This window comes from Lathyrus oleraceus, chromosome 7 (assembly GCF_024323335.1).
Source record: "Lathyrus oleraceus cultivar Zhongwan6 chromosome 7, CAAS_Psat_ZW6_1.0, whole genome shotgun sequence".
Taxonomy (NCBI): Eukaryota; Viridiplantae; Streptophyta; class Magnoliopsida; order Fabales; family Fabaceae; genus Lathyrus; species Lathyrus oleraceus.
In genome coordinates this window covers 271,460,857-271,532,945 of record NC_066585.1, presented here as the reverse complement: position 1 = coordinate 271,532,945, position 72,089 = coordinate 271,460,857, and the positions used below count along the sequence as shown (strand labels likewise).

General features: G+C 35.5%; 1 protein-coding gene and 1 pseudogene across 1 annotated transcript; one reads left to right on the top strand and one right to left on the bottom strand.

Annotated features, from left to right (window-relative positions):
• Window positions 1-20,741: 20,741 nt before the first annotated feature.
• LOC127108844 (uncharacterized) lies at window positions 20,742-20,841 on the top strand (annotated as a pseudogene).
• A 12,470-nt stretch (window positions 20,842-33,311) lies between these two features.
• On the bottom strand, window positions 33,312-66,366 carry LOC127100952 (MAP3K epsilon protein kinase 1). The gene is made up of 24 exons (XM_051038267.1): window positions 66,170-66,366; window positions 65,003-65,137; window positions 64,465-64,485; window positions 62,063-62,136; window positions 61,862-61,952; window positions 61,693-61,776; window positions 59,580-59,681; window positions 50,492-50,623; window positions 50,219-50,290; window positions 49,858-49,961; window positions 44,361-44,448; window positions 43,827-44,201; window positions 42,356-42,694; window positions 42,215-42,259; window positions 40,314-40,493; window positions 40,125-40,208; window positions 38,120-38,211; window positions 37,948-38,031; window positions 36,760-37,592; window positions 36,030-36,418; window positions 35,807-35,941; window positions 34,605-35,011; window positions 34,097-34,211; window positions 33,312-33,769 (listed from the first exon to the last, which is right to left on the bottom strand). The coding sequence occupies exons 1-24, from the start codon at window positions 66,227-66,229 to the stop codon at window positions 33,608-33,610; spliced, it is 4,203 nt and encodes a 1,400-aa protein (XP_050894224.1). The 5' UTR covers window positions 66,230-66,366; the 3' UTR covers window positions 33,312-33,607.
• Window positions 66,367-72,089: the final 5,723 nt, after the last annotated feature.

Sequence of the window (72,089 nt, the reverse complement as noted above, 5' to 3'; positions counted from 1 at the left end):
ACAAGTCCTCTAGCGACTGAATAGTCCTTTGAGTCTGGCCATTTATATGTGAATGATAAGCAGAACTTAGATGCAACTTCGTACCCAAAGCCAACTGCAATCTCTTCTAGAACCTCAACATAAACCTTAAATCTCTATCAGATACAATATTAGACGGACTACCGTGCAAATTTCTAATCCTCTTGATATATAACTTCACCAACCTCTCTAATGGATAATTCAATCTCATCAAAATAAAATGAGCGGACTTCGTCAACCTATCCACAATTACCCAGATAGTATCACAATTCTTTACAGTCCTTAACAATCCTGATACAAAGTCTATCAAAATGCTGTCCCATTTCCAATCATGAATATATAACAATTGCATAAAACCCAACGACTTTTGATACTTAATCTTTGACTTATGGCAAGTCATACACGCATACACAAACTTTGCAATCTCTTTCTTCATCCCACGCCACTAAAACATATTTCTTAAATTCTGATACATATTTATAGCACCCTGATGAATACTTAGACCACTTCGGTGTCCTTCTTCAAGAATACTCTTCTTGAGTTTAGGCACATCAGGAACACATATTTTTTCACAAAATTTTATAACACCATTATCATCAATCTTGAAATCACCACCTCGACCTTGATTAATTAAAGTCAAACGATCTACCAATTCCAAATCAGTCCTCTCACTTTCTCTAATCCCTTCCAAAACACCACTAGTAAGCTTTAACATACCTAACTTCACAATCTACGGCGTGACTTCACAAACCAAACTCAAATCTATAAATTCTTCGATTAGCTCTAACTCTCTAGCCATCAATGTTGACATATGGAACGTCTTCCGACTCAGTGCGTCAACCACTACATTGCCTTTACCAGGATGGTAATTCAAACCAAAATCATAATCCTTTAACAATTGAAGCCACCTCCTCTGCCTCATATTTAACTTATTCTGATCGAACAGGTACTTCAAGCTCTTATGATCATTGAACACTTCAAATTTAGAGCCAAACAAATAATGTCTCTAAATTTTAATTGTGAAGACAACGACGACCAACTCTAAGTCATGTGTAGGATAATTCTTCTAATGAAATCTAAATTATCTTGATGCATAAGCCACAACTTGTCCATTATGCATCAACACACCACCTTGGCCTATCTTGGAAGCATCACAATACACGATAAAAGGTTCAGTTATACTCGAAAGAATCAAAACTAGGGCAGTTGTCAACTTTTTCTTGAGTTCTACAAAACTCTCTTCACAAGCAACATCCCACACATACGCTTGACCCTTTCGAGTCAACTGAGTCAAAGGCACTGCCAACTTCGAAAAACCTTCTATGAATATGCGATAATAACCAACTAACCCAAGGAAACTTCTAATCTCCGTAACAGACTTCAGAGTCTCCCAATGCAACATATCCTTAACCTTTGAAGGATCAACCATAATACCATCACTAAAAATTAGGACTAGTACCGGGTACCAAGTCAATAGTAAAATCAATCTCTCGCTCTGGTGGTAAATCACTAATGTCTTCAGGAAACACTCTCGGAAATTCACACACTGCAGGAAGATCACAAACTACTCCATTGCCTTTAGCTTCCAACGAAGCTAACATCACAAACACTTGTGCCTTATCCTTCACGGTCTCTCTCACTGGCTTAGCAGATACAAACACCAACTCTTCACCTCCATCGAACTCATATTCATGCTCTGGAGGCAAGTCATAAATATCTTCAGGAAAACATCAGAAATCACACACCACTTGCATATCACTATCCGTCATATTTCTCCTCACTCCTCGAGAAGAAAATCTCAACAATATGTGATCGTTCTCCCTCAAAGACATCCCAACTGTACCAACATACAGGAATATCGAACCCACATCCTTTTTGGATTCAATAAACTGCGTCGACTTATCAAAAAAATTGGTAAACACTTGGTTTAACTCCAACCAATTCATTCCAAGAATAACATCAACTTGTTCCAACGAAAGACAAACCGTACACATCCTTAAGAAACACGTTAGGATATTCAATACACCACTGGCTCATCTATAGGAAAAACATCGCCTTCCCCCTCACGCGGAAGCGAACAACGAGAACACCTAACCGTCTTCCCTCAAGGATCACACCATTTTTCTAACCGACACCATCCTCGAATCCGACCTCTCTTCGGTTCAGAAAAAATACAATATTCTCAAAACAATTGAACTAGCGAACACTGCACTCTCACATGCAGCATCATGATGTCCATACTTTCTACAGTTGGAACATCCAAGAGAAGTAGACGCTTCTCCCCCACTTATTTCATTCCCAATTTGCAAATGTAATAAAAAAAACAAGCATCGGCCGTGTTTTCACACACATGTCGCATACTAGGGAACAAATATAATTAAACAACCTGGCCGGACGGACCAACCAACTCTAATACCACTATGTAACACCCTAAAAAACCGCGCATAATTATTAAAGAATTTAATTAATGAAATACATTCACTTAGAGTGTCACTCACAATAATCATAGTCTGCTCCGTAACACGGGTTGCAACAAAACATTTTACTGCATACATTTGCACTTAGGATGTTTACAAGACATCCAACTCAGCAAAATATCTTTGCAACAAAATCATAATAAAAAAATACCAGTTTAAAATCTCATGATAGTTTTTATAACAAAATTAAAAGCACCGACTCGCGATTCTTCTCCAAGTGCTATCACACCAAAACATAAAACAAAAACGAGAGCATGCATTGTCTCTCAAGAAATTTCTACAAAAGATAAATAATTCGCTCATCAGTGTTACATATCAGAGCATAAACAAACCTAACATGAATAAAATAAAAGAAATAGCTCAAGGAGATAACTTCCACTCACAACAATGTCTATACTCTTGAGTATCTGCACGATGCCCATATAGAGGCAACATTCAAATAAAAGAGGTGAGAGTTCATTTCAATAATAACAACATAGAATGTAAAATAGAGTACAACATCTACACAATCATGTATAATAACATATCACATTCTCACGCCCAAATTATCATCAACATCTCATACAACAACACCATCATCACACATAGTCATATTTCACGCATATAATTCATTGATGTTACGCGTCTCACGATAATGACAACGAATCATATTCATGTGGTACCAATTCAACATTTGGTTTTTCTTACAAACCCGATTCCCCATTCGGAATCCCGAACTCCCCATTCTGAGTTTCGAATAAGTCTTTCTTCCCCCTTCGGACCTATGACTTATCTCCTTCACATATCAACAATGGATGTATGACATGGTAATAATGCAATTAACATAATAATTATAATAATATTTAGTGATCCACAATCGATCACACAGTTGCAACCATGCATAACATAATCCACCCTTATGGACTACCACTAATATAATCAAACACACCATTCCAATCATTCACAACACATCAAATAATTTGTCAATACGGACCTCGTCCATATTCGTCAAATCATACACTTCTTTTCCACCTACTACCAACCTCTGATAAAATCATTAAAACTATTTCATCCCTAAAATAAAGTTATAGCTCTCTGTTTCAGATACCGAACTCTTCAAACCTCATCCCAAAATAATTTATGAGTTGAAAGTTACATTCAAAACCGTGCATGAAGGTGTTAACAAAAAGTTATTATTTTTCTGAAATTTTCAGCATGATGTTCATCTTCTCCAACCCTATAAACATCTATGAAATCATCACCAAAAATATTTATAGTTTTAAATTAATTCATAAACATACATATATCAATCACTACTTATATTCATATAATCATGGATCTATATACTATATCAATCCCTAAAACCTTCAAATATCATCAATGATGGACATATATGGACACTTTAAAACATAAATTTCATTCAACGAATATCAAATTTCATCAAAGAGAATTAAATCTTCCTCTACCCCTTCATTCATATCCATATTATTGAACCAAATTTCCACCTTTCCCTTGTAATTCTAGAAAAGTCCAAGCTTTTGGTTATTCTGTTCCCTAGAGCTCTCATGAGGTTTTCCTTGCTTTTCTCTTCTCTTGCCTCTTTTTCTTCAATTCCAAAACTTTCACCTACTGTAAATTTGTTCTTTCAATTCTCTCCTCCTAAATTAAAAACCTAATTTATATATTTCTAATATTCTACTAAGGCCCAACTTATTACTAACTTACATTATTTATTTTAGTTTTCCATAATTCGCACTTCCAACCCAAATTCATTATTTCATTTTATTTTATTATTTCATTTAAATAATAACACCAAAACATTATTTTAATCAATTAAATAATTATAAATAAATCTACCAATCTCTAATCATTCTCTACACTCTCTACCCAATGGCCATGCATCCTTATTGCCCTAACACATCTCAATTATCACACAAATAATAACTAGATACACACATAAAATTATAATTAGTTAATATAAATAATTTTTAGAAAAATAGGGTGTTACATCGCACACCTATGTTCTTCCTCTATCCCCTATACTAAAGTGTGCCTTATGCCTATCATAATATCGCTTGTAAGGTTTTCCATTGGGGGTTGATTTTCTAAAACTATCATCTACTTATGACAACTTCTTCAATAATAACGATACGAAGACACGGTTCACCCTCGTGTTCCTCCTATAATATCTCTTGATGAGTTGAGTTTCGGAGTTCTTCCGCTGACAATGGTTTAAGATAAGAATGAGAAACTCTGTAAAACCATTAGATATAAGTGTAAATTGTACTCCATGGACTAGGAGATGACATACCACGTATATCCTCTGGTACCAATGCTTATGGTAATTCGTAAATTGCACATTAATATCTCTACGAAGAATTGTGGGAGACACAACCAATGTGGGCCCCTTAGGTATATACTCCGTGGTTACCAAAATTGTCCCAACAATCGCTCAGGAAAATGCGGGTAATCGAGTACACGCGTGACAACTCCTCAGTGTAGTCGGTAACATATTGTCACATGGTAACACTAGGAAAATGATACATGATTCATGCCTTAAAATGGTTAAGATGAAAATAAGTAATATAAAATTACAAGTAATATGGAATCAAAAATTTACATGTATGTAAATTACCTAGAATGGAGAGTTGTTTCTTGTCATTTGTCTTGTCTTTTATTGACTAACTTCATCTAATTTGGAGTACAAACACGCTAAACAAGAGACCTCCGGTTATACTCGTGAAATCTCTCAAGTCTATGAAATAGTTAATGTAGACAATATCGACATTGATCCCACTTTTGTCCATAAATATGGTAGTGGCAACACAAAACAAAGAATGTCTTCAATCCAAATTGTCTATGATAGGTAATATGTGCATCATCACCAACATGATTTTCAGTGGCAAACAAGTGGTTTGTGTAATTATGCTTTAGAAATGAAAATCTAACATGTTCTCCTCGGGTATCTATGTCATACCCCAATTTTGTCCGGACATATTTTAAAATTTCATAAATTCGATTTAATTTTCGGTTTACATCATATGTACAGGATAACATGCATTTTATCATTAATAATAACTAAAATATCAGTCAGAGTAAATTTATTGAAAATACAGACAAATCGGTTGAATCATTTCTCAAGAACGTGGACAAATCAGCGGGTAAAAAGTTTCAAAATTAAAATTACAGACATTAGTATTATTAACCTACGGTTCACGTAGTTTAACCTGGTGTGCTCGTTGTTTATTTTAGCGGTTGTTTCGGTTGCATTTTGACCCGCCTGAGCATTTTAACCGGTGCAAATTTATTTCAAAATTTAACGAAACACTGTATTTTTTCAATAAGTATATTTTGTGCTGATCATTTTAGTATGCCCGATTTAATTTTTCGAGCAAATTTATATCCGGTCCCTATTTATAACCGGTCATTTTTTTTTGGTTTAGTTATTTAATTAAAGTAATTAGAATTATTTTTTTAAAAAAGTTCAAATATTAATTAGAAGTTTTATATATTTCCTTAAATAAATAATAATTATTTGAAAATAAATAAATATCAACATTGGATTCTTATTTTTTTTACAGCTCATACTCTCCCTCACGTTTTCTATCTCCCTCACGTTTCCTCTCTCTCTCACACGGTACCCTCATTTTCCATGATCACACCCACGCTACCGTCCCTAAATAACACATCTCTCTTTCCCTTTCGAAAAAGGAGAAAAGGTTAGAAAAGAAGAACAATAAAAAACTCTGTAGATTCAACACCACACACACTAGCCTAGGCTCTCCAACGGTATAAAATAAAAGAAGTAGAAAACAGAAAGGGAAAACAGGAACATCTCTCTTCACCTCACCTCACGCCCTGTTTATCTTCCTTAATCCACACAACACTCCATTAACCTTCATCCGCCATCTTCTTCGAAACCACCTTCACTCAACCAAACACCGCCGCCCTCAACACAAACACCCTCATCCACCTTTTCCTAAACACCATCATAACCTTCTTCTTCCTTTAACCCACGAGACCGCCGACGTCACCACCAACATCCATCCAACACCGTGTTCGAATCACCATTAAAACCAGCGATCTCTCTCACTGTTCTCCCACCGATTCACTTCCAACTCACCCCGAAACAACCTTCATGTCCACCATCATCTACTTGTCAAATACACATGACCGACCACCGCATCTAACATAAAATTTAGTCGATGTATTCCACTTCCTTCACCATACCACGACATCGCCGCATGAATAAACTCAGTAGCCGTGCTCCACGACGTCAACCTTCAAGCAACCACACTGACGAGGTTGAGTCACTTCGCCGAGTTTGTTCTTGCAAGTTTAAAGGAAGATTTATGTTCGGTTCGGTCATGCTTACGGTGACGGTAACAACTGCATGACTCTGCTCAAGTTTCTTTACAACAACTCTGAAATAATAACATAATAGTTGCGCTTACTCTCTCCAAGTTCTTCCGCCGACAGTAGTAATTTTCACATTCTTTATACTGTGCCTTTTTATTCATGATATTTTGTTTTGAAAATATTTACTTGAAACATAGATCTTGCCTTTGTTTCTTTTTGTTTTTAAAGAAAATATGTCATCACTTAGTTATTCAAATGACATGATTTACGTTTTGTTGCATGTTGATTAGCTTGTTTGGTTGCAAATGCATGTCAAGGTGTTGCTTATCTTGGCAGATAAATTGTCTCCCTGCTTGAAGTTGTGTGGCAAAATAAAAATATTTATAGTTGTTATTTATTTATTTTTGCTATTTATGTTTAAGATCTGTTTTGTAATTATGTTGTTTTTCCTGCTTGATTTGTAGTCGTATGAATGCAATTTGTGGTTATAATGTGTCTATACTTTTTGATATGCCATCATGAATTGTGCTAATACTTTTTAATCATAATTTAATTTGTCTCTTAAAAAAGCATAGTTATATTTTTTGTTTTATTACTTATCACTTAATTGTCCAGTATGAGAATTTGTTTCTAATAACTTGCATTTGGTTCAGTATGAGAATTTGTTTCTAATAACTTTCATTTTCTTTTATTAACTATTCAGTTTTCTTTCATTTTTTATTTCTTGTAATGTTTATGCTAAATTCAAGTTTAAGTAACTTTCGTTCATTATGTGTCGTTTGTTTTTTTTCTAGTTCTTTTTTACTCAATTCCACTTTTTTTTTAAGCATGGATGTATGTTTGACTTCGGTTTCGATTGCGTTGCATTTTTATTGATTTTATTTTGTATTTGAGCAATATAATATTTTGCTATGTAAATAATTTGTGTTGCTGCTGTTTACTTTATTATGTTGTATAAATTGAAATGTCATACTGTGGATTCAACAATATTATACCGTTATACCACCAAAATTACAATACATCAAAAGAACATTTTCACCGTGTTATGATTCTACATACGACATTCCAATTCAGTTGTCGCTATGTACAAACCGGTTTATGAGCACATTGTCGTCATCTCATACCAATTAAATCAGCATCGTCACCTATTACTTTCTCTTCCAATTTTTTAATTAACTTAATTATTTGATTCAATTAAATAGTTTTGATAATTAATTTTAATTAACTTAATTAATTGAATTTTAATCAATTATTTTTGTTAATTAAAAATTGATTGATTTCTTTTACTATCAATCATTTCTAAACCAATACCAATTCAATTTCATCATCAATCCAAACCAATTTCGAAATCACTTTAAACCACTAAAAAATCACACAAATCTTGATTCCAAGTCAAACCCATTTTCAAACACATTTGTAAGTCGGTCGCTTTTAAAGCATCGTCATCAAACCTCACATAGCTTACTCTTGGGCTCTCTTACAATGAGACCTATTCGATTATTAAATAATCGATTAGATGATTGATTCACTCAATAAAATACAATTTATTCACAAACAACAATTCAAACCTCGATCTAATATTGAGCATTTTTATTCAAACTCAATTAAAATACTCAATCACAATCAAACACCATTTCATTTGGAAATGAAAAGGGGGTGGCTTTGAGTTTTCAATTCCTCTCCTCAATTATTTGAATACGAGTTCTCTTACTCGGTTAGTCAAATAGCCGTCATTTCCATCCACCTAAGCACAAACAAATCAAATCCTTTTATAACAAGAAACTAAAAGGGAGATAACTTTGAGTCTTCAATTTTTTCTCCACGACTATTTGAATACAAGTTCTCTTACTTGGTTATTCAAATAATTGTCGTTCCTCTACAAACTTTTAAACCCGATTAAATCAAATTATTTTCATAATAAGATAAATGAAAAAGGAGATGACTTTGAGTCTTCAACTTCTCTCCTCAATTGTTTGAATACGAGTTCTCTTACTCGGCCAGTCGAACAATTGTCATTTTTTACAAACATACAACTTAATCAAATCATTTTCATAACAAACTGAACGAAAAGGGAGATGGTCTTGAGTTTTCAATTCCTCTTCTCAAATGCTTGGATATGAGTTGTCTTACTCAGTCATTCAAGTACTTGTCGTTCATTCTAAAAATACATCAACCATACACAAACCTATTTTCATAATCACTCAGATGAAAAAGAAAGTGGTCTAGAGTCTTCTATTCCCTTTCCCGATTATTGGGATACGAGTTGTCTTACTCGATTATCCGAGTATTCGTCATCCTTTCAAAACACCTTAATTATTATCCAATACTTTCTATAATTAAGGATGAAAAAGAAGGTGGTCTAAGAGTCTTCTATTCCCTTTCCCGACTGTTAGGATATGAGTTGTCTTACTCGAATATCCGAGTAATCGTCATCCAACCAAAAACACCTCAACCAAATAAAATATCCAACATATTAATCCAACTTATCACCCTCGTGTGATCAAAACTCTTTTCAAAAGAACACTATTTAATCCTTTCTGATGCGCACAACAAACTAATGCTTAAGCCTCCGCCGAGAGTAGACAAGCCAACGTTTAGCCTTTAGGATGCGATCTAAACAGTTGTTCATTAAAAAACACCAACTAACCGTAGTTCCCCGAACTACGATTGCTCTGATTTCCTTATTATACCATAAGGATACGTAGGCAGGAGATTGTTGTATCTTCGCGAGTGATCGCTCGACTGTGTGAGTCGAGAATGGGATACAAACTGCAAGTGCACAGTTCTATCGCGTAGTTTTAAAAGATATCGATCCCACAGGGACTTATGAATCGATATACCGTTATCTAAAGTTACTACGTAAATCTAAGGTGAAAATGTTTGATTGCTTGGGGAAAAACTAAGAGCTAAACTAATATCTAGATTAAATATCAATAAAACGGATATCGGTATGTAGTTCGTCAAAACTAGGGAATCAATTCCTTGTCGGTCTCTCGGTTTTAAAATAAATTGTTTCGATTAACTTTATTGGTTAAAGGTTTTATCTCAAACTCTCGCTCTGTTGAAGAAACCATGATCTTAGATTAATGTAGCTGTCACTTATAATTAAGTCAAAAATCATATTTTGAAAACAATAAAGTTGCAGAAACTCTTTTTAAGAAAATACTGACCGTTTTAAACACCCTTATCTCAAACTTTCGCTCTGTTGACTTAGGTTATACAATTAAATCTAAATGCTTAACTCTCGTCCTCACATTCAATCTTTAAAAATTCTTTTTGGAAAAAAGTCAGAATTTAATTAATTCTAAAACTTGCTCTCGCCCTGAGATAGACTTAATGACTAACTTACACTGTCCAGTTAAAACCTCAAACTCTCGCTCTGTTGGTTTCAACTTCTTTATGCCTTTTACTTTTGTAAAAAATCTTGTTATTAAACCTGTAAGTTAAGACCATAAAAAGATTGATTCTAATTTTAAGTTTGAATAGACCGACTTAGTCTTGACCCCTTTTTCTGCTTACTTTACATACCGATACCTAGGCAAATTAGCCAGACATGCTAAATAAATAAGAATCTATATCATGCATAAACAGACTCATTCCAGGCATGCAATGTAAATAAACAATAGAATAAAACATTAAAAATTAAATAACGATTAAAGAACCTGAATGCGTAATACAATGGTCTTGAACACTCCTCCACAAGCCGGTAGGATTTGTTCTTGGATTCTTCAATTAAACAGTAAAATAAATCAAGGAAATAAAACTGGGATATAACGTAAGGTTAAATCCGGTATAAAGTTGCACAGTAGTTTCCGGTGTAGAAACTACTACGCGAAAAATATCTAAAAGCTAAGAACGGGGAAAATAAATTGCAAGGGAGAAAGAAAATAAAGCTTGCAAAATAAAATAAATAAAGTGAACGATGCTGGAAAGGAAGAAAAATAGGCAAAGGCGTGAAAGGAAAATTTGGCAGAGCTTTCGCAAAACTGAGCGTGCAAAAACCTCCTCTCTTTTGGTTTGTGAGATGGCTATTTATAATAGCCTTGGTAACTGCATTCCGTTTCTCCCCTTCTTCAGCGTGGCTATATCCACGGCGTGCATATAGGAGACCAACTCCTTAACGTTATTCTTCAAGTCTTTCTGAGGGCGATACTTGCGCCAAAAAGGTAGTGGAGTTGTGTGACGCTCGTCACGCTATGTGTGACGTCCGTCACAAGTCTGTTTTGCGTGACGCTCGTCACACACCCTGTGACGTCCGTCACAGGCACAGCATTGGTGACTTGTGCGCTTTGGGCTGGGCTTTGGCATTTGGTTCCTTTTCTCTCCTTTTTGTTCCTTTTTACACCTCCTTTTCTTCCCTTTTTCACTTTTGCTTCAAAATGGGTACCTGATATAAATAGCAAGGAAATACTGCATAATATCTGATAAAATGAGATAAACTAAAGTAAATGATAATATAATTTAATTGAATTAAGTCTTAAAAAGCGATATAATTTCGTGTTATCAAACTCCCCCATACTTAAATCTTTGCTTGTCCTCAAGCAAAATTCAGTATAGAACTTGTTAAAAGTTTTTAGCCAGATGAAATTTTAAAGCGCACATATATTCGTACTAGGTTGCCAATGGGTTTTTGTTTAGGAGGACTTGAGTTTAATCTTGACATCAACAACTACCGTCACAACTTAGATAACCCTACCTTATGCCAATCAGTTCAAGTACCCTATGATAGCTATCCTGGTTCCTTTAGTCTTATTTTACCCGTTTTCATTCTAGCGAAATCACATTAAGCCCTTTATCTTTTCGCGCACATAGTGGAGTAACCGGTTAGTGATTATGATCCGCTTTTAGCTAGAAGTTCTGGTACATAAGTCGGATAACTTCATTATTCAGTCCATTGCAAATTGCGGGGGATCGAACCGTAGTCCGCCCTACCAAGTTCAGTACCAGATACCTACTGAACCAACTCGTAATGGATCTTTCGTATTGTGCTTTTGCATGATCTGCAACCTTTATATTAAATGATCTGGTAAGGATCACCTAATTTAATTTGTGCATTTCTCGATATATTTCATGTTACTTTGGGGATCATTCACTTATATTCATCGGCTCTCCACGTAGTTTGCTATTAAGATGGTGCTGACTTCTGTATAAACTACTTGGGGTTACTATAGAACTAAAAGTTCAAGGAGTTCGGTATAATAGGTACTTATCCTGATCTAACATATTGAGGTTCTCAGAGCGTTGTTATGGTAATGGTTTTGTTTTGATTTCACTCAAATTTTATAAAGTAAGCAACCTTTATACTTATTGGGTGTGTTAAAAATTTTGTTATGGCTCAAGAAAGTTGAGGGAAATAGATAATAGAAAATTTTTCACATTCAGGACTTAACTTTAAAAAAAAAAAAAATATATTTTGTTTTTTTTTTTTTTTTTTTTTTTTTTTTTTTTAGGGAAATAACAATGAAAAGGGAGAGTACATACTTGAAACAAAGGTGAGAATGGAAAGAATAATTTCCCCCCCATACTTGAACTAAACATTGTCCTCGATGTTTGAAGGGAAAGAAATACAAAATGGAAAGGAAAAAGAAAAATACAACTAAGGCTGCCTTCCACCTCTGGTTCTTGGTCCTGGTGATCTTTGACGTATGTCTAAGCTGTCGAATCTGCTAAACAACTCAGTAAACCGCTGGTCGGTTATGGCATTCCGAGCATCCTGTTGCTGTTGCATTTGACGCATCATCTGCATCATCTCTGTATTCTGTGCCTGCATTCCATCGATAGCATCCATAATGTCATCGTTGGTCGCAGGCCTTCGTCGTCGACGACGTTGGGAGGATGGGCCGGCTGCATTACTGGAAGGGTTTAGCGGGACTGATTGTTGTGTTGGCGGATGATCACCTTGTTCCATTTCTGCAAACTCATCTGTTTGCTGGTTTGTTTGTGAAGGCTCGGTGGTTTCAGGAGCGCTAAGATCGTAAAGGTGGCGGTTCGGGTTTGTGACATCCGTTAGGGTGGTATTGGGTAGCACAACACTTGGGACAGCTTGGTTGTTCACCATAAGATAATAGCCTCCGCCTACTCTGTTTTTAATCAGGCGGCTGGAGCGACAATAGCTGATATCCATAGACAGGGGTGGTAGGGATTCTAAAGTTTGGAGTTTATCCCCTAGGTTCAGGCCAAGTGCTATGGAGGTTATTAATCCACCAATTATGAATGGTTGCCGGCCTCTAGCACATAAGGTGCGGATATGATGAAAGAGAAAAGAGGCGGCGTTTACCTTAGTATCCGATTCGAAAACGCACTGGAGGAAAAAGAGTTCTTTTGAGTTGACCTTACTGTTGTTTGGTCTTCCAAAGAGTGTGTTTTGTAGGATACGGAGAAAATAACGGATGGTGGGGTTATGGATGTGGGAGAGAAGGAGTTCTTCCCAGTTGTAGGTATTTATACCGGAAATTTTCTTAAAAAGGTCGAAAACTAGAACTGTGTTCCAGTTTGAGGTTGGAGGGATTCTGGCATGGAGCAGACCTTCTGTGGGAAATTGCAGCATGGCACTCAATTGGCGTTGGGTTAGAGAGTACTCGGTGTTAAACATACGGAAGGTAGCCGTACCGGTTAGAAATTCACCTTCACCGGCGGGAGTGGTGTAGTCGTAAGAACTTAGGAATTCTAAGGTTAGGGAAGGATAAGTGGGTTGGTTATGGGTGCAAAGGAAGGTTAAATCGGCTCTACGGAGCATCCACTCGATACCTTGGAGTAAGCCCAATTGTTGTAAACAAGTTAAATCGGGGTACCTGGTGGAAGCGACGCCTCGCTGTTGGAAGCGCTCGAATTGCTCCTGCTGATAGTTGTCATCTCCGGATCGGAAGATGATATTTCCGAAATTTTGATTTCCCGCCATTGTGATGAGTTTTTGAATGAGTGATTTGGAAAGGAAAAGAAGTGTATATTTGATATGAGAGACTTGTTTGTGGTGAAAGAAGGAGGTTTGGAGGGTATTTATAGGAGAAAATGTGGGAGGTGAAAAGAAAGAGTGGTTGAAAAGTAATTAAATGTGGTAAATGAAAAATGAATGGGGAATGTAAAAAGGTAAGGGGTGTAACGTTCGTCTCCAACGGCTCCCTAACGTTCACATGTCTGAGGGGCGTTACGCTCGTCACAAAGCTGTGACGCTCGTAACAGGCACTAAGTGTGCCGTCCGTTATGGATTGTGTGACGCTCGTCACACAGTTCTTTTGGCAAGGCTTCTTCAGTAGCGCTACACAGACTTAATTTGGAGATGATAATATTTTGATTATTTCGTTTTTGTTTTATTTGGTTTTTAGATTGTTCTAATTAATTTAGCTAATTAATTTGTATTGCATGCTATTCTACTTCACATAATAATAATTCATTCTAAGTAAGAGTAGAGAACATAGCCATTGCATAAAATAAAATTAACTAAACAGCTTCAATAAAAAGGATCATAATGTAATACAGGAAAGGAAAATAATGAAATGAAATAGAAATAAACATGAATTCAGATAACATTAATGAAAAAAATCTAGCCTAAAACTAAATAACTTAGAAAGGAAAAATAACTAAATTCCATCTATCTTCGGATCTCTGGCCGGAGGAGTAAAAGAGTTAACATGATGCCGTAACATACGTAACTGACTTGCCGTACTGCTCATGTGTTCTAGGACTGCAAGTCTCAAGCTGTGGAAATCTTCCCTGAGGGCGTTTTGTTCTGACATCAAGGCTTCAATGACGGTTTTAATATCTGTTCCTGGCATATGATGTCGGAGATCAGGCATGGCTGATTCTTCGGTCAGGACAGGCTGAGGAGGAGGATCAATATCATGGTAGCCGGATGGAGTCTGAGGGTCAGATTCAGCAAGAGAGATATGGTCAACATAGTGCTCATAGTCATCACAAATCTCATAATCCTGGATGGATTCAGTGGATCCAGCAGGAGTTGGGGTTTCATTCAGGTTATAGAGCCAGTTCCTTTGGTTATGAACACTAGTCCTAGGATCGGGCATGGTGAATAGGCAGAGAACCTGGTTATCAATAACAAGCTCAAACTCATCAGACCCTATGTTTGCTATAAACATAGTGTTGAAGAGGAAAGGTATACTCATAGTGGTAATGCCACAAAAAGGGTTCAGGTCAAGCATAGGCTGACGTAATCCAATAGCATTACCTATCATAGTTATCAAGCCGCCTATTCTAATGGGTGCTCTCTCATCCTGGATAAGGTGGTCCAAATTAGCTAACATAAAAGTAGCACCGTTTACTGGACGGTTCTGGGAAGCACAAAATATGATGAAAAGTTCATCACGTGAAACTGAAGTACTATTTGGCTTCTTCCCAAATAAAGTGTGGGTCAGGATCTTATGGAAATAGCGAAAAGCCGGGTTATGTATGTTTCCAGAGAGGAACTCATGTTCTTCGGGCTCATCATTTCCAGTCAGCTTACCCCAAAAGTGTTCAAGCTCTCTATATTCAAAAAGTTCTTCCTGGCTTATAGTGAATGTATCAAAGGAGGTAGGAAAACCCAAAAGGTTGGTGAAGTCTCTAATATTAAATTGGTATTCCATATTGAACATTCTGAACTGGATAAAGCCTCTGGTAATTCCTTTTCCATGGCTAGGTAGATAGATTAATGAACTAAGGAATTCTAATGTGAGTCTCCGGTAGGTGGTGAAAGGTCTCAGGATAGGGGAGGTCTCCCATCCTATCTGATTCAGCAAAAACAGGACACTCTGTCTCAGTCCAAGGGCAGTCATAGCCCAATCATCAGCATATAAACTAGGTAGCATCTCTCTAGTGGCTAGTTCTTCAAACTTTCGTTTCTGAGCCATTCCTCTGAACTTGATACCCATACGGTCAAAATGTCCCATCTGGTTATTGTTAACTAGAGAAAAGAAAACATGAATTTAAGTCAGGATTTGGCCAAATGCCGAAAGAAGAAAAGAATTATTATTATTATATATAGATATATATATTTTTTTTCTTTTTGAATAAATCAATAATGAATACTAAATAGAAATTTAAAAGAATAATTAAGAGAAAAATAGAGAAATGATAATAATAATAATATAATAAAATAACAGATTAATTTGTGGGTTGTCTCCCACTAAGCGCTTTGTTTAAATGTCGCAAGCTCGACAAAGAAACTGTTAAATATTGTCTACGAGTCCTGGGGGCGTTTCGTCTAAGTGTAGAATTTGCGAATCCACGTTGGTTTCCGCATAGTGATAATGTTTCAGACGCTGCCCGTTTACGGTGAACGGTTCTGTAGATTGTCCTTTTATTTCTACCGCTCCACTGGGAAAGATTTTAGTGATATGGAAAGGTCCTGACCATCTGGATCGTAGTTTTCCCGGGAATAATTTTAGTCTGGAGTTAAATAAGAGTACTGCGTCGCCTTGCTTGAAGATTTTTCTTGATATACGCTTATCATGCCATTGTTTTGTTCTTTCTTTATAGATTTTGGCATTTTCATAGGCGTCTCTTCTGAGTTCCTCTAATTCGTTTATGTCAAGGATTCTCTTTTCACCGGCGGCTTTGTAATTCAGATTTAGATTTCTAATAGCCCAATAGGCTTTGTGTTCTAATTCTACCGGGAGGTGACAGGATTTTCCATAAATGAGCTTAAATGGGGTCGTCCCTATGGGAGTTTTATAAGCAGTTCGGTATGCCCATAAAGCTTCTGGTAATTTCAATGACCAATCTTTCCTTGAAGTGGCGACCGTTTTTTCTAGTATTTGCTTGATTTCTCTGTTAGATACTTCCACTTGTCCACTGGTTTGAGGGTGGTAAGGTGTTGCTATCCTATGTCTCACTCCATATTTAAGTAGTAGTTTTTCGAGTACCTTGGATATAAAGTGCGATCCACCATCACTGACTACTATCCTTGGAATGCCAAATCTCGGAAATATTATATTTTTAAAGAGTCTAGTTACTACTCGGGTGTCATTAGTTGGAGAAGCTATAGCTTCGATCCACTTTGATACGTAGTCAACCGCCACGAGTATGTACTTGTTACCGAAAGAGGATGGAAACGGTCCCATGAAGTCTATTCCCCACACGTCAAAAATCTCTACTTCCAAAATACCTTTTTGTGGCATCTCGTCACGTCTAGATATGTTTCCCGTGCGTTGACATCTGTCACACTCCTTAATAACCGCATGCACGTCCTTCCATATAGTTGGCCAATAAAAGCCAGCTTGTAGGATTTTAGAGCAGGTCTTGGATGTACTTGTGTGTCCACCATAAGGCGCGGAGTGACAGTGTTGGATTATATTTTCTACCTCTTCTTCGGGTACACATCGACGGAAAATACCATCGGGACCTCTTTTGAAAAGTAAGGGATCATCCCAGTAATAGTGTTTTATGTCGTGGAAGAATCTTTTCTTCTGCTGGTAAGATAAAGTAGGTGGAACTATTCCGGCAGCTAAATAATTAACTAGATCAGCGTACCATGGTATGACAGATATAGCTAAGGTGGTTTCTACTTGCATGTCGGAGTTGTTCTCTTCCAAAGTAGCTATGAGTTTGTCATACGAGAAATCATCATTAATGGATGTTCTTTCTGGTTCAAGGTTCTCAAGTCTAGAGAGGTGGTCTGCTACTACGTTCTCAGTTCCTTTCTTGTCCTTGATTTCTAAGTCGAATTCTTGTAGTAACAAGATCCATCTTAGGAGTCTAGGTTTAGCATCCTTTTTTGTTAGAAGGTACCTGATAGCAGCGTGATCGGTGTAAACTATTATTCTGGCTCCTACCAAGTAAGAACGAAATTTATCTAGCGCAAATACTACTGCTAGGAGTTCTTTCTCGGTTGTGGCATAATTCATCTGTGCTTCATCCAGGGTTCTGCTAGCGTAATATATAACATGAAGCTTTTTATCCTTTCTTTGTCCTAGAACAGCACCTACAGCATAATCACTGGCATCGCACATTATTTCGAATGGTTCATTCCAGTCTGGTGTCTGCATAATGGGTGCGGAGATCAATGCTTGTTTAAGAGTTTGAAATGCTTTTAAACAGTTGTCGTCGAATATGAATTCAGCATCTTTCATTAATAGTCCGGTTAAGGGTTTAGTTATCTTAGAGAAGTCTTTGATGAATCGTCGGTAGAAACCGGCGTGTCCTAAAAAGCTTCGTACTTCTCTCACGGTTCTTGGGGGTTGAAGATTTTCGATTACCTCTATTTTGGCTTTGTCTACTTCAATTCCTCTGTTCGAGATGATGTGTCCTAAAACAATTCCTTCTTGTACCATAAAGTGGCACTTTTCCCAATTAAGTACTAAGTTTACTTTTACACATCGTTCAAGAACTCTTTCCAGGTTTTCAAGGCATTCTTCGAAACTTTGTCCGTATACGGAAAAGTCATCCATGAATACTTCCATGATGTTTTCGAGAAAGTCGGCGAAAATCGCCATCATGCATCTTTGAAAAGTTGCAGGGGCATTGCACAGACCAAACGGCATTCGTCTATAAGCGAAGGTACCAAAAGGGCATGTAAATGTTGTCTTTTCTTGGTCATCAGGGTGAATTGGTATTTGAAAGAAGCCTGAATAACCGTCTAAATAACAGAAATGTGAATGTTTAGCTAATCGTTCTAACATTTGGTCAATGAATGGTAAAGGGAAATGATCTTTTCGGGTTGCTTTGTTTAGTTTCCTATAATCAATGCACATTCTCCATCCCGATTCGATTCGTTTAGTTATAGTTTCTCCTTTTTCGTTTTCAATAACGGTTATGCCTCCTTTCTTTGGTACAACGTGTACAGGACTGACCCATTTGCTGTCAGATATAGGATATATAATACCTGCTTCCAATAACTTGGTTATTTCTTTCTTTACTACCTCGCTTAGGATCGGATTTAGTCTTCTCTGGTGTTCCCTAGAGGTTTTACCGTCTTCTTCTAACATGATGCGGTGCATACAAATAGAAGGGCTTATTCCTTTAAGATCGGTTATGTGGTATCCTAGTGCGGTTGGATATTTTCTTAAGATATGTAGGAGTTTTTCTGTTTCGAGTCTTCCTAGATCTGCATTGACTATCACTGGTCGTTCAAGTTCTAAGTCTAGGAATTCATATCTCAGATTTTTGGGAAGTGTTTTCAAATCAGGGGTTGGTTTGTTAAGACTCTGCGTAGGATCTGGTGTTATTGCTAAGCATTGTTTAGATTTGTCTTCTAGAAGATAGTCTGATGATTTGTCTTCTCCTGACTCTGCTTCTTTTATGCATTCATCGATGATATCCATGAAGTAACATGTATCTTCTATTGCAGGTGCTTTCAAGAATTGGGAAAGAATGAATTCTATTTTCTCTTCACCTACTTCGAAGGTGAGTCTTCCTCGTTTTACGTCTATGATTGCACCGGCAGTTGCTAAGAATGGTCTTCCTAGTATAATAGGTGTAGTATCATCTTCTCTAATGTCCATAATTGTGAAGTCAGTGGGAATGTAAAACTGACTTATGCGTACGGGAACGTTTTCAAGGATTCCTACAGGATATTTGATGGAACGATCCGCTAGTTGTACAGACATCTTGGTCGGTCTTAATTCTCCCATTTCCAGTCTCTTACATATGGATAAAGGCATAACGCTAATTCCGGCTCCTAAATCGCATAAGGCTTTGTCGATGACAAATTTTCCTATGTGACAGGGTATAGAGAAGCTACCCGGATCCTTGAGTTTAGGAGGCATGTTTTGGATTATAGCGCTACATTCGGCAGGGAGTGTAACGGTTTCACTATCCTCAAGTTTCCTTTTATTAGAAAGAATTTCTTTTAAGAATTTAGCATATGAGGGCATCTGCGTAATAGCTTCGGTAAATGGAATTGTAACGTTTAATTGCTTAAGGAGATCAACAAATTTTCTAAATTGGCCTACATCTTTGGTTTTAACAAGCCTTTGAGGGTAAGGTATAGGTGGTTTATAAGGTGGTGGAGGTACATAAGGTTCCTTCTTTTCTAGGGTTTCCTTATTACTCTCTTCCTTTTCCTTAGGTTCACTTTCCTCAGTAGATTTCTTAGGGTTTTGGTTTTCTATCCTTGGATCAGACGGTCCTTCCACTTCCGTTCCACTTCTTAATATAATTGCATGAGCTTGGCTTCTCGGATTAGGTTGGGGCTGTCCAGGGAATGTACCAGTTGGTGCAGCAGTAGGTGCTTGTTGTTGAGCTACTTGAGATATTTGTGTTTCCAGCATTTTGTTATGGGTAGCCAAGGCATCTACTTTGCTTGCTAGTTGTTTAAGTTGTTCGCCAGTGTGTATGTTCTGGTTTAAGAAATCTTTATTGGTTTGTTGTTGGGAAGCTATAAAGTTTTCCATCATGATTTCCAAGTTGGATTTTCTAGGGGTATTATTGTTAGGATTTGGTTTCTGATATCCCGGAGGTATAGATGGGGTTTGATTCGGAGACTGTCCAGGTGCGTATAAAGCATTATTACTCTTATATGAAAAGTTTGGATGGTTCTTCCAATTTGGGTTATAGGTATTCGAATAGGGGCTTCCTTGAGCATAGTTTACCTGCTCTGTTTGGATTCCAGTCAAGAGTTGACATTCCGCAGGAGTGTGGCCTTGGATTCCACAGACCTCGCAATTCTGAGTTATAGCAACCACGGCGGTTGGTGGTGATACGTTTAAACTTTCAATTTTCTGGACCAAAGCATCCACTTTTGCATTGACGTGATCAAGGTTACTTATCTCGTACATGCCAGTTTTCGGTTGAGGTTTTTCCACTGTTGTTCGTTCGGTTCCCCACTGATAGTGGTTTTGGGCCATGCTCTCGATAAGCTGGTAAGCATCAGCATAAGGTTTGTTCATTAGTGCACCACCTGCAGCGGCGTCTATTGTTAACCTTGTATTGTATAAGAGACCATTATAAAATGTGTGAATTACTAACCAGTCTTCCAAACCATGGTGTGGGCAAAGTCTCATCATGTCTTTGTATCTTTCCCATGCTTCGAAAAGAGACTCATTGTCTTTCTGTTTAAATCCGTTTATCTGGGCTCTTAACATAGCTGTTTTGCTTGGCGGAAAATATCGGGCAAGAAAAACTTTCTTCAACTCGTTCCATGTGGTGACTGAGTTGGAAGGAAGAGATTGAAGCCATCTTCTAGCGCTATCTCTTAATGAGAAAGGAAAAAGACGAAGTCGAATTGCCTCTGAAGTGACACCATTAGCTTTAACAGTATCAGCATATTGAACAAATACGGATAAATGAAGGTTTGGATCTTCGGTAAGATTTCCAGAGAATTGGTTCTGTTGCACAGCCTGCAACAGTGAAGGTTTAAGTTCAAAGTTGTTTGCTTCGATTGCGGGAGGAGCAATACTTGAATGCGGTTCATCTTGCGATGGAGCAGCGTAATCTCTAAGAGCACGAGCTGGTTCTGCCATCTCGGTTAAAGAAGGAAAAATGTTTTTGATATCAGGAAGGTTTATAGGAGGGAGATTGTTTTCAGCACGATATTCCCGAATTCGTCGTAAGACTCGGAGATATAGTTCGATATCGTTGATTCGTAAATAGAGCGGTTCGCCTTGAGAGCGAGTGCGTGGCATACAAATCAACAAAAGAAAGAGTAGAAGGAAAAAGAAACCTTAGTCTCTACATCGTAACGGAAGAGTTACGATATCGATTGAATAAAAGTCCCCGGCATCGGCGCCAAAAACTTGATCGCTCGACTGTGTGAGTCGAGAATGGGATACAAACTGCAAGTGCACAGTTCTATCGCGTAGTTTTAAAAGATATCGATCCCACAGGGACTTATGAATCGATATACCGTTATCTAAAGTTACTACGTAAATCTAAGGTGAAAATGTTTGATTGCTTGGGGAAAAACTAAGAGCTAAACTAATATCTAGATTAAATATCAATAAAACGGATATCGGTATGTAGTTCGTCAAAACTAGGGAATCAATTCCTTGTCGGTCTCTCGGTTTTAAAATAAATCGTTTCGATTAACTTTATTGGTTAAAGGTTTTATCTCAAACTCTCGCTCTGTTGAAGAAACCATGATCTTAGATTAATGTAGCTGTCACTTATAATTAAGTCAAAAATCATATTTTGAAAACAATAAAGTTGCAGAAACTCTTTTTAAGAAAATACTGACCGTTTTAAACACCCTTATCTCAAACTTTCGCTCTGTTGACTTAGGTTATACAATTAAATCTAAATGCTTAACTCTCGTCCTCACATTCAATCTTTAAAAATGCTTTTTGGAAAAAAGTCAGAATTTAATTAATTCTAAAACTTGCTCTCGCCCTGAGATAGACTTAATGACTAACTTACACTGTCCAGTTAAAACCTCAAACTCTCGCTCTGTTGGTTTCAACTTCTTTATGCCTTTTACTTTTGTAAAAAATCTTGTTATTAAACCTGTAAGTTAAGACCATAAAAAGATTGATTCTAATTTTAAGTTTGAATAGACCGACTTAGTCTTGACCCCTTTTTCTGCTTACTTTACATACCGATACCTAGGCAAATTAGCCAGACATGCTAAATAAATAAGAATCTATATCATGCATAAACAGACTCATTCCAGGCATGCAATGTAAATAAACAATAGAATAAAACATTAAAAATTAAATAACGATTAAAGAACCTGAATGCGTAATACAATGGTCTTGAACACTCCTCCACAAGCCGGTAGGATTTGTTCTTGGATTCTTCAATTAAACAGTAAAATAAATCAAGGAAATAAAACTGGGATATAACGTAAGGTTAAATCCGGTATAAAGTTGCACAGTAGTTTCCGGTGTAGAAACTACTACGCGAAAAATATCTAAAAGCTAAGAACGGGGAAAATAAATTGCAAGGGAGAAAGAAAATAAAGCTTGCAAAATAAAATAAATAAAGTGAACGATGCTGGAAAGGAAGAAAAATAGGCAAAGGCGTGAAAGGAAAATTTGGCAGAGCTTTCGCAAAACTGAGCGTGCAAAAACCTCCTCTCTTTTGGTTTGTGAGATGGCTATTTATAATAGCCTTGGTAACTGCATTCCGTTTCTCCCCTTCTTCAGCGTGGCTATATCCACGGCGTGCATATAGGAGACCAACTCCTTAACGTTATTCTTCAAGTCTTTCTGAGGGCGATACTTGCGCCAAAAAGGTAGTGGAGTTGTGTGACGCTCGTCACGCTATGTGTGACGTCCGTCACAAGTCTGTTTTGCGTGACGCTCGTCACACACCCTGTGACGTCCGTCACAGGCACAGCATTGGTGACTTGTGCGCTTTGGGCTGGGCTTTGGCATTTGGTTCCTTTTCTCTCCTTTTTGTTCCTTTTTACACCTCCTTTTCTTCCCTTTTTCACTTTTGCTTCAAAATGGGTACCTGATATAAATAGCAAGGAAATACTGCATAATATCTGATAAAATGAGATAAACTAAAGTAAATGATAATATAATTTAATTGAATTAAGTCTTAAAAAGCGATATAATTTCGTGTTATCAGCGAGCACACTAATAAAAAACCTCCCTTTTCCCTTTCTGAGGTTCTCATCCATTTCTATTTTTAATAAATCTTATAACCCAAAGATAACAAACAAACATAAATTAACACTCAAAACGCACATTAGAACTAAAAGGTTCCCGTTGAGTACAACGGACGTAAGGGATGCTAATACCTTCCCCTTACGTAATCCACTCCCGAACCCGAATATGGTTGCGACGACCATTATTCCGTTTCCTAAAGGTTTTATCGATATTTTCCTATCCCTTCATTGGGATAAATAAAGTTCGGTGGCGACTCTGTTCGAACACTAATTTTTTCCGCGACCATCGCGAGGAATCGTATTTTTCGAGATGCGACAATCTACAATCACCTTTTTCATATCGCCCTGATCAACTCCTAATTATGTCACCAATAAGTCTAATGCTACAAATATATGAATTCAAGAGTGATCCAACAAATGCATGATACATAATCTAGAGTAATGATACATCACGAGAAAATGGAGAATGCATTATACATCATCTATAGTAATACTCATCTCACTAATGAGATGATTAAATCATGATGTCTATGAGTGTCATCTCTCAACAAATACCAAAGACCATGGTCAATGTAACCATAACTTGTCTGATAAAAGTCTTTTAGTCCAAATGCTTCTAATACTTATTCAAACCATGGTTCATTTGGTTGTGACAACTTTGATATCTTCCTACCATGATTTATACACTTTGGTGTCACGACTACAAAAATAAACACATCTATACCATGCCCATTCTCTTAGTATAAAATAATTGTTTAAAAAGCATAATTAAAAATTTATTCTACCTCTTCTTCCCACACATGATCTGCAATATGATTTGCATACTGAGGGAGTAGTGACATTCCATCTAGGACTATAGGAAAACCCTGAGGTGTAGCGGCATCAGGTCCCACTGGAGGTTGTGTTGCAGGAGCTTATATAGCAACAACATGCGTATCATCATGTGCTGAAGATCATTGACCTTGGGACGATGATCCAATTACACAGAATGATTTAACTTTCTCCCTACACACTAAAGGATGCTGAGACAACTGATCACGTATGTACCTTAGTTGTCTGTCAACCATTTTTCTATAATCACACAAGATAAGGTAGTCAACATAAGTAAACATATCAAACGAAAACACTCATAAGTTATTTTTCTATTAAAAATTCCTAATTTAGATAGTTGAATCAATGAAATACAAGCATAAAAATGGAGCATACACAATTCTATACTATGCACTAATCCAAACGTAAATATATGCATACAAATATATCATATACAAATCCAAAATCCAAATATTGTCATAACACACACCCATCCAAACTAAGATCACAATTTTTTCATAATTAACTCAAAACATAATGAATTAAAGAAACAAAAACATAACTGATAAATTAAAGAAACATAAACATAACTAATATCATTCATACATCAATCTTCGTATAAGGCATCCTGTAACGCCCCAAACTTCTTTCAGGATTACCGACTGACCCCACAAACCAACACGTGCCTTTTTCAGAATGTTTTATCCTTACTCACACGCTTTCCGGAGAACTTCTCAGAAGGTCACTCATCCAAATACTACTCCAAGTCAAGCACGCTTAACTATGAAGTTCTTATCTGTTAGGCTACCATAAAAAAGATGCATCTTATTGGTATAGGTAGTACCAATTAATCCTTATAAGCCTTTAATCAACCACGCAGTCCCATACCTGCACAACCTCAATATCCCTCTCATTTCGATGTGAATTCGGTTTTTCCCTAGAAGATGCTAGGAGTGTCTCATTGTCATGCCTCGTGCACCGACAACCACTCCCTTATCCTCGGGTGTTACATGTAACCATTCTCTGTCCTCTTCGGTCTCAGGTGTTACACATCCATATTTTGATTTCCATATGAGGCATACGAGTTTTAATATCCATATAAGGCATACAAATTTTGATATCCATATAGTTCGCAACAAACTTCAAACCATGCATAAACCCTATCCCCCAAATCTCTTAAACTCAAACCAAAGCAAACTAGGATAAAAATGATTTAGCATTGATATAAGGTAGTTTAATTAAAAACTAGAAACATAATAAGAAAAAGCAAGATTCTGATGATAAATTTATTGAATATTCTTCAAATGTGAGAATTAATAACCTAAATTTATTAATTAACTTAGTTTGAATGAGAATGAGCATAAATTGAGAAATTTTGACTAGTTCGCATTCAAATGGTGTTTCTTAACCTTTTGTGTTATTTTCTTTGAGTTTCAAATGATACTGAATAAAGAGGGAAAAACGGATTGTGGTACTTTAAAGTGTGCATACAAATTTTGATTTTTGTATGGCGTCTTCAAAGTTCTTTATCCATACATGCCCGTTTGCACATTGGAAGTGTGTCCAGAGGTTTGGCCTTTTGTTTTGTGTTGTCTGGTGTTGGGGTTGGTTGAAAATATACATGTTGAAGAAGTCAGACATCACTTAGTTTTATGAATGTAGAGAGAGTCCAAGTCTATATATAAGATACAGTTCTTTGAAGTCACACATCACTTAATTTTGTAAAGGAAGAAAGAGTCAAAGGCTATATATAAGATTCAAGTTGTTCATTCCAAGTTACACCAGTCAAAATAACTTTAAGCTTTTATTTGATTTTCTTTGTTCTCTTATACTCTTGTATTAGAGTGTTGTGAGATGTAGTTAAATATTTATTTTGGAGGGTGTGAGTGTACCGAGGATCTTGATTAATTGAGGTATTTGTATGTTATAACAATTTTCACATAATGTTATTCTCTTGTTGTCTATTGGAAACGACCGTGGTTTTTCCCTAAGATTTTGGAGTTTCCATGTTATAATCTTGTGTTGTGATTGTCGACCTCGAAAAACGAGAATGGGACCTCGCGAAGCACAACCGCACATTCGCGGGATAGATTTAACAGAGTCGCCACCGAACTCTATTTATTCCTAAAAAGGAAAAGAAAAAATATCGATAAAATCCAAAAAGAACGACTATGATTATGGTCATCGCAACAAAATCAGGGTTTGAGAGTTGATTATGCAAAGGGAAGGTATTAACACCCCTCACGTCCATTGTTCTCAACGAGAACCATTTGGTTAGTTGTGCACATTAGTGTTAGCTTTGCGAATGTTAGGCTTCTCAAGTTATTAAAAGGAAAAAGAATAGGACAAAATAATTTATTTTTTATTAGGGTGCCTGACGAGACTTTGAATCTCGCTCATACGTATCTCCAGGTGCGATGGAGAACTCAAAGCTAAGTAACTCTGGGTAGAAAATATTGGTTTGTTGGTCGATTTTAGCGAAAATTATTTTGTGTCAATCGTCAAAAAACGTTACTTACCCAAAACAGGTGAGGAGCGGACATTTGCATCATATTGAATGGATTTACAAATCAACATTCATGAGAAAATGTCACTTATCTCAACCACACGGTTGTGGACGAAGCATTATCTAGCACCGTCTCAAGACAAAATACCTTTCTTTTGAAAAGGGTTTCGAAAGTTGTGCCAAGAGGCAAAAATGTTTGATGTGTTTGATGTATTTTTGGATGATGGAGAGTGTTTGGATGAGCGAGATATCCATCTCGAACCCTAGCCTCTGGAGCTCGTGTATCCACCATGTTCTTTTTCCATCTTATTTGTACAATGGTTTTGATATTTTTTTGATTGAGAAACGGGTTGCAAAAGCATTAAACGTTTTATCAATGGCGAGAGTTTGGATGAGCGAGATATCCGTCTCAAATCCTAGCCTATAGAGCTCGTGTTATCCATCCCGTTCCTTTTCCATCTTTATTGAAAATTGTTTAGTAAGAATTAAGTGTTTTGATTTTTATTTGGGAAAATGGTTTGACGTTGGATCAAACTTTTGATTAGCAATTGTGAAATGATTTGGATTAAAAATGAGATATTTGAAATGGATGAGGAAAAATGATTTAAAACAAAATGGTTTTGAAATTAAATGGTGGAAGCTTGGTGTTGACCAAATATTTTTTTTTTTTGAAAGATTGATTGTATTCTTGTCATTTTTTAAATTAGTTCATTTATCTAACTAAAGACAAGAAAATAAAAACAAATAAGTACAAATTGAAATAAAAGGGATGAGAGATACATTTGTCATTTGCAGAATAATGGACAATGAAATAATCAAATAATAATGATAAAATAAAGACAAAAAGCTCTTTTTAGTCCCTTAACCTTCGAGTCCATTTTGGTCCCTCAATTAAAAAAAGTGTCAATGTAGTCCATTATATCTTCAAACAACGTCATTTAAGTCATTTCCATCCAATTTTCACCAACATTGAAGTCATTTCCATCCAATTTTCACCAACATTGTCAATTTCTACACGCGTGGCATCTGATGCGGCAACTGTTCATACGTGTGACATCTATTCATCATCAAGGTCATCAAAAATCCAAGAAAATTTCTAAAATTTTGCCTTGAGTTGGGATTTAAACCATTGACACCTTGGTTGAGGTATAAGATAGTTTACCACTAGGCCACTTCATCTTTGATGGTTTAATTTACAAATGAGATATATAATTTACAAATGAGATATATACTTTAACTAAGGTGTACTTAGTTTGAATTCTAACTCAAGGCAAAATTTTGTAGAATTTTGTAAACTACCTTGATGATGAATAGATACCACACGTATGACCAGTTGCCACGTTTGCAGAAATTGACGCCGTTTTTAAAAATTGGACGAAAAAGACTTAATTGACGTTGTTTGAATATATAAAGATACATTGGCACTTTTTTAAATTAAGGGACAAAAATAGATCAGAATAAAATTAAGGAATTAAAAAGGTATTTTGCCAAAAATAAAATCAACATAAATAAATATAAAACAAAACAAATATTAATCACAAAATCGAAAAGATAACATTTTTTTGGATAAATTTGCTATCTTTTTAATAAAAGTAAGAAAACATTTTTTTATTTTTTATTTTGGGATATTTTTTATATTTTAATCTAAAATGATTTTAGAGTAAAAACTAAATAATAATAAATAAATGAAAACAAAAGAAAAAATAATTGGGTATAAAAGAAAAGGTCCAAAAGAAGGATCCAATCATATATTGTGGGGCATTTTAATGTACTGTATATGTTTCTTGGACGTATAAAAATAAAAAAATATTCTCAATTTCTGGATATATATCTTTGGACGTATACCAATACATATATTTCATTTTTTTTTGAGTCACATCCAAATTTTATATTTCACACATATCTTTAAAAAAAAATTTTAAATGTATTTTCAAAAGCAATCGGAGCAGAAAATGCAATATCCTCCAGACACTTTTTGGTCTCGGGAACAACAGAATACCTGCAAAGTTCAAATCATGGATTCAAGGTTTAATAAAAGCTGGTACTTGTTTAACACACCGTAAATTTGGGCGATTAAAATTTGCCGAAAAACAATGTCGTTAATAGACCGAGTGCTTGCACAACATCTTCTTTTACACTAGTAGTTGTTGTGGTAGCTGTTAAAGCTAAAACATGAATATTTGGGAATTTCTGTTTCAATACACCAAGTCCCTGGGAGAATTAAAGAATTGATTACAATTTAAACAATACATCACATGATATTGCATCAATTTGGAAGGTATAAACGCTCCAACCTGATAATCCTAAAACAGTAATAAAAAAAAAAGTCCAAGACCCTGTTGCACACACCATATATGTGACTGATTGATCTGTGTTTTTTTTTAGGTTTTTCGAATATATTTTTAGAATTTTTTTGGAGATTATTTATTCTTAAAATTTTGATGTGATTAAAAAACTAACTAAATTTGTGTATAAGGATGAGTCGGAAGATGCATCTCTAAAAATTAATGATATATTTTTAAATTTTTTTATAGTGCCTAACTAATATATAGGATTCATTAAAAAATTATATATATATATATATAGAGAGAGATTAATTGTTATACACTGTCAGTGTAAAAAGTTTTACACTGTCACTGCATCACAATCACCCGTTTGTATTACTTTTTAAATGTTTAAAATAAAAGTCAAACCTTTCAAACATATCAGTGGTTGTGATTAACTGACACTGTAAAAAATCTTTACACTGACAGTGTATATCAATTAAATTCATATATATATATATATATATATATATATATATATATATATATATATATATATATATATATATATATATAGGATCATTAAGTAATAAAATGGACCAAAGGCGCATTACTAATCCTAATTTAATCATTAAAATAAAATAAAATAAAATATGAACTAAAAAAAAGAAAAAAAGGACAGATGTTGCATGAGATGGGGGAATGCGGCGCTCCATTTTTCAAATTACAGAAGTCTAAAATTAAATCTTGACACGTGACATGAATTTAATAAAAGAAGTATAAAAAAACCTCCGAAAGAGTATGTATGGAATAAAGAGTGTGGTTGTACGTAACGGTCGCTTGTAGATGGCGGTTATTTTCAACAGTGGTTCACGGTGTTAGAAGGAGGGAGTTCGGTTTGTGTGCATGGTTTGTGGTTATTTGTTTGGTTGAATGAGTGAGAGGTAGATGATGAGTTTAGTGGTTTATGTTGTATGGAGTATGAAAGGTGAGTAGTATGTGAGATTGTTGTGTTATGTGGTATGAGTATTGAAGGTTAAGAATGGTGGATCTTGTTGTGAGAAAGTGTTGGTGAGTAGGGTGATATGTTGTTTAGTGATAACAGTGAGAGATAATGATGTGTTCAGTGTTATTTTAGTTTTTCTTTTATGTCATTTGAGAGGAAGAATGTATGAATGAAGATAATATAGATGAAAGATAGAAGTTTATGCTAAAGATCATGAAAGGTAACAGCTTTTCCTTTTTTTCTTTGTTTTCATTTTGTTATGAGAAAGTGAAATGAAGAAAGTTTTTTTTTCTTTCAGTTTTGTAAAGTTTCTAAGTGTTCTCATTTTATTCACCTCAACGAAAGAGACAAATGGAGAAAGTATGTACTTGTTAGTAAAATGAAAAAGTCACATTTGGTTACTGTAGGCGGGTTGTTTTTCTTATGAATGGAAAAGTAATTTGGTCATGAAGAAAAGAAAAAAAAAAGTGATGTATGGAGAGAGAGATTTGCTAATGTTTGATGAAGGTATTTTTTAAGGGTGTGAGGAGGAGAAGGTTGATGTTATTGTTTAAGAGGGATGTTACGGTATGGGAAGAAGAGGAAAAAAAATAAGTTTTCTTGCTGAGTTTTATGATTTTCACATCTTTCATTCTCTTTTTAAGATCTCAAAATCAAAACCAAAAAGAGAATTCTTTTTTAGATCTCCCAAAATCAAAACCAAAGAGAGTATAGCCTCTTCAATGTCGCGTCGCGACTGAGTGTCAGGTCACCCTCTCAAACCCATGGATTGCATTATATATCATAGGGTTTTGAGTATAATGAAAGTCCAAAATGCTTCCCTTTAAATATTTTATGAGATTTAAAATGGGATCAATAATAAAAATGAAATAAATTCTGAATTTTTTTTATAAAGACAAATAAAATTAAATGTCTTCACATTTGTCTCTATTTAATTTTTCTTAACCTTTTAAAAAAAACAAAAATAAAAAAAATAAAAATTGGACGCAAAAATGTTTGAGAAATTAAAATGAATACACTAAAATGAGCGTAAAATAAATTTCTCGAAAATATACAGGATTAAAATAAATTTTGAAATAAAAAATGATGGGTTAAAAGATTCAAGCCGATCAAAATGGGACTAAAAAAATAAAGCGAGAATACCAGATTATACAAATGTCATGATGCGTATATTGATTTATTGAATAAGAGGCAAAATTTGAATGTGATGGTAGTGTTGTGAAATAGTAGTTGAGTTGTAGTCACAAATTCCACCGTGCAGTTTGGGCTAGAGAAAATTGATAAAAGATTTGTTTTTAATTGTGTAAAGATCAAGTCAAAGATGTGTTGATACAATCAAGATTACACAAGGTGCAAGGTTTTGTCGGTGGTTGAAGAACTTCCTGCTAACAAGGAAGTTGTGCCATAAGTTTTCAACCTGATTTTTGACATGTGAAAATTCTTGAAGTGGTTTAACTTTAAGTGAAGTATAGTCTTTTTTAGGTGGAGTATGATAGTTTTTTAAAACTATGATTGTCGGTGAAGACAATGTGAAATTTCTGGAGTGGTTTGACTTCAAGTGAAATTTATTCTTCATGATAAAATATATGATTTTTGGTGATGACAATGTGGAATTCTTGAAGTGGTTTATCTTCAAGTGAAATATATTCTTCATTAGAGAGTATGGTAGTTTTTAAAACTATGATTGTCGGTGAAGATAATGTGAAATTTTTTGAAGTGGTGTTGCTTTAAGTGACTATGCTCTTTATGATGGAGTATGATTATCAGTAAAGACAAACAAAGTTTATGTATTATTTTAATCAAGGTGGAGATTGTTAGGGTTCGTGAAAATATACATGTTGATACTTTTATGATGGAGTATGATTGTCGGTGAATACAATGAAAGCTTATGTATTATTTTCAATCAAGGTTGATATTGTCGAGGTTGGTTGAAAATATACATGTGAAAAAGTCTCACATCGCTTAATTTTGTGAGTGAAGAGAGAGTTTAAGACTATATATATGCTATAGTACTTTGAAATCTCACCTTGCTTAGTTTTGTGAAGGAAGAGGGAGTCAAAGGTTATATATCGGATTCAAGTTCTTCATTCCAAAATACAAGCAATTTAAGTTTGTATTTGACTTTGTGAGTGTACTAGGGGGTTTGGGTTAAATGAAAGTATATTATATGTTGTAACAATTTTTATGTGTTGCAACAATTCTCACAAGGTGTTATTCTTTGATTTTCTATTGACAAGAGTCGGTGGTTTTTTCTTTGATTTTAGAGTTTCCACGTTATGTTCTTGTGTTGTGATTGTGTTCCTTTTTATCTCTCGAGAATCATCACACTAGGCATTTAGGAACAACCACACAAGTGAGAGAGACGCCACATATTCACCTTGGCATTTAGGAACAACCACACAAGTGAGAGAGACACCACATATTCACCTAAAATCTTAAGGTGATAGGTGTGTGGGTAGAACTTATAAAATGTTCAACATTCACTTTTCCATCCGATGTGAGAGTTCATCAATTATTATGGGTATGCCCCCCTCAAATGGAAAATTTTCATCTATATCTACTTGCACCGCCGTTGTGACAGTTCAACGAAACACGCCACCTGAACACCCTTGTCAAGAAGACTTTCGGCACAAGGAGCCCTAGTTGAACCAGATCCCTGGATCAAAACCAAGAATGTTACTATGTCTCTAGAATGGATGCAATGTTGAATTATAAGAGAGAGGGTCTATTTACCTAAGACCTTAAGGTTTTTGATTGAGATATGACGTCTCACTCTCTTGTGATCATGAAGCATTACTCACGTTGGTGCTTTCAATCTCCTGGGACTCCCCAAAAATGGTATCAACTTTATGGGGGAGTGAGAACTGGATCCGATGTTAAATCCTATTATAGGATGTGGGAGACTCACATTTGTAATGGAGAATGTTGAATGCAAGTGTGAATGGTTAAAGTCTCAAATAGACATGAATGAAATATTAGATTTATAATAGAGAAGACCTATTAACACCTTAAGGTTTTGGATTGAGAGGTTTTGGATTGAGATGTGATGTCTCCCTCTATGTGTATCCAATTTTCAATTTTTCAATAGGAGAAAAACATTTTTAGAAATTCATAGTTTGAAAAAAATACCAAGATGCAATAAGCAACCCCAATTTATTTGACAGCTCATCTATCCTATTTACTATCAGTCACCTCATAATTTCTCTTCCATATAAAATTAATTTCATAGCTTAATTTATCTGAAATAATCAGAACCTGTATAACTTAAAATGGAGAGAGTATCAATAAAACAATTTTAATGGTGCATAATATTCAGATGTTACAATATTCATTTACTCGGAAGTTTATCAATAACTCAGGTGAATATTTTGTAAAAAAACAAACAAAAACTTTAAATGAATAAAATAAATAGTTCCTTAAAGCAATACCTTTATATTTTTTCCATCTCGCATCCAAACTATTATACATAGTTAGTTGGCTTGGCCACAAAAAAACGGCCATAGAAGTATAAGAAATCAACCACCCGCTTAAATACCACCAAACAGTCAAAAACATGTTCACCAGCCTATACTATTTTCTTCACTCAACCAAATGCAGTAAAACAAGCAAACCAAATAAAGGGGGACTTATATACAACAACTAAATACCTTTTCCCCCAATGAGATAAATACACTACATACAGGTAAAGGAGCATTACAAGTTAATTTACAAAACGGTGTTTATATGTAATGCTTTAAGTAATGAAGTTGCCATCTGTTTGACCAACACTTGCCCATCTCTGCGTTCCCCTATTAAGTTTTGAAGTTTTTCAGGTAGATCGTTCTCCACAATCAGTTTCTTGGGCTGAGGGTGATGTTCATAAACAGCCTGCCACAACATTTTTAAGAAATAGTATGTTAGTATATTTACTTTTGGAGCAAAAACTTGTTCAAATATAATTTTGATTTTTTTTCAGTAGTACTATTTGAAGCTATATACAAGATAAGAATATAATTTTGAATTTTTTTCAGTATGTGAAGCAACGCGCGTGAACATCACCTTTAGTAGTTTTCTGAAATTTCAAAAATCCTATACCAGAATATGTTCATCTAGTTTTTCACTTGTATGATTACCGACATTTTTTGACACTTCTTAGTCTAAAGAAACAATGCAAAACCTGGTTAAAATTTTATAACAAGTATCATATAAGCATACCTTTATTAGCCTGAGTAAATTAAGACGAGCTATAGCATCTTGATGATCAAGCTTTGCAATGAGTAATGGCGTTAGTCCATTAACAGCCAAAGTGGTGTTGATCCGTGCAGATTTTCTGCAATATGGTTATTATACGATGACATTAAATAAAAATTCAGCACAAAAGAAAGTAAAAATGATAGCATTAGGAGAAGAGCATAGAAAATGGTATTTGGCTGCATAAAATATCACATAACAAAGATCTCTAAGCGCTACTGTAGTTCTGTGAGCTATCCCCCCTAGGAAAACAACTATCCTCCTCACTTGTAATTTCTTTCTTTGTAAAAAGTGAAATACTTGTCTATCTTATACTCATTAACCTCATAGTAGGAAAAGGGATTTTTGTGCAACATTTTGCTTATAACCCGTCAATGCAAAACATGTTTATCAAATAATAAAAGCAATTAAAGGACAAACAAAACCAAATACTTCATCGGAGAAGTGAAGAGAAAGGATTTAGAATATATACGTGATGATTTTCAAGAATGGCTCCAATATGTGTACAAAATGCTGCTCTGGACAGCACTGGAAGAACTTCACCAGCTTCTGAACTGCATCTTTCTTCAGCAATGCTTGCTCAACCTTCCTATTATCATTGTCATGGGCTAAGCAAACAGCAATTGAATCTAGTGCAGTCACAGACCAAAACTCATCCTCAAGAAGGTTCAAATAGACATCCAAACCACCATGAGCTCTTAACTGCTCCCTTGAGTTACGAGATGCATGCGCCATGTCACACAACAGAGGCAATGCATATTGTTTCAAGGGAGAATTTGATGTGATGAATTGCATTAGATGGGGAATGATTCCATTTTCAGCTGCTTGTTCCTGTCTCCTCTTATTTATCTTGCATAAGTTGAACAGTGCGTTCAGGACCTATATGAAAGAGAAAGGAAAGATGAGATTCAAGCCAACTTTTTATGCACACGCACATGCCATAAAGCAAGATAGGAAGGAATAAAAAAATTGGGCATAATAACACAACTCTGTTGACTATAGATAATTGTTGTTATTTCCTTGTGGTTCTTAATATGTTTCCTTAGATAGATTGGATAAAACTTTCAGTTACTACTTATATTCCCTACACTTAAATGATTGCTACTCCCTTTTCCTTGCATAAATGATTTTCCTCATGTGGTATACACAATATACTGTTCCGTATTTAGTTTGAAGCACTTCTATAAAATTAAAAGCAACATGTGAAATGAAATCAGAAAAATCAGCCCAAAATAAATCTAGAGCATGCTAGACTTAGTACTGTTGGTGCTAATTTTGTACTTATTTTTGGAATAGCAAAAGAACCTTGTAGTTACTACATGACTACTGCTAAAATGTTTAATTAGGGTTCAGGGTAGGGGAAAGGAGCAAATTAGTTGGGGACAATTACGGTAGATAGATAGCAAGAGAATATCAGTTAAGCAAATAAACAGGGGATGGAAAGATGGAGGACATCATTCTGTACATTTGATGGTGTGTGCGTTAAGGAAAGATTCTTTGTGAAGAGGAGACCCTAGGGGTGTATGTTTCAATTTCACTAGAGCTTATGATCTACCACTAGTCCACTAACAATTAATCAGGTGTTGAAATATGTTTTTAAAATATTGAATAGAACAATAAATAGCATTTATGCCCAAAGCTAAATTGTAACAGAGTAAGGTCAGTAAGACTCACCTCATGATGTATCTCAGATACAAGAGACCCTTCTTTGAGTTCAAGGTTTGGTATCAAGTATTTGATTGCCTCAGCACGCTGAAGATTTTCTAAGCAATTTGGATCAGTTGACAGGTGATTAATACACTTCAGTATCTAAAAATATGCCAATGCCAAAATGGTTAGAAACTATGCAATGGGATATAATATAAGCTAAATTACTAAAGGATATGTTGTGTTGTACCTTCAACAAAATAGGTGGTTCTACCCTATTAAACATCTGGAAAAGTCGACTGAGCAAGCTTTGACTACACATATAAGACTTCACCGTTGTATCCGCTTGTGCAAACTCAAGCAAAAGATCTGCCACTTTTTCAAGGTACTCTTTGGCAACTTCTGCATGCAATGATGAAACCATGTGGGAAAGTAGTCCAGATGAAGTAGCACTACCTGGTCTAGCATTTAGAACACCTGAACCAGACAATACGCCTGATGCTGTCTGAGATGCGATCCCAGATGTGGAAGCAGCTCCTTCACTAGAACCAAAAGTCCCTAATTTCTTGGGAGCAACTCTTTGAGACACTCTAGCACTGGAGTCAAGATTTCCGTTTTCCCTTCCACGTTGAGAAACATCTGCACAGCCATAAAAAGTCCACAGAAACACAAATAAAGACAACAAACCACAGAAGAAGAAAATCAGAAAAGTGTGGAAAAAATTAAAACATAGCATTTCTGTGTGGCTAATATTCTAGGCTCTTCCATGTATGCTTTGTAGTATTCTAGATCATTCTGCTTCAATAACTCAACTAACATCAGTTAGTTACAGTTAGGTATTTAATATTGTAATTAGTTAGAAAGTCAGGCATTCAATGAAATTCAGTTTAATCTCATTGTTATCAGAAGTGTAACAGGTAGATTTCCACTAATTTATCCACTATTTAACCTTCATCAAGAAGCAGATAGATGTTCATTACCTGCAAATTCTGCCATCAAAAAGTCCAGTTCACCATTTGTTTTCTTCTCAGATGCGTGTAACAAAGGAAGTACACTCTCATGTCTTTCTAACGTTGAAAACTGACGTGCATATTCAAGCTGTACAGATAAACGCCCAGATGGGGGCTCTTTCTCCAACAAGCTAAGAAGAGGCCTAACTTGCTCTTGCTGAGTTACTCCAGTTACTGATAACCCGTTTGAGGGCGTTTCTGTCAACTTTGTAGGCCTATCTGTTGATGCCCTGTTGGCAGAAATACTAAGACGTTGCTGTCTTAGTTCAACATCAGCTTTAGAAGGATCACTTTTCCAACGATCCACATTCTCTCTTTCTTTCATTGTACCTGCTGTAGATTCCCTAGATGCAAGATTTGAACTCTTCTCTAGTGGCACAGCTTCAGCTGCAGCATTGCTTGATTGAGGTCTATCAACATCCATTTGGTAGTTAGCATCTGATCTTCTAGGATTGGATGATGAAGAATGTGAAGGCTCTAAGTGATGATCAAGAACTCCACGCCTTAATTTAGAAAGATCTTGCTGATCTGCTGAAGACAGCAGTGCCTCATTCTGACTTGAATAAGGATGAGTAGGATCCAAGATACCAGAACGTGGTCGTGGAATCGAACCATCCACTAAAAAACCTCCCCCAACAGACATAGATGCTAACCGGGTTGACTCATTTAAGCTATAAAGGGTATTTATAAGCCTAAGGAGTATGCCATTTTTTGCAGCTATCCGACAAAAATCATTTCTAGGCGTTGACTGCTGAAGCTTAAATACCTGCCACATGCCATCAATAGCCAGATGGACCATTTCCCTGAGACAGAGGTCGAGTTAATCAGCTTTCATTGGACAAAATATGAGAACTTATTGCATATAGTACACATACACGCTAGAAGAGCAAACAGAGAAAACAGGAACATCGGTTTTGTGATCACATGTGTGTACTGGGTGTGTGAGAGATGAAAAATATATTTCTGAACAAGCACCATCCGAACACTCATCGCGCAAAGAGCCTTGTGTGGTTGTCTTTCCCGAAAATAGCAACAAACAAATCCATACCTTTTCTGTTGCAATAATACCACACTTTGGCATACCCATAGCACTGTAAGTGTAAACTATAATCTCATGTAAAATGTAATTTTACATAAACACAATTTATACTAACTAACCTGTACTTGGCATAATCAGCTTCAAGAAATCCCACCAAAACAGGTATTCCTCGGCAAGCTATAAACATTTGTAACGTCAAAGAACTGCATCAAGTGTTAACAATCAATTCAATGCCTTATTTTCAAAGTATAAAATCCTCGTAATGATAACAAAATAGAATACACTTGAAACCTTGACTGACAAAGCTGCTGTAAAAAAAAAGCTGCTTCCATACGAATATCCCGGGGACGATCAGGTACAGCAAAGCTCATGACTGCAGGAATCTACCAAGAAATTTTGCATTAAATATAGCTGAACCAAAATATTCTGGCACACTTGGTGATAAAGTTAAGCATAAAGAAAAGTTATACTTAGGGCAGTCTTGATTCAGTTTTGTCCTTGTGTGCTTTTTTTTGTAACAAGAGGATTATGTTAGGTATTTGATAGCCAACACAACTTAGTCAAATCAAAATGATATAGATCCAAGACGTAATAATGTTAATGCTTAATGCTAGGGTTGTGTTGGAATTCCTCTCCCCCCCCCCCCCCCCCCCCCCCCCCAATTGTGTTCCGCCCCTAGTCGCCTAAATTGCGGCATTTTACTTGCCATCATTGCAGCCTCTAACACCTTCGTTGTGTTGTGTCTGGAGAGGTAGATTTAGTCTCACATTGCTTAGAGATATGGCATGTGTTGTGTATATAAGTGGAGGCAACCCTCACCTTACAAGTCGATTTTGTAGATATGAGTTAAGCTCAACCCAACATTCTAAGATGGTATCAGAGCCTATCCTAGATCACTTGTTGGGCTTCCCGCATCGTCCACGTTTCGGTTTCATTGAGGCCCGAGCGTGAGGGTGTGTGTTGGAATTTCCGCCTTCATTAAGGCCCGAGCGTGAAGGGATGTGTTGGAATTTCCGTCTTCATTGCAGCCTCTAACACCTTCGTTGTGTTGTGTCTGGAGAGGTAGATTTAGTCTCACATTGCTTAGAGATATGGCATGTGTTGTGTATATAAGTGGAGGCAACCCTCACCTTACAAGTCGATTTTGTAGATATGAGTTAAGCTCAACCCAACATTCTAAGATGGTATCAGAGTCTATCCTAGATCACTTGTTGGGCTTCCCGCATCGTCCACGTTTCGGTTTCATTGAGGCCCGAGCGTGAGGGTGTGTGTTGGAATTTCCGCCTTCATTAAGGCCCGAGCGTGAAGGGATGTGTTGGAATTTTCGTCTTCATTGCGGTCCGTCCCTAGTCGCCAAAATTGCAATATTTGGCTTGCCTTCATTGCAGCCTCCAACACCTTCATTGTGTTGAGTTTGAAGAAGTGGATTTAGTCTCACATTGCTTAGAGATACGGTATGTGTTGTGGTTATAAGTGGGGACAATCCTCACCTTACAAGTCGGTTTTGTAGGGATGAGTAAGGTCCAATCCACACATTCTAAGAGTTTTTGTAACAAGACACCTTTAATGCAAATAGTGATTAGGAATTGATCTTACCTTTTATTGTAAATTATTTACTTTCTTATAATAGGTTAGATAAATTAGACAATAAAATATTTGTCATTAAAATTTGTAATTACGTGTAATTATTAATACGATTTTGTAGGGATGAGTAAGGTCCAACCCACACATTATAAGAGGTTGTGTAACAAGAGACCTTTAATGTGAATAGTGATTAGGAATTGATCTTATCCTTTATTGTAAATTATTTACTTTCTTATAATAGGTTAGATAAATTAGACAATAGAATATTTGTGATTATAATTTATAATTACGTGTAATTATTGATACGATTATACATATAATAGAGAAAGACATCAAGCCAATTTTCCTGACATAACCTTGATCCTGCAAGAACATTGCTAAACAACACCGGCTCACATAAAAGCAGCATGTCAACAATAAAAAAAATTAGACAAATTTACAAATTAAATAAACCTAAATCCAACAGTACGACAATGAAATTGCTGTGCCATTATTGGTTTATTTCATAGAGGATTTGTATAATTCTTCCCCAAGATTTCAACACTATCATTTCCAAATAATGATAATAAATACTAGGTAGAACCAACAACTAGATGAATGAGCCTCCCTAACGTTAATTAGACAGATTTTAATGTAGAATTTAATCAACAAACAAGAACAATAATAAAATAGTACTATAGGGAAAGGAGCATAAAACATACATAGGACTTACCAATCCAACAAGACAAGCATTTTCTTGAAAATCAGTGTTGTCTTTAATTATTTGATTTAGAAGCTGAAGTACAGAACATATGACCTGAAACATCCATTGAATTTAAGATGTTTCCATCCCAGTTATTTATTTGTCAGCTATGTCATTCAATAATTAAGTCAAATGAAGTAATCATGATGGACAGCATACACGTGTTTTAGGAACTTCAAGCAGGTCAGTTAGAGGAAGTAAACCATGCTGGGTAACAAAAACAAGCTTCTGCTCCGAGCGCTGCTGAAATATACCAACGAGTTTCTGACAGGCAGAGACAATCACATCTTCTGATTCCTCGGGTTTTAATGAACCAACTAATTTGCTAAACTCAACGGCCTACAAAAATATAACGGTAAATACATCACAAATGCATGTCTCACATACAAAAACACACTGGTAGGCCAATTTTAACATTTTCTCTGCATAGAGGCATGCTTCACATGCAAAGGATGGTTGTTGAAATCTGAGGCTAAAAAGCGAGATAGCAGATAGAACGTCACCTTAAAATTGGAAAGAAGTTATATAGCCGAAACAAGTAAGAGCTGGAAAATGGAACTTAAAATATTTTGAAATCCACATAACATTTTAGATTTTATTCTTTTTTGACAACTTTTCTGAAAGCATAGTGGAAATATATAGTTTATAGAGTTCAAGTGTTGGGAGTGAATAGAAGGTGCCAAAATGCAATTTTAGGTGGCATAAAAAGCAACTAAAGTTACTTTTTCAGTTAGAAAATAACAAATGGACCCCCTAGACCAAAAGACATACAGAGATCAGATAGAATTGTTAGACACTTCCAGGAAAATAATCAGGCAGCCATTTTAATAAAAGATTAATATGTTTTAGATGGCACAAAAAGCAACTAGAGTTACTTTTTCAATTGGAAAATAACAATTGGACCCCCTAGACCAAAAGACATACACAACTTAGATAAAATTGTTAGACCACTGAAGGAAAATAATCAGGTAGTCATTTTAATAAAAGGTTAATATATTTTGTCCCAATATAATTGGAAATATGTTAATTTGGTCCCCATAAGAAGTTATTTACATTCTTAGCATGTATTTAACAAAAGTAATACATCTTTAGCACCCCACAAGTCCCTTATCAGAAACTAAAAGAACTCAATTTTGCAGTTTTTTTTGGGATTAAAATATAGTTTACAGGAACTAAAATCAACAACATACTGCTAATTTTATAGGGACAGAAAAACATATTAAACTCTGAAAACAACTAAAATAAAGGATACATTATTCCATTAGACCGCTAAGAAACAATTAAAATAAAGGATACATCATTACAGTAGACATCACAAGAATTGGGGACAATATATAGTATGAAGATTAGTGTTTTTTCCCTCCCATCCCCATAACATGCCTTCTACCATTTTCTTCCATTTGTCAGATCATTGTACACCAAAGATATTGCGTATGTCTCAAAAGATGGCCATGTATTAAACCATGCCCATGATGTGTTTACGCGAAATAAATTACAAAAGAGACGGATTGTTAAACAGAGCAAATCAAGGGTATTTTTTTCTGAACATATCTCTATGTAAGAGTAATAAGTAGTTGGTTGTAATTAGCTTTCCATTTAAGCTTTAACTCTAGTCTGTTAGGCTGAGTTATTGTGTTGTTAAGCTTTAACTCTAGTCTGTTAGTTATTTATTGTTCTGTAAGGGTTTACACTCAACAAGGGGTTAACATACACCCTTTGTAACAAACCCTAACAGAATAATAACTAACTCTAACAGACTAGATTAAAAGCTTAACAGCACAATAACTAACACTAACAAACTACAGTAAAAGCTTAACACGAAAGCTAATTACAATCAACTACTTATTACTCTCACACTCTAATATACAAGGTATACAAACATTTGACATTTTGCAAGAACGAGTGTATTCTACCTTACATTCTATAAAGATACACCCACATCCAAAACGTAAAATATAAATTAAGAAAGAATATACGAGATGCCAAAAATGATTAAAGCAGACCACACTACACAAAATAGTTGTATGCTATGCAGAGGACGGAGGAAAAAGCCTTGGTACCTGCAGAGGAAAAAGGTTCTCTCCAGGAAGTTTTTCATCAAATACCTGATAAAAAGATGAGGCCAAAAAAAAGTTAGAATGATATAAACATGGGATTTTAAAAAAAATGGTATTCTTGATTATGAAAACTGATGAACATACCAAACCATCTATATCAATCACATCGTCTTTTAGAACACCTATCATAACTCGGTGTAAAAGGTTCCCACCGTTGTTTGCCTGTCCAATTTCACTCTCTTTCTCCCATTGCTTTCTTGCGATTGTAGCCCTCAACTCTTTGGCTAGGTCTTTTTCTCCTCCGTCAATCAAAGATACATTGCCTTTTGCCATGTGTGAAGTTGATGCAGATGTGGATGCCTCACCTACAACCTCCCCATGTCGTTTGTCTAAAGGAAATAAATCATCCAAGTAGGCATCTCCTGGAGGGTCACTAAATTTGCTCAGCTCATTTCCTTCTGCAGGGTGCAGTGTCTTCATTGCCTTCAGATTGCAACCAGACAAGTACATAAATTTCATCTTTCAAAATAGCAAAACATGTTCCTAGACAAATTAAATTACCAATAACAAAAACAGGGAAGCTTTAAGCAGCATCAATAAACTTGGTCCAGTCTAGTGGCTGTAAGAAAATTTGGATAAAGAAGTACCGAAAACTATTGCTCCAAAGCACTTAATGATTTTATAACTCAATTTTAAAGGGTGCAAAACCAAAATGGATGTATGTGCAAATTTGTTTCTTTAAAACGGTGGCGAATATCAAAAGAAGACAAAGCAAGATGGACTTAAAAAAGTGCATGGCAGTGACTCATAAGATTATTCAGTAATTTAAGAAGAACCATGACGCATAGTTGCACAAAAAGGATAAACGGAAAAGACAATCCAATTTAAAATGAGAAGAAAAGGACTTCAAAAGAATTAGCATAACAAATTAACGGACCATACTCTAAATGGATTTGTTGAAAAACTGGTTCCCATCCAACAGAGCACAAGTGTATGGTTTCTGTTAAGAGTCCCACATCGGACAATATATGGCCTAAACATGAGTTTATAAATGGGGACAATCCTCACGCTATCAACCGGTTTTGTAGGGTTGAGTTAGGCCCGACCACATTTCTTAACATGTATCAGAGCTTTTAATAAAGTCTCCGTAGTGCTTTTAAAACACACGGTTTAACCTAAATGTCTCTTAGTCTCTCCTAATTCAATAGTTTCTAAAAGATTTATCATGCCAATTTAATTTATTTTTTTGCTTATGAAAAATAGAGCACAAGTGTCCTTTGATCTCACTTAATGAAGCACGGCTTGGTTTATGTGTGTATGTATGCGATGAGATATTGCACTGATTTAGTTACCTTCATTCCAATCATGTAGAAAGTTTGTTTACATCTTTATGATATTAGCTCTTACTCTTACCCCCTATAAATTTATGGATCTTGTTTGTAAGCTTTTGATTATAAATACATAAGGCAAAGGGTTTAGTCTCTCAAGGAATTCAATCATTTCATTTAAGAGTATGTAATTATGTGTGTGCGCATGTGTATGAAATAATTAATAATAACCAAGTTATTAATCAACACATCCTTCAATCTGCCATAACAAATATGAAACACTTTACCTTTGGGGGACCTTTATCAAGTCCTCTTGGTCCAAAAGCAAATGATTTTTTGCCATTATTGTTAGAACTGTCTTTTACTCCAACTTTATTAGCCACTCCTCTTGACTGTGGTGATCCAACTTCTCCATTCATCGTGACTTCATGAAGTTCTTTGGCATTTGAAATTTCATGATTACCAGTAGGCTCAGAACTACCCACTTCTCCATCATGAGAGAGTTTGCCAGAACCAGTTTGTTGAAAGGACTTCTCATGAATGGCTAAGGTAAAAACCTCATCTGATGAGAAATCATCTGCCTTTTCAGTTTTTTCGTTTGGAAAATTAGAATCTGAGGCACTTTCATCTTGGGATCTGCTGCTATCAGCAGCCACAGTGCCCTACAGCATGCATATAGAAGTTGAGAATATACAAAAATATCAATCCAATTATCCAACTATGTAGATTCATTGTCTATGGCTAGTTTCAATTGTTAAAATTATTGGCACCAGCAAAAAAGGGAGAACAGTATGTCCTTACAGTTTCCCATGAACACTGACCTGTTTCTCCACAGAAGAGTTTTCACCTGCAAGCTTACGATCACCACCAGAAACTTTTCCAACAGCAGAATCATCTTCCTCTATATTTCTGCAAGAGGCAGCACCATTCAACTTAAAAACTATAACAATCAACTTAAAAACTATAACACTTACAGAGATAAAAAGTAAATGGGATGTGTGGTAAGACTCGACAGGATAAATGACCCGTTTGTTTTGGCTTTTTCCAAAAATGATTTTAATAGTGTAACATATTTTATTGTAAAAAAATGTTACAAAGAAACTTTTCATAAAAGTTTCAAATGAAAATTTAGTTTGAATAGCTATTTTTAAAATGTTATTTTAAGTATTTCATTATTTTATCGAAACTTTTTTTGAATATCAAAATTTCAAAAAATCACGTAATTTTGAAGTTATTTCAAATAGTTTTTCATAAAAATCATTTTTGAGATACAATTTTTTGAAAAAATTGTGATTTTAGATATGTTTTGATCTTCAATAATGTATGTTTATATATAGTATATCAAAATTAGTCTTTTAATTTATAGCTAAAACAAACTGGCCCAAAATTAGAAACGAAAATATTAGAGAGAGTGTTAGGGTAACGCCTATAGTATTGAAGATGGTGGAAAATAGATTTAGGTGGTTTGGGCATGTAGAGAGAAGACTTATAGATTATGTAGTGAGGAGAATAGACCAGATAGAGAGAAGGCAAACAATTTGAATAAGAGGAAGACCTAGAAAGACTATAAGAGAAATTATTAAGAAAGACCTCGAGATTAATGATCAAACAGTGTTGTGTTGATGTTGGATCATGTAAAACCTCGAGAAAGGCTTTGTTGTTGTTGATGTTGTAATCCAACAGTGCATACATCCAAAAACGCATTGACATTCCACAACAACAGCTAAGCCCTGTCCCACTAAAAGGGATCGGCTTCATGGATAAGCTTTTGCCATAATGCTTTATCCAGGACCATGCTTCTATCCAAATCATTAATCTCGAGATCTTTCTTAATAACTTTTCTTATAGTCCTTCTAAGTCTTCATCTACCTGTCTATGTTAGCTTTGTTATGCATAACTGGTCCCAAACCCGGATAAAAGGAGACAGTTGTGTTAAACATTCGACAGTCAATGTAAAACTTTGTCGAATCTCTATAACATGGATCAACAACCAACTAACATTCCATGTCTTGAATTAGTGAAAATATATCTTCAAAATTAACACCATTAGTTGGCAGGTATCTTTACGAATGTAACCCAACAAATCTAGAATAAACTCTCACACGATCTTAGAATTTGAGTTGGGCTTCCGCTGAGCAACTCTGATAGTCATCATCAATTATTGGAAATTCCGTCTTTATTGCAGTCCGCCCTTAGTCTGCCTAAATTGCAGCATTTGGCTGGCCTTCATTGCAACCTCCAACACCTTCATTGTGTTGGATTTGACGGGTGAATTTAGTCTCACATTGCTTAGAGATATAACATGTATTATGTTTATAAGTGGGAGAAATCGTCACCTTACAAGCTGGTTTTAAAGGGATGGGTTAAGTTCAACCCATTCATTCTAAGATAGTATCAGAATCTATCATAGACCTATTGTTAAGCTTCCCGCACCGCCCACGCTTCGAGCTCATTAAAGACCAAGCGTGAGTGAGTGTGTTGGAAATTCCGTCTTCTTTGCAGTCTGCCCTTATACCAACTAAATTGCGGCATTTAGCTTGCCTTCATTGTAGAGCCTCCAAAACCTTCATTGTGTTAGGTTTGAAGGAGTGGATCTAGTCTCATTGCTTAGAGATATAGTCTTTGTTGTGTTTAAAAGTGGGTGCATCGTCACCTTAGAAGTCGGTTTTGTAGGGATGAGTTAGGTCCAACCCACACTTTCTAAGATGGTCTGATGAATTTTTTTACATGTTAATGGTAAACTCTCTAATCATTGGTTTCAACACGCAATCAAAAGTCTATGTTTATGTTGAATTTGTGATAATGTATAAAATATAAGAAAAAAAAATTATTGACAAAAAAGACTCGATACCAATTTCAATTTATAAAACAAATCATGAAAATAATAACTAATATCAAATCTAATATTAAGAGCAGAGTTATTAATCCTAAATAGCGGAGCGGAGCGGCAAACCCTAAAAATAGGATACGGATAACGGGATATCTTTTGTTGACTTTTAAGAATTGACTATTTTTGAATTAAATATATGAATAATCTATACAAAATCGTAAATACACGGAAAAAACTCAGTCAACCGCTCCGCCCAGGATCGACCTGCGACCCGTTATAGCGGCGAAATCGCCTGCGTTTTCAATCGCCCAAACGCACCCAACTTCCCACACATGTTTTGCTCTAAATTCCACTGGTGGAGGTTATTGTTATTTATTGCATGTTTTACTCTAACTTCCACTAGTGGAGGTTATTGTTATTTTTGCATATTTATGTGTTGTTATTGGCTGTTGCATTTACTTTATATTTAGGAGTCCTTTATGATTGGAATTCCTAAGACCAGTAGTTTTTGTAATAGATTGTAAACAAATAGCCTTGTAATGTGTATATATAGTGATCCTAAAGAATGAATAGATATAAAATTCACATGATATTTTTGTGGTGAAACTTAACATGGTATCAGAGTTGTAGCTTTAAAAGCCATGACATTGTCACGGTTCTGATGAATTGAAGATTCTCCTTGCAGCAACCTCTCATCTTGGATGACTCGTTGATATGCTTGATCAATATTTGGTAACGGATCTTGAGAAAGCAAATTTGAGCGAATCGTCGCATAAACCCCATCAAGGCCCATAATAAAATGATGCAGATAGTCTTAAGCACTCAAATCAATCACTTGGTTGTTGATATCACAGGTACAACCTTCACATTTGCAAGTTGGCTTTTTGACATAAGTCATAAGTTCGTCTCATACACGAGACAGACGGCCGAAGTAGGCCGACACCTCTTCACCTTTGCCTTGCTTGCATTCTCCTAGCGATGCCTTTAATTGGCATATATGAGTCTCATTCACAACACAAAAGCGTTGTTTGAGATGTGTCCACAAGGATTGTGAATCATCATAATAAGAAAGAGTAGAGCGCAATGATGGCCCGATAGTGTTCAGCAGCCACGCTATGAGCATCTACTGCACTGCAGTCCAGTCCTCCAATTTCTCAGGTATTGTTGGTTTTGGGACTTTCCCTTCCACAAAATCGTATTTTCGCTTCGCTTGCAACGAGGTTCGAATTGCCCTTGCCCATTCATCATAGTTCAGGCCACGCAATTGTATTGGTGTGATCACGTTGCCTAGATAGTCATTAGTGCCGAGAAAAAAAAAACAAATCCACCTTCTTCTCATTATTACCACTGTTGTCATCAGCTTTCTTCTCTCCATTACCACTGCTATCACCCATAACTCTTATGGTGCTTGAACTGGAAGAAGAAAAAAATGTATTTAATTTTTCCTAGGATATTCCCTAGCTCATGATACCATGTTAAGTTTCACCACAAAAATATCATGTGAGTTCTATATCTATTCATTCTTTAGGATCACTATATATACACATTACAAGACTATTTGTTTACATTCTGTTACAGAAACTACTGGTCTTAGGAATTCCAATCATAAAGGACTCCTAAATATAAAGTAACTGCAACACCCAATAACAACACATAAATATGCAAAAATAACAATAACCTCAACCAGTGAAAGTTAGAGCAAAACATGCACAAAAATATTGCATGTTTTGCTCTAACTTCCACTGGTGGAGGTTATTGTTATTTTTGCATATTTATGTGTTGTTATTGGTTGTTGCAGTTACTTTATATTTAGGAGTCATTTATGATTAGAATTCCTAAGACCAGTAATTTTTGTAACAGATTGTAAACAAATAGTCTTGTAATGTGAATATATAATGATCCTAAAGAATGAATAGATATAGAATTCACATGATATTTTTGTGGTGAAACTTAACACTTTTCCATACAAAATTAATTACGCTCTTTAATTTGTGTGAAATGGCCAAACGACTTTGTGGTGAAACTTAACACTTTTCCATACAAAATTAATTACACTCTTTAATTTGTGTGAAATGGCCAAACGACTTATAACTTGGGGATGTGAGAGTAATATAAAAGATTTATCAGATACTTTATAATATTTTAACAACTGTGAACATTGTTCATATATCGGATACTGTTCCGACCGCAACACTGTTCACCAAAAAAAATCAGCAGTGGACACATTGCCTCCTCCTTTATCTGTTTTTGGTGCTTACTTTTAGGTCGGAGCAGCGAAGTCTGCGTGTCTTGCTCACCTTTTCTGATTTTTCTTATGTGGTTAAAGAAGTGATTAACAGGTACTTGTTCTCTTGACATATTCCGGTATGTCTCTATTTCCACCTCCTAAGGCTCAATTTCCTTTTGGATTTATGCTACAGATACACCATGTAACCAATATTGAACACTAACTAAATGATTTAAGTAAGCAAAATGATTTTTACCCCACTGTCTTGTTACTATTCAGAATTTTTAGAGTAGTCTAGATCAACTAACTGAAATAGTTATGTAACTAACTCAGACAGATGTAGCTGTCTGACAGACAGCTAAACAGGAGTAAAGAAAAATTACAACCAGAAGTAGAGTACACCAAAAGTGGTATTCTTTATGAGCAGCTATCCATTGAGGACTGCCGATGCAGAAAATTATTATGTCAAGTTATCTGCTATAGGGATGAGACCAAAACAGTTCGTGAGGTTTATTTAGAAAATGAGAAAATCAGAGGGTTACAAACACACAAAAGTCAAGTATTTCCATAGACATGGATGTGAGACTAACCCCTTAGATATGGGGGGTTGCTACTATGATTACTGTAAGTAAAGGCCGAGTAATTCATACACTAATGTTCACTTGCAAGATTGTGAAGTGAGGATCTTCCAAGCTTTATAAGGACTAATTTATACATATCTCCAATTCTCTAGGTAGTTTGGGATCCCAATAAAACTCCTCATGCTCGGGACTGGACACTTTGAAGCATAGACAAAATGTGGGTGGCCATATAATACAGATCTTAGCATATCTCGTTACGCTCAAGATTGAGCTTCAGGAATATGGACCAAAACGGGTGGCTTACTGACAAGTCTATGATAGATTGACGACATTTTAAACAAGGAGTAGGCCTAACTCAACTTTAAAAGCTTGAATTGAAATGGTGAGGATTGTCCAAGCCCTATAAGGACTAATTTGGTCATACCTCTAGTCAATATGAAGCCTAACTAACACACACTCTCAAGCTTAAGATTAGACATTCGAAGCATGAACAAAAACAGGTAGCCGAACAGCTATCTTAACGACCAAAATAAATAGAAGAGTAACATTACTTATTACGAGTACAACTTCAATAGCAATGATGTGATTTGACAGATTACAAAGTTAAACAAAATTCTTATATGGTTTTATTCAACTATTATATATAATATAATATGGCAATAATATCCCATGCTTTCTACCTTAATGATCCACTATGACGAAGAGAAGACTGCAGGACACGTCTGCAATTTTGAATCCAGGGGTGAGACAACAGCGTTTTAGCATCAGGTCTTTGTCTAGCATCCTGACATGTGCAACAAAATGGTATATAAAACAAGTTTTAGTCCCGAATTCTGCTTCAATACAAGCATCAAACTTGCCTGTCCTTCAAATCTAGAGTTAGAAAACTACATGGACGATATTGATAAAATCACTTCCTTTGATCCCAGGACCAAATATAAATAATGCAATAGCATTCATGAAACTAAAACTGATATCATCAACATGGTCGCCATATGCATTAAGAAAAAGATTCCCCAAAATAGTTGAGATTCAGTTTACCTTCTTAAAGCATTGATGCAGAAAATCAGTAATGTCAGGCGAAAGACTATCAGGAATTGGAGGGTGTTCATCCTGAGAGAAAAGTCAAGAGATGCAAAACAAATTATAATTGTGTAGTTGAGCATATTTAGATTGTGTGCTAGCATAAAGTGCTCTAGTTATGAACTCAACAACTGTAGAATCAAATGTAATATCTATCTAGACAAATTCTATAAGAAACCCAGGCAACCTTCATATAGTGAGGAAACAGTGAATGATAGCACATAAGCGAACCTGGACAATACGGAAAAGAGCTGGCATAGGCTGCAAATCATAATAAGGAGGCACGCATGTAAGAAGCTCAATAACTGTACAGCCAACACTCCAAATGTCAGAAGCTGCACATACGCCAGACATTTCTATAACCTGAAAAAAAAATTATCAATCTGTGCCCCTAATCAAGCCCAATATATCTCATTTTAAGTTACTTTTTAATTCAGTTCAATTTATTAAGTTCTAAAGTGTCAGCAAAGATGCTCGGCCCAACAAATAAACTGCTTTTTCATAAAAACAAATGCATAATGTTGTAAATAATAGACTCTAAATAGTAATATGAGTTAATAATGTTGGAGAGTAACCATGTAATCTCCCTATTTATTCCTTTTTTATATTTAATCTTTTTTATTATAATAATATTCTCCTAAAAATTAAAGAGATCATGAAATTGTAATCTCCCTATTTATACCCGTTATTGCTGGAGAATAAAGTATAACAGTATTTTCTATTTCTTTAATATAGCACTGTGAGCCCGGGTTAGGGTGCGACTATAAAATTTTCCATAACTAGAGGAGTTTGGGGTCCAAAAATTTGGTTTGTACGACCGAACCAATTAAATAGCGGCGGATTCTACTCAATAGTAACAAGCCCTAACTGGTTCGACCGTTAGCAACAACAACAACGATTTTCCAACAATTGGCACCTAACGCAGCGGCGGCAGCGACAATAGTAGCGACAATGGTGGAGGTCGTGGCAATGGTAACGGTGGCAGCGATGGTGTCGGTGCCTGTCTTGGACATTGTGGCGGCGGCGACCTCGATGATGGCAGCAAGATCGATGGTGATAGTGAATACGACACATGCTTCAATGACCGAGAGGGTTCTTCAACCTCCCTCAAAGTCAATGTCTCGAAGCTCAAAGGGTAAAACTACAATAAATGGGCTAGAACTGTCACTTTGGTAATAGACGGGAAAGGGGGGCTTGATTTTTTAAAAGGTGCAGTGGCAAAACTAGCCATAGAAAGTCCTCTTTAAAAAAAAATGAAAATCAGAAAACTCCATGATTATTGCTTGGTCGGTAGGCACTAAAGAAATCGGAATAGGCAAGCCCTATATGTTCTTACCGTCTGCTATGGCATAGTGGGAGGCTATAAGTGGAAACATACCCTGATATTCTCAATTCCTCCCAAATCTTTCGGTGTGAAGTCAAAGTTATGGCATGTCTAGCAAGGCGACAAGGATGTTACTACTTATTACAATGAAATGTTAACTCTGGCAAGAATCAGATCATTGTTATGATGACAACTGGAAATATGCAGAAGATAGTTTCTTGTTCCTCAAAGAGGCAAGAAAATGATTGTGTCTTCATGTTTCTTGTTGTACCGAATAACGATCTTGTTGAAAAATATATCAATATTTATTTTCCTATTTTATTGTTTTCTAGGCAATTCTAGAGAATTCCATTATGTTATTTTATTTTTCAATGTAATAATTTTCTCCTTAATTCAAGGAGTGAATTAATTGTATTCTCACTATAAAAACTAGCATTTGGCCGAGGAGTAACCCATATAAGCATTTACCTATTATCTTTCAATACGGTATCAAGAGCCCTAAGTTAGGGGTGCTACTACAGAGCTTTCCACAACTAGTGGGGTTCGGGGCGTAGCCAAGAAAAAATTTATGTTCAACCTGTTTCTTTACCTGATCCGTTTCACATACCCGTTTAGCCTCGTATGGCGGATCACAACAGGTGGTCTTCCCTAGCACATGCCTGAAATGGCGGTGGCAAAGGAGACGACAGTGGCGGTGGTCGTGGTGTCGACAGAGATGGCAGTGGCAGGCATACGCGTGAAACTTGTTGGAAGCTCAATGGCAAACCTCCTAACTGGAAAAAGAAAGGTGGTCGTGCATTTCAGCCTAATAATTATGATCAAGGGCACTAATCCTCTTCGACTTAGCTTCCACTCACTACAGGACAACTAGAGAAACTATTCAAGCTCCTCGAGTCTCCAACTCCTTGCTCTATAGTCACAAAAGGTAATTTTGTATTTGTTAGTGTCAGTCCTAGTCACACAAGGATAGTAGATTTAGGTGCATCTGATCACATGACAGATGAATCCACTTTGTTCTCTTCATATAGTCCATATGCAGGTAATCAAAAAATAAAAATTGCATATGGCTCTTTTTCAACCATTGCAGATAAAGGGTGAGTTTTGTTTCCTCCAGTGTTTACTCTTAAAGATGTCCTTCATGTTCCAAATTTATCATGTAATTTAATGTTTGTCAGTAAAATTAGCCCAAGATATAAATTGTTAAACTAATTGTTTCCGATCTCAAGGAATATGATTAACAGTGCTAAGGAGAGTAGAGGATTCTACTACCTTGATATTGTACCTACATCACAACTACCTTCAAAAACAATAAATTCCTGCTTAGAGTCTTTTTTTGTTTTGAATAATAGTGATGACAACGTTATGTTATGTCATTTATAATTAGGTCATCCTAGTTTTCGTTACTTAAAACACTTGTTTCCTAAATTATTTCATAATAAGAACTTTTCTTTGTTTAAATGTTAAGCATGTGAGCTTGCAAAGTATCATCGTTCCCCATTTCCAATACAATCTTATAAACCATCAAAGTTTTTTTATTATTCACAGTGATGTACGGGTGTCAACTATGCAATGTCAATAGTGGATAGGAGATCAACTTCAGGATATTGCACGAAAATCTTGTGACTTGAAAGGGTAAAAACGAAGTGTGGTATCCAAACCTAATTCAAATCCAAAAGTCCAGGAAAGGACATAAAGGATATGTAAATTACTAGGATGAAAATGACCTTAGAAGACTTGAGGATTAAGTATGATGAACCAATAAAATTTGTTGTAAATAAGTTATGTTTACTACTATTAGTAGTCTCAGAATTTGGGTTGGGCCTAACTTATCCCTACAAACCGACTTGTAAGGTGAGGATGCCCCCACTTATAAACACACACAAGTCATATCTCTAAGCAATGTGGGACTAAATTCACCCCTTCAAAGCTAACACAATGAAGGTGTTAGGGGTTGCAATGAGGCAAGCCAAAGTACCGCAATTAAGGGGACTAGGGACTGACCGCAATTAAGGTGGAAAGTCCAACACACCCCCTCATGCTTGGGCCTCAATAAGCCCAAAGCGTGTACGATGCGGGAAGCCCATCAATGGATCTAGGACTGGCTCTGATACCATCTCAGAATTTGGGTTGGGCCTAACTCATCCCTACAAAACCGGCTTGTAAGGTGAGCATTGCCCCCACTTATAAACACAACACAGGCCATATCTCTAAGCAATGTGGGACTAAATCCACCCCTTCAAAACTAACACAATGAAGGTGTTAAGGGCTATAATGAGGCAAGGCAAAGTGCCGCAATTAAGGCGACTAGGGACAGACCGCAATTAAGGCGGAAAGTCCAACAAATAGTAATTTATATTCGGGCTTTTAATCCATTAGTATTAATTTATATATTTGAAATATATTATTCAGTTCCAAACACGGTATCATTAGCTCTCGTTCGAGAGGGTTTCGCTTCCGCATAAAAAATCCTAGCCACCTTAATTGCGGTTTCTTTTTCAAAACTCTAGCCGCCTTAATTGCAGTTCTTATTTCAAATCCCTAGTCGCCCTAATTGTAGTTCTTTTTTAAAAACCCTAGTCGCCTTATCTGCGGGTTTAGGTTCAAAAACATTGTTCATTACCGAAAATTTTATTCGTCACAAGATTATTGTTCATCGCACACTATTCATCGTGTGGGATTGTTCATCACCGCAAGAGCACTATTCACCTGAGTATTATTCATTACCAGAAACATTGTTCATCCATAGCACTATTAACTTTTTATTAAAAAAAATTCAATTGAAGGTTGCATGCCTCTTTACGACTTGTTTGCTGGTTCTTTTTTATTCTATTGAGTAAGGCACATTCACATGACATGCATCAAAATGTCAGAAAGAGAATTGGCTCAACTCAACAAAGACGAAGTAGAGAGGTTGAGATCCCTCCTTAGTAAGTTAGAGAAACCCACAGGTACTACTATGCTGGTACATTCAGGGAGGTACATTCAGGTAAGTTCCCGTTTTCACTTCCTCTTGGTAAGTCTCAATTTTCTTTTTGATTTAATGCCTCAGATAAACCCTTTAACCAATAATGGATACTGGATTCTGGAGCCACTAACCACATGACACCTTTACCCACACACTTTTCTACTTATTCACCATGTCCTTGCAACAACAAAAAATTCACTGGAGATAGTACCCTTATAACTGTAGTTAGGCAAGGAGACATCCAAATAAGTCCACCTATAATCCTTCGAAATGTTCTTCATATTCCCAAATTGTCCACTAGCCTAATTTCCATACAGAAACTCACAAACGACCTATCATGTAATGTTATTTTTTATAACAATGTTTGTGTTTTGTAGGACAAGAATTCAGGGAGGACAATTGGAAATGCTAGAGAATGGAATGGCCTTTATTACTTGTATAACCAAAATATTCCTCCAAATTTATTCAGCAACAACAAATCATTTTATTCATAATCAATTAAAATCAACAGAGAGAATGTCGTATTGTATCATTGTCACCTTGGCCATCCATCATTTAGAGTCATAAACAATTATTTCCTTCATTATTTAAAAGTTTAGATGTGGAGAGTCTTTGATATGAGGTGTGTCAACTTGCTAAACACAACTGTGGCTCTTTTCCAATCAATAATAAAATGAGTATTTTTCTGTTTTACTTAATTCATACTAATGTTTGGGGTCCGTCGAATGTTCCAAATATATCTGGTGTTCGTTGGTTTGTAACATTAATGGATGATTGCACTCGGGTTACTTGGGTTTACTTGTTAAAACAAAAATCTGAAGTTTGTTATGTGTTTCTTCACTTCTTCTCTATGGTTAAGAATCAGTTTGGTGTGAGTATTAAGAGAATTAGGTTTGATAATGCCAAAGATTACTTTAACCACGGTCTTAATTCTTTCAGTAAAAAAGAAAGTATTATTCATGAGTCTTCTTGTGTTAAACCCCCTCAACAGAATGGGATTTCTGAGAGAAAGAAAGGACACTTGTTAGACCAAACACGTGATATGATATTCCAAAATAAAGTCCCTAAGAAATATTGGAGCGAGGCTATCTTAACTGCATCGTATCTCATTAATCGTTTATCTTTTATTGTCTTTGCCTCCAAAACTCCTATGGATATCTTATCCTCACTCTATCCTGATGTGTCTTCTTCAAGTAATCTAACCTCTAGAATATTTGGGTGTACGTCGTTTGTCCATATCCATAGTGATGGTAGAGGGAAACTTGATCCTAGAGCATTAAAATGTGTCTTTATAGGATACTCTTCTACCCAAAAGGGTTACAGATGTTATCATCCACCATCTCATAAATATTGTCTCTCGAGATGTCACCTTCCATGGACAGGAAAGCTACTTCCTTCAAACTCGTCTTCAGGGGGAGAATATAAGGAAGATGAGTCTTCTCTAATTTTTGACCTGACTTTCGAACCAGAAGTTGAGACTGAAACTATTGGTGACAATGTTGAGACTAAAATTGATTCTGAAAAGAATGGAAATGTTGAAACTGATTTAAGATTTGGAAAGAATTTAGTATATACAAGAAAGAAAAACATTCCTGAATCTACTCATATCCAAGAATCCAATCATACATTACATGAGGTAACTTCTCCCGACCCTTCAAGCACAAATGATTCAATTTTTGAATTTTCTCATGAATAAGAAACAGAATTCAACTCAGTACTACCACCACACTACAAGGATGTACATCTTCCAATTGCCCTTAGAAAAGATACCAGAATATGTATTAAAACCCACTTTACCATATATCTAACTACCTAAGTTTTGAACATTTTTCTCCCACCCATAAAGCATTCTTCACGAGTCTAAACACTATCACAATACCTAACTCTTTATCTAAGGCATTGTCTGACAGGAAATGGAAACATGCCACAGACTTAAAGATGGAGGCATTGAATAAGAACAATACTGAGACAGGGGGAGTAACAGTTTTATTAGTGTATGTAGATGATATTATAGTAACAAGTGATGATGAGAAGGAGCAACAATTGTTAGGGGAACACTTAGCCAAAGAGTTTGAGATTTAGACCTTGGAAAAATTGAAGTACTTATTGGGAATTGAAGTTGCCCACTCTAAAAAAGGAATCTTCATATCTCAACAAAAATGCATTCCTGATCTTCTACAAGAGACAGGGTAAGACAACATGCAAGTCTGCAAGTACACCAATTGATCCAAGTATAAAGTTGGGAACGTAGAAGAAAATATTCTGGTTGATAAGGGAATGTATCAAAGATTAGTCAAAAAACTTATATACTTATCACATATTAAACCAGATGTTGCTTTTGTTGTAAGCTTAGTCAACCAACTCATGCACCAACCAAAGGAGATTCATTTACAAGTTGCGCTCCAAATTGTGCAATATTTAAAAGGAACTCCAGGTAGAAGAATTTTGTTTGAACAAAATGGAAGTGTGAGTCTTTAAGCATATAATGATGCTGACTATGCAAGGTCAGTTGTGGATAGAAGATCAACTACTACTTTTCTGGGTGGGAATCTTGTGACTTGGAAGAGTAAAAAATAAAGTGTTGTATCTAGATCTAGTGCTTAAGCAAAATTTGAAGCAATGGCACAAGGGATATGTGATAATAAGTTTGCAATTAGCATAGCCCATAATCCAGTGCAGTATGATAGAATCAAACATATTGAAGTTGACAGACACTTCATCAAAGAAAAGTTAGATAGTGGTCTTTTTTGCACTCCATATATTTCTTCTCAAGACAACGTTGCAGATCTTCTAACTAAGAGATTGAACAGCAATAACTTTGAAAAGATTGTTTTCAAACTGGGAATGATAGATATTCATTCACCAGCTTGAGGGGGAGTGTTATAAATAAGTTATTTTTACTATTATTAGTAGTAATTTATATTCGGGCTTTTAGTCCATTAGTTAGGCCCATTAGATTAAAATAGTCTTATATAAAGAGATTAGTGCTTGTAATTTTAACATGCTTGAAATATATTATTCAATTCCAAACAAAATTTTATTGTGATAATAAATTTGCTAATAGCATAGCTCATAATCCAGTGCAGTATAACAAAACCAAACATATTAAAATTGACATACATTTTATTTTTGCATACCTTCTAACTAAAGAGTTGAACACCTATAACATTAAAAGAATTGTTTCTAATTAGGAAAATATCAATTCCCCAACTTAAGACAGAGGATTATAAACAAAATATTTTAAAGCAAATATATTATATAAATATAAAAAAGGCGCTAAAGGCCAATTGGACAGGCACGAGAGGTACCTAAACACCAACAAGAAGGAAAAGGAAAAAACAAACACCAAATCAAAGCAACAACAACCCTCCACAACACAAAACCAGGAAAAAAACAACCAGAAAAAGAGAGACAGACCTAAAGCACCCCAACCACAGACCAACACAAGCGAACATCAATCACCAACGGAGCACCAAGAACACACAAAGGGAGGTCGCTGACACTTCAACTACTATCAGCTCAGATGCAAGATAGGATTCTCGAACCAGACCGAGAAAGCACAGGAGCTACCCATGAACCTACCAAGATACCATTTTCATGCCAAGAAGATGCTCATGTCTTCCACGTCCTTCAAAGTCCCCGGTTTACCTGAGAACACTATATCATTCTGAGATTTTCACAGCATGCCAAATCATAAGACAACCCCATAATCCTAGACAACCCACTAGAGAGATAGACAACCCACTAGAGAGATAGAACATCTGAAACAAGGTCACTGGATCTCTCGGTAACACCATAACCCACCCCAACCATCTAAAAATCCTATATCAAACTGAAGTCACCACCTCACAAGTCACAAAAAGATTAGATGAGGTCTCAGTAGCCGCCGAACAAAAAGGACAGAGAATACTCCCCAATACCAGTGGGATTTCCCTCTTAAGTAAGTTCTCTCTTGTAGGAATCTGGTCCTGTAAGAGTTGCCACGAGAAAACACAAACTTTAAAGGGGGACCAACTGCTCCAAACTAAGTGAAGAGCTTTGATCTGTAGGCAATTCCTACAAATAACTGGGAATTTCCCGAGATAGAAGGAAAACTGTAAGCAGATGACACAGAATAAACACCATCTTTAGAATGACACAACCATCATTTATCAAGCTGAACTGAGGGGGTACAATCGTTGATCACCAAGAGAAGATCAGAAATCAACTCTTGCTCATGCTCAAAAATGCAGGATCTTCTCCACTTGAGATCACAAACCCAAGTCTGACCCTCCAACCTACCAACCTCCCCCACAGAGCAAGATTTTTGCTTAGAGATAGAGAAAAGCCTATGGAACCTAATACTAAGAGGAGTAACCCGTCATGAAACCAATCGGATAGAGCATCCAAGTTAGTCCCAAGGAGGGAGATCCCTCTCTACCAAGATGACAAGATCGAAGACGCCCAACTCTACCACCCATGAGTGAAGATATCGATGTACTTCCATATTTAACGATCAAGATGTCAGGCCAAATACCGGAGCTATTGCTAGGTAAATTGTAATCGGACTTTTAATAGTCAGGCGCATTAGGTTAGAATAGTTTATATCAAGAAATTAGCACTTGTAAATTATTCATACCAAAATATATAATATTCAGTTTTCACAACCAGCTTGAGGAGCATTGTTGATTTATAGAATGTAATGGTAATATTTATACTTGATTTTATATCGTAGTGCGTGGTCTATTAAACAAAATCCATTAAATTTAGAATTTGTTCTATTTAATAAATTAGCTTATTGTATTGTAACATATTATTGAAATACATTAAAAAACACTTTTCTACACATGCACGGAACACAGTACATCTAGGATAATATTCAAATTTCTCCTAAAATCACAAACTGAACAGTGAGGCAAAGTTGTTAAAAACTGCAACGAAGTAATCTAATTTTTTCACATACCAGAGTGGTCCTAAAAGACAGCTTAAATAAGACAATGATCATAAGCTCTAATCAAATTATTTAGCAGAATAATATCAACTATTAATACCTCTGGTGCCATCCAGTATGGTGTTCCAACAACAGAATGAGTATTAACATCAGCCTCTGTTAATTTTGTTGCAACGCCAAAATCAGCAAGTTTGACAAGACCCTGAAAGAGGAAATTAAGAAGTTTGAGAACTTTAATGCAAATCTCCTAGTCTAAAACAGAGTGGAGAAAAATCTAGAGTATGGAAAAATCAGGTGAGACTACAAGTGATGCGAAAGGAAACCCGTGGTGTGACACTATAATGCAAACATAAAGTAATTTGGCGGAAAAAGCTGTTCATAATCTCATAAACAAATAATTTATCACGGATAATTATAAAAGGTTGAGAGATCTATGAATCTCATGGATTCAAGAAGAGAGTGTAGAGAAACTCTATCTGATTATTTCTCTATTTTCAATATTATGAATTGTGACAACTACAAAGTAATAGATCTATTAATAGATAAGATAGAAGCTCATAATTCTAACTAATTTTCCATTAGTTAGTTCCTAAAATTTAGGAGTTAGTTAGACAGAGGGAGGGATACTGTACAGTAGGTGCACAGTAAGGATATCGTAGAGGATTGATTTAAACTTAACTAGGAGGATATCAACTAACTGATTGTTAGTTGAACCTTATCCTCTAATAAGAGATAACAAAAGGATATAAAATAGACATAAAATGGAGGACTCCTAAAAGAAAGTCAATGAAGAGTTGTCCAGTCTCTTTCAACTAATGTTAACTCTTTTTCTGCGCTGCTTTATGCTCCGTGTTCCTAGTAATTTGTTGCTACAAACAATAACCAAGCCTTATTCCATTAAGTGGAATCAGCTACATAGATCAACTTTTGCTATAATGTTTTATCAAGAACCATACTTCTATCTAAATTGTTAATTACGAGATCTTTCTTAATAACTTCTCTTATAGTCTTTCTAAGTTTTCATCTTCCTCTAATTGTTTGATTTCTCTTCGAATGGTCTACTTTCCTAACCATAGAATCTACAAGTCTTCTCCCTTCATGCCCAAACCATCTAAGTCACCATCTTCTCTATTATAGGTGTTACCCTAACACTCTAATATTTTCATTTCTAACCATATCCTATCTATGAATCTCGTGTTGATTCTTAAGTACCCAACGAGAGAGAGAGAGAGAGAGAGAGAGAGAGAGAGAGAGAGAGAGAGAGAGAGAGAGAGAGAGAGAGAGAGAGAGAGAGAGAGAGAGAGAGAGAGAGAGAGAGAGAGAGAGAGAGAGAGAGAGAGAGAGAGAGAGAGAGAGAGAGAGAGAGAGAGAGAGAGAGAGAGAGAGAGAGAGAGAGAGAGAGAGAGAGAGAGAGAGAGAGAGAGAGAGAGAGAGAGAGAGAGAGAGAGAGAGAGAGAGAGAGAGAGAGAGAGAGAGAGAGAGAGAGAGAGAGAGAGAGAGAGAGAGAGAGATTTAAATAGTTCGGGCATGTAGTGAGAATACCTATAATTTTTATAGTAAGGAGAATAAATCAGATGGAAAAGACTTAAACCACTAGAGGTAGAAGAAGATCTAAAAAAAGTATACGAGAAACTATTAAAAAAAATCTTGAGATTACTGAGGTGGATAGAAGCATGGTATTTAATAGAATATTGTGGCATCGTTTTATCCATACAGCCCGTCGATCCCATTTAGTGAGATAAAACTTTATTGATGTTGTTGTTGGTAAAGCAGTTCAGTGAATTGAAACAGCAGCAGCTCAAGCTAAATAGTCATCTGCATTTATTTTTAACTACAGAGGATAACAGAATATCAACACAAAAGATTTAGTAAGAAGCATAAGAAAATAACATAATAAAAAAAAAGAGGGGCAAGGATTATACAAAATGTATTTTTCACAGAAAGATTCAAAATATAACTACACAAAAAATCCACACTCCGGTGCTCAACATGGCTAAACAGTGATTTTAGATTACTAAGAACTGCCATCAACACAATTAATTAAGTACAAATAAAAGGAGAAATTGTATGATGAAAAAACTCACCTGAGCAGATATAACTTAAGATATACCTAGACATAGTAATGAAACCAATTTGCACGTACACAACCACTAAATTTTCTAAAATGCAAAGCCCAAGTATGCAATAGAACCATAAATAAATAAAAAAGTTACCTCTTTAGTTGTCAATATATTTGCACCCTTAATATCACGATGGATAACACCTTGTTCGTGTAGGTAAACCAAGCCTTCCAACACCTTTCACATCATATAATACTTTAGTATGAAATTCAAAAACACCCAGATTTTGGAAAGACTTCGGTGAATAGTTAAGCCTACAAACCTGGGCAATATAAACTGCAACCAATGATTCTGGAAAGGGTCCAAATTTATTTGGCTTGATAATATTTGCAAGTGAGCCGTTCTCCACATACCTACGAAATTGGAAACAATATGATACAAAATCCATTAACTACTATAAATACCCTTCAAATGATGCAATGATTAAATCTTCTAACATTGTGAAAGAGTTAAGTTCACTTACTCAAGTACTATATGCAGGTGACTCTTGGTCTTCAAGGATCCAAGATACTTTACAATGTTTTTGTGGTTCAAATTCTGCAAAATAATCATCATTTAAAAAAACATGGTATCAATTAGAGTTTTATATTGGATCAAACTCATACTAACAAAATCAGCCAATAAAGTGAGGGGTGTCACTCTATATAAACTCTAATCAAGCCTTGTATCTTTTAATATAGGACTTGGGTTTCCCAAAAACACCTCCTCAAGCCCAAAAGCATTGAACTTGGTGCGTGGATATAAATGGTGGGTAGCATTGACATGCTATGCTATTACTTGCTAGGGAGACAGGGAGAGTATCGAGAGCAATGGATCAATGCTGTGACCATAAGAGAAGGAGCGGAAGCATGTCCTAGTGGTTGGATCCTATTATCGAAAGTATTCAAGGCAGTGTAGCCAGAAGGTTTGTTTTGTTAGTAATAACGGTGGTGCAAGTATAGGGTATGGGGATTGGGTTCAAGGTTAGTCCCATATCAATTATGAATAGATTAGATGTTGGATATATAAGATAGGTAACTCGTATACCTAATGCATTCAGATTTTAGGTGGAGATATGTTGTCTCCCTCTTTTGTGATCATGGAGCATTGACCCAATGTTACTCCCGACATTGCCCCGATCTCCCCAACAAGTGTATCATATAATAAGCTCACCCATATTACTGCCATCGCGGCCATTACATTCTATGATAATACAACAACCCGACGTTGGGTCGGTCCATTTTTAGACAGACCTCTAGCCTACCCTAAACAAATTTCATTGGGTTATGTTAGGTTTAAAAGCATAGTTTTCTGTCAAAACCTGCTCAATCCAATAATAAGCGGGTTGATATAGTGTAGGTCATAAAACATAGTTTTTTAAACTTATAAAATACATAATAAAATGACATTCTATTTTTTGAAAATTTCAAAACCTAGACTAAATTCCACAATTGAAATTTTAACACTTAAACTAAATTGAAAAGTTTTAGATCAATACATAAAAGTTTTAACCTACATTAAATAAATTGTTTAAAAACGGGTCACGTTTGCAAGTTTGGAAACCTAAACCCGTTATTCGGACCAAACCACTTTGGGTTTGACCTGATTGATTATATATGCTCCGGTTTAAGGGGGAGTGTTGAATATTCTCTATTTTTTAACTGAATATTCTCTATTTATTACTCCCTCTATCTCACAATAGGTGTCCTTTTTGAGATTTTCACACTTTTTAAGATAATGATTAATTGTGTTGATTTAAATGATAAAATGAATATCATTTACTAAAATAACCTTATTAATAATAGATAGTGGAGTAGTTACATGATTTAAAATACAATAAATAAGGATAAGTTAGTGAAAAGAAATAATAAATATTACATTGGTATTCTAAAGGAACAAATAATTTGAGACAAATAAAAATAGGAAAGAGGACACCTATTGTAAGACGGAGGGAGTAGCATTGATAGTTTCTTTTATTTTCTATTTTTTTCCTTTCTTGAGAGATTCTCTCTTGTATATAAATTGACTCAACCTCATTGTAGAATAAATGAAAATCATTCTATATTATTCAATAATTATCTATAATAACACTCAACACAACAATCAAAATGATATTAAAATAATTCCATTATTCTTCCTTTTCCTCAATCAAAATGATAGTAAAATAATTTCATTATTCTTCCGTTTCCTCCCAAGACTAAAATTGTATAACTTCAAGAATGAACACATCTATAAAACATCATTGTACACTATCACCTAAAAACTAAAATTGTATAACTTCAACAATGAACACGGCACGGCAGTATAAAAAACAATGCATACTATCAATTAATACCTATTTTCCAAACTCAGGTAAATAGAATATGTTCCCATTATTCAATTCAAATCTATCATTGGAGGGGAAGAGAGGGGGATTTTTGAAAAAAGGGAAAGAATAAGTGAAAAGAATGGAAGGAATTAGGTGGGGAGGGTTTTGGGAGATTTGTTTTTATTCAAAAACCAAAATCCCCCTAATTTGGAGGAACTAAAAAATTGTATTGGAGAAGGTTTTAGAGGATTTTGGAGGACTTAGATCAATTGTTCAAATATAATTTAGCTTGTTATAGTATTCCAAATATTAAAAATATGTTAATGATAAGCACTCTTTTATCATTCTAAACAAAATCTCTTTTTCAAAAAATGTTAAAGATTTCTCTATATTTTTTTAAAAAATCGTTTTTCAAAGCCCTCCCTTCCCCTCCCCTCCAAACTCCCAAACAAAGCCTAAGCTTCAGGCTCAATATTGGAAAAAAAGGACAAATAGAGCAAATAATACCCCGAGTTATCAAGCAAAAGAAAAATCAATCGATAATGTAGTGCGAATCTAACATTGAGGAAAAGAATTACCTTTAACAAATCAATCTCTTGCTGGTAATATTTAAGCATCCATCCAACAAAAGTATAGTCACATGTAAACAACACCCAAATTAGTGGTTAGTAAATATGCATTACAAAAAAGGCAACAATATAAATGTGCTAGTTGTTTTATCGGTTGCAGATAAATTTTGAGAATTTAAGTGTACTTCAGAAAGCCCGGCATAAAAAGTAATGAACTAACAAAGACCCGTATAACTGGAATAACCTATGACACCAATGATGATGATATCTTAATGGAATCAATCTCTTGCAAATAACTCCAAGAACTAACCAAAGTTGGGATTTTGCAGACGCTAAGACTTTAGGGTTTTTTAATTTCATACAATTTACACATAGCTCCCTAGTATTCTCATTTTAATCGCAGACCCCTAGTATCTCTCATTTCAATAAGAACCAAAAACAACTCCACCCTGAGTATGCCATCAGATTCAGGACCTAAACATGTATTATGTATAGCTACCTTGAAATTTAACACGAAAAATAGATGATATTAAAATTCACTGTATACCATGATGATGTTGAGATCCTCCTGAGCAATATTCTCCAAAGAAACTTGCTTAATTGCAACAAAATCTCCATTCTCCAGGTCCAAACCTTTGTAAACTCGACCATAAGCTCCTTTCCCAATCTCATCTCCCAGCATCTGCTCCAAAGCTCACATGTAAACAAAGCAATCAGTCATTCAAAAATTATGCTATTAAACAAGTCAATCCCATATGCAATTTCAAAATAAAAAACAACACAGGATAAAAACCAAATACTTGCAATTGATACTCATTCTCATGAATTACAAATAGAATCAATCCTTCCAACTGCATTCCCTACAACACCTTCTCCAACACTTAAAAAGTTTAACTAAAAGATCAATTAACAGTAAATTAAAATTAAAATTCAAAATCATTTAACATTCCATTCCACAAATGAAAACAAATAAAGGAGCAAACATCCCCTAGGAGTTGGCCTAGTGGTGAAAGCAATAAAGGGGCAACCATCCCCTAGGAGTCGGCCTAGTGGTGAAGGTTTGGGTCCTGAGTGTACCCCGCAAGTGGACGGTGAGATTGGATTAGTATGTCGCAAGACTGGATACCAAGATTTAAAAATAAATAAAAAATAAAGGTGCAACTTCCACCATCCAATCTAGCAGGAGCACTCACGACCTCCGGTGCACATCACAACTACCTTCAACACCAACGTACTAGTGAAATTATCTTTACTTCATTATTGCAACCACCATCACCATCACTATTTCCATTTTACTCCCTTCCACCGTTCCACATTACACCTGCTTAATCAACTACCAGCTACACTACTACCATCCGTTAACATTCAACTACGCACAAAGCCACCGCAAAATATGAGAGGTTTCAACTACTACACTAGCAAACTTGCCGTTAATACGATCACTTCATAATCCATAGCTTCATCATGCGTCTTATCATACTGGTTAAGTAAAAGTCGCGCCAAAAATTTTCCAACTTCAACAACAAAACCAACCTAAAGCTTCCACTAATTGAATTTCAAAGTTCAACTTAAGAATTTATAAAGCAATAATTTAACAATATGGAGTTGAGAAATCAACAACGGCAACATTATACAACAGCATTTCAATTTCAATTACAAAACAAAATTGATTGAGATTGATGGAGAATGAGAGTGAAGGGTAAAAATGACATACATATTTGTTATCAAGGGTCTTGGATTTGGTGAAAGCGGAACCCGTCGACTGGCGCGACATCTCTGCGAAGCGATGATCGGAGAAAGCAAACCCTAGAGAGAGAAAATATACATTCCGATTGGGAGCGACGCCGGAGAGAGGGACGTTGCTCCGATTGGTTTAATTAAATAATTGTTTAATAATGAGAAGTGTTTATTTATTTTATTTGTGAATGTGTAATAAATAAAAAGTGATTTCATTTGACTATAATTAATTTTAATTACTTTTAATAATAAAAAGTAAGAAAGTGTATACAATGTATGCTTAGTTGTAATTTGTAAACATGGGTCAAAATGGAAAGAAAGTACAAGTGCCCTATCCTATCAAGGCTGTTAGATGGCTGGCAATGTGATGTCTTTCTTTATCTAGCTTTTTCTTTTCATTTTATGCTTAATAGGAAAAATATATCTTTATGGTAATATCACTTTTTGAAATACAATTAATCTACTCCATAGTCCATTGCCTGCCATATTAGATTATACACCTCCAATAAAAAAATATGAGAAAATATAATATGCCACTTTACATTATATCCCATTAAATCATATTTTAATTTTAAAATAGTGACAGAATGATATAATTTTATTGCATAAAATCATTTTATATTTCATTATTTTGAATTTCAAAAAATATCTATATCAAAATAATTTTGAAGTGTCCAAATTATAGTAAGACAAATAAAACATTGTGGTGCAATGTATTTCTAACTTATTTTTTATAAAATATTTTATATTTTTAAATTATATATTCTAAATCATGTGATGTGAGGGTTTTGTTGAATTGTAATTTTTTGTCTCAAAGGAGGTTGCTTGACAGAAGTAAGAAAGTGTCGAATCATTTAGTATGTCGAGTTGTACTAGTGTGTCGAAGTGTCGAAGCATGTTGTTTCATATAGGATTTCAACTTAGACTTATTTTTAGTAGTGTTAACTATTTTGGAGTTTTATATTTTTGGATTTTGACTTAGGGAGTAAGTTAACATAAATCTATAAATACAGAGAGTAACCCTTATTCTTGTAATCTTGTATTCATAACATTATATTCACAGAATTTTGCAGTAGCAAAGTGAATAAAGAAGTTTTTCACAGGTTATGGACGGAGAGAAACTCACCACCATGGCAATGAATCATCCAAACGGTCATTTTTCAGCAAATAGAGGTGTTCATGGGTGTGGGTCGTCCTACGAACTCGTTGACCCAACTCAACACAATCCATAAATTACCCGAACATATTCATTTATGAGTATACCCAACTCAACTCATAACAACCCGTATAGTTTTGTTTCGGGTATCGGGTTTGAGTTTTGCAACCTGCAGACCCGTTGACTCAACCCATTAATGTGGCTTTAGTAATTTACTATTATTTTAAATAAAAATATAAAATTAATATCTCACTAATAACCATAACTTTTTCAAAAAAAAATTATTCTCCACCAATAATACTACTAGATCAACGAGTTTACATAATTCTAAGATTAAATGTTGTTTCTTATTTTCTTTTGTATCATTTATAACTTATGTATTTTGTGGAAATAATGTGTCTCGTTGAATTTTATACAATTATAAAGTGTTATGTCGTGTGGATGAATTTTATTAGATATTATATGATGTGTTTCATTGAATTTTAGTGTTATAAATGAGTATGATTGTATTGAGTTGTGTTACTTTTTTTTAAACCGACAAAAGAATCCTAAAAAAAAAATATCTTTTTTGAAACACAACTCGCAAATCCAACTTAACTCAACACATTAATGAACGGGTCGGTTCGGGACAGTTTTGATAATGAAATTGCGGGTTGGACGACGGATCCAACTCATTGAAGTTTGAACAGGTTGGGTAATGGGTTAAGTCAAACTCAGTCCAACCCAACCCGCGTACACCCCTACCAGTAAATCTTCTGATTCTCGAGAACAACAATTATGAGAATTGGTGCAAGCAGATAAAGGTTGTGTTCTGTTAACAAGATCTTTGGGATCTTGTGAAGGAAAGAGTAACAGCGCTTGCAGAAAACGCAACGGATCAAGAAAGGGTTGCACATAAAAAAATTGAAGAAGAAAGATTATAAAACTTTATTTATAATCCATCAATGTGTTGATTCAGATAACTTTGAAAATGTTAGTGATGTAGAGTCAGCGAAAGAAGCATGGGAAATTTTGGAGAAGTTGTTTGGAGGCGAAGAGAAGGTGAAAGAGGTGAGGTTACAAACTCATAAAAGGACGTATGAATTGCTTCAGATGCAAGACAATGAAAGTATAATTGATTTCTTCACTAAGGTTACGAAACTGGTGAATCATATAAAGGTAAATGGAGAAACGTTGACATCAAGGGCTGTTGTTGGAAAGATCTTGAGGTCGTTGACTCCAAAGTTCGACCACGTGGTAGTAGCTATAGAAGAATCAAAATATTTGTCAAAAGTGACAAAGGAAGAGCTTCAAGGGACGCTTGAATCTCATGAACAAAGAATGACTAAAAGAGTTGCAGGAAAGTCGAATAGTGATATGGCTTTGCAGACGCAATCAACAAAAGAAAGGAAATGCAAAGGAAGCTAGAATGGCAACAAAGACATAAGAGGCTACAACAATTCGACAAGTTGAAATCAGCAAGAAGGAAATTGGTCGAATCAGAGAAAACCCTAGAACAAAGGCAACCAAAGAGGTGGTGTTACAGGTAGAGGAATAGGTGGTGGTCAAAAGGCAGACAAGAGTCACATTGAGTGTTACAATTGTCAGAATCATGGTCATTATTCTAGTGATTGTCCAGAAAAGCAGAAGAATTAAAAAACTTATACAAAGCTAGCGAAACATGAAGAAGAAGAGATGTTGTTGATGGTTACAACGAGGGATAAAGAGAGATTCAAGGACCAGTGGTGCCTAAACTCAGGATGCTCATCACACATATCTGGAAGGAAAAATTAGTTTATCAACATAAAACCCTCAATGAAGAATATGGTAAAATTTGCAAATGACAATACTCTAGCAGTTGGAGGTTTTGGTGATGTTCTGATTATGAGAAAAGATGGCAAGAGGTCAGTAATTTCAAATGTGTTGTACATACCAGGCATGAAGAGCAATTTGCTTAGCATAGGACAGTTAGTCGAAAAGAACTACAAGGTTTCAATTAAAGACAAGATGATGAGAGTTCTCGACTAAAATGGAAGGTTGATCTTGAAGACTCCAATGTCTCAAAATAGAACCTTCAAGATTGAGCTTAATGTGATGGAGCATAAGTGCATTGCAACGACAGCCATCAGAGATGAATGGATATGACATTATAGACTTGGTCATCTCAATTTCAAAGACATCAGATATTTGAAGAGAAGAAATATGGTTTCAGGATTACCAGAAATTGACATTCCAAACAAAGTGTGTGAAGAATGTGTGCATGTGAAACAACACAAGAATAACTTTGGTAAGGATGCATGAAGCAGGTCAAAGGTAATTCTTTAAGTCATATACTCTGATGTATGTGGTCCTATCCAAGTGGATTCAATTTAAGATAACAAATACTTTGTTACATTCATAGATGATTTCAGTCAAAAACTGTGGACTTACCTGATCAAGAAGAAAAGTGAAGTGATCGAGGTATTTGCCAAGTTTAAATCTATGACCGAAAGACAAAACGGTCGAAAGGTCAAGATTTTGAGGACTGATGGTAGTGGAAAATATGTGTCGAAAGACTTCGACGCGTTATGTGTGAAATAAGGGATTATGCATGAGGTGGTGCCAACCTACACTCTGATCGCGACTTTGTAAGTCTATAGGAATCGTGACTGCAAGTGCACAGTCCTATCGCGAAATTTTAAAGGTTATCGAACCCACAAGGCCTAATAATCGAACGTATCGTTATCTAATGTTACTATGTAAATCTAAGGCTGATGATCGTTCTAATATTTGAGGGATGAAGAGAAATAACTATAACGTAAATAGAAGATTAATAAAGATATATGATAAAGGGATATTGGTATGTAACGCATCAAACTTCAGGGATTCGACGGATAGTTGGTGTAATTTTATTTGTAAAAATATTCTTCAGTAGAAATTATTTATAAAACGGACTTAGTCTCACACTCTCGTTTTATTGACTCTGGCCATACTCTTAAACCAGAATGCTTGGCTCTCGCGGTCTCATTATGAATTTAAAAGTATTTTTTGAATATGAATAAAGTCTAATTAATCCTAAAGCGCTCTCGATGTGTTTAAGATTAATGCCTAGTTTCAGCTATCTGGTTAAAATCTCAAACTCTCGTTCTTGTTGACCGTAACCTTTGTTTGTTTTGTACTCTCGTACGAAAAACGGTTTGATTAAAATAAGAAACTAAAAAACGGAAAAATAAGTTTTATAAAAACCAACACCGATTATTTACGAATCTCGTTGTTTCGACGGTCTTTACATACTTATACCTTAGGGTTTAGCCGGACATGGATCCGGTAACAGACATGGTATTCGGAAAATCAAACATACAATAAGGCATAAATAAATAAAATAACAATCAAAATAAAACCTGGATTACGAATTGTGAACTGGAATTGAATCTTGATTCTTCAACTAAAATAATATCGACAGGCTTTTGCAATAAGTAACCGTTACAATTGAATTTAAATGCGTAAACAATAAATTGCAATAGTCCCCGATGTGGAGAAATTATCACTTTTACAAAGTAGAAAAAACTGCCTAGGAAACTAACCAAAATAATCTGACTAAAAAAATTAAGCGTATGATGAAAAAGAAGATAACTCTAAGGAGAAACAACCCTCCTTTATATAGTTTCCACTTCCCTAAATTGTAGCCAAAAGGTGAGTGGAATCGTGGCTAATATCATGGAGAAAAAGTAGGGAAGACTGGGTTGTGGCGGTTGCCACAGCCTTAGTTTTGGACTCCGTGGCGAGCGCCACATTTTGAGGGATGAACGCCGCAATCTTCCATGCTTTGTGGTGGGCGCCACCACTCTCTTTGGATCATGTGGCAGGCGCCACACATCCAAGTGATGGGTGCCACAAGCCCATTTGGTGTGGTGGGCCCATACTCTCTATTTTTCTCCATTCTCTTCTCTTTTTCTTTCCTTTTTGTTATTTTCCACTTTGCTTGCTTGTAAACCTTTTATTCGATAAATACCTACAATAAACATAAAATACTGCGTAATAATAAGTGTTAATCAAGTAAAGAGCAATGCATATGAAGCCAAAAATACGATACGTTTTCGCGTTATCAAACTCCCTCATACTTAAACATTTGCTTATCCTCAAGCAAATGTTGCGTATATGAATAAAAAGTTTGGTAATATCTTTGCAGCATAAAGTATCAAGGCTCGTAAAAGACACAGTTGCATTCGGATACTCATTCTAGTCTATAAACTTTACTTTGGTTAAAAATTGCATTAACAGGTACTCACTTCCATACTAAGGGTATCGTTGGAACACATAGTCACAATATTGCAACCATAAGTCTCCCTCCTATACAAATCAATCTGAATCATGTCGTCATGCCTAAACATATCTTACTAAACCTTCTTTTTATCCTTTTTCATTCTGGCGCAATCACATTAATTTTGTTATCCTTTCACATTCATAGCAAGACAATTTGTTAGTGGCTATGATCTCATCATTATTTATTTATTTCTTTTTCGCACTTTGGCTCAAATAACAGTTAAAAATGGTTATACCGTTGGGCTAAATGACTGGGTGAGGGACACCTAACTTAGAAGGAACAATATTTTTCATACATTTTGTAATTTTTTCTTCTTTTAAGCCTGAGATCATACACTTATTTGCATCGACTTCTTGCGTAGTGTGTGCTTAGGATGATGTTGACAGCTAGATAAACTACTTAAGGAATATTAAAGGATATAATTTAAGGTTATGGCATGACAAGTACTCAAATTGATCT

Bases quoted from the DNA above. Each gene is read 5' to 3' on its own strand.
- LOC127100952 (XM_051038267.1), bottom strand. From the start codon at position 66,229: ATGTCGCGCCAGTCGACGGGTTCCGCTTTCACCAAATCCAAGACCCTT. The intron at 35,942-36,029 runs GTACAACACAAC...GCATATTTTTAG, and splicing joins AACCACCTATTTTGTTGAAG to ATACTGAAGTGTATTAATCA. The intron at 33,770-34,096 runs GTATGCTTATAT...ATGTTGTGGCAG, and splicing joins ATTTACTCAGGCTAATAAAG to GCTGTTTATGAACATCACCC.